At 43.4% G+C, this 72,089-nt stretch overlaps 3 protein-coding genes across 3 annotated transcripts; all 3 read left to right on the forward strand.

The window, feature by feature from the left end:
• Positions 1-8,161: 8,161 nt before the first annotated feature.
• On the forward strand, positions 8,162-12,647 carry LOC140076463 (uncharacterized). Its single transcript, XM_072122990.1, has 4 exons — positions 8,162-8,273; positions 9,954-10,118; positions 11,540-11,693; positions 12,043-12,647. Exons 1-4 carry the CDS (start codon positions 8,162-8,164, stop codon positions 12,590-12,592), a joined length of 981 nt encoding a protein of 326 aa, XP_071979091.1. The 3' UTR covers positions 12,593-12,647.
• A 12,387-nt stretch (positions 12,648-25,034) lies between these two features.
• WDR38 (WD repeat domain 38) lies at positions 25,035-46,077 on the forward strand. Its single transcript, XM_072123822.1, has 9 exons — positions 25,035-25,302; positions 36,974-37,094; positions 37,606-37,722; positions 39,535-39,632; positions 40,384-40,464; positions 40,700-40,822; positions 43,052-43,201; positions 43,934-43,981; positions 44,191-46,077. The coding sequence occupies exons 1-9, from the start codon at positions 25,234-25,236 to the stop codon at positions 44,281-44,283; spliced, it is 900 nt and encodes a 299-aa protein (XP_071979923.1). The 5' UTR covers positions 25,035-25,233; the 3' UTR covers positions 44,284-46,077.
• Positions 46,078-53,632: 7,555 nt separating this feature from the next.
• Positions 53,633-58,011, forward strand: RPL35 (ribosomal protein L35). Its single transcript, XM_072123534.1, has 4 exons — positions 53,633-53,758; positions 55,030-55,166; positions 55,491-55,572; positions 57,825-58,011. The coding sequence occupies exons 1-4, from the start codon at positions 53,756-53,758 to the stop codon at positions 57,972-57,974; spliced, it is 372 nt and encodes a 123-aa protein (XP_071979635.1). The 5' UTR covers positions 53,633-53,755; the 3' UTR covers positions 57,975-58,011.
• The last annotated feature ends 14,078 nt before the right edge of the window (positions 58,012-72,089 follow it).

The raw sequence follows: 72,089 nt of genomic DNA on the forward strand, positions 1-72,089 counted from the left end.
ACTAAGATTGTGTCAGAGTCAGAGGAAAGTGAGTAGTGCGACCCTTAGTAAATGAGCCCCAGTGTGGACTGACGTCTTCTATCTGTGATGCATTGAATTTTTAGGTTTTTGCCATCCTGGCATCTTGGGCTTGGATTTGTGCATATATCGCCAGCTGTGTCTGGACATGCAATTATAAGGATCCCTTTGGGTCATTGTGATGTTTTATCTTTTGCAGCACTACTACCTCATGATGGGGATATATGGACCCAGCTTTGAGTGAATCATATCAGCTTGATAAATGTATAGAAAAAATATATCAGTATACAGGACTGATATATAGCTATAGCGATCTAACCGATATAAATAACATCAGAGTATTCTTATGTGAAGGCTTATTATTCTTGCTCTCTCACTGCGAGTAATACCTCTTCCCAGCAGGATCTCACCATATGGTGTCTGTATGGGAATATTTAGATATTCCATTATCATTTTTTATTTTGGTATTTCACATGAAAGAATATTAGATCTGAAATATAAGTTGGCTTATGGATAAGAGATAATAAAAACATTCCCAGATAAAAACTGGGAGATTGCCAAGTCCTTAACTCCTTGGCGCAGAGGTGCGGGGGTTGTATGAAGAGGGCTCACGGCTGAGCCCTCTTCATACACAGGTGGGGTTTGTTGCATATTGCTAATAATTGCGGTTGGTCCATGCACCGATCGCGATTATTAACTCCTCCGTTGCAGCGCGTGGATCCGATCATCACTCCTCCGAACGTCATCGGGGGAGCGGCGTTCGATTGCCATGACAGCCTTGGGTCTGCGTCAGACCCAAGGCTGCATGGTTTCTGCAATTTTGTAATTTTGCATTCATGCTTAATTTTGAAATTCTTGAACTGCAGTTCTATTAACATACAGTACACCCATTATGTTGGTTGGCATTTGTGGCTGTATGCTCTGCTGCTCTAGGGTGATGTGCTAAGCATATCCATGGGCATTTCATAGTGTAGACACACTGGGGCAGATTTACTTACCCGGTCCATTCCCGATCCAGTGGCGAGTTCTCCGACGCTGATTCGTGTCTTCCGGTGATTCACTAAGGTAGTTCTAAGATGTCCACCAGGTGTCGCTGCTGCGCTGAAGTCTGTCGGAGTGCACTGAAGTTCACCAAGCTAGGCCGGGTGCAGGTAAGTGCATGTCATGCGACACATTTTTTTTTTTTAAATACAGCGTTTTCTCCGAATCCGACGGGTTTTCAGACGGCCATGCCCCCCCCATTTCCGTTGCGTGTATGCCGATGCGTCACAATTCGATTGTGCGCGCCAAAAACCCGGCGGAATTTGCCGCAAAATTGTAAAATTCGGGTAACCTGACGTAAAAACGTGATTCGGCCTCTTAATAAATGACCCCCACTATGCGTAAACCCTAACATAGGAAGGACAGTATGTGCCACTTTTTGCTGACATCTTAAATGTCTTGATTTTCTGATTTGCACCATAAACATGTATAGTCAGGCTAATTGTACTTTTTAATTTTCATTGGCAAAGGCAGTTGTCATGTCAGCAGTGACTTACATATCCATTTGAAGCTCTTGGGTCACATACTGTAATGTTTACTATTTAATAATGGGTTTGGAAAATGATGGGGGGGTGACCGAAATCCCCCTTTGAGGCTCCTGGTATAGATGGATTTGAGTCAGTATATCAATAGTCTGTCCATGGGCATACTGGGCCGTCCAGAGTGAAAGACCCTTCTTAAGCTGTTCTCTCCTCTCGCTTATATAGAAGGGTCCTGAATAAGGGGCAAGCTCTTAACCCCCCAAAATTTGTATTGTCTTGATTCTAATGCAAAGTATTAACAGGCCCCATCACCCGAATATATTCAATTTATTATACTGATGTCTTGTTATGTGGAAGAGGTACGCAGAAAATCTCATTACTTTATATAGCAATGTCAATGAGGGAAACATCGTAGGGGTATTTACCCAGAAAACAACCTAAGGAAACCAAAAAATTAAAGGGAACCTGTCACCAATTTTTTTACAAATACGGCTATTGATAGGTTCCCATATAGCCATGTTAACTAAATGCCACCCTACTTTTAGCTAAAAAAAAGTTTCCCTCACATGCCCTGAAAATGAACTTTGTTTTCTTACCTAGCATACAGCAGTGAGTCAATTGGGATGTGACCACCCTGGCTAAGTCCAGCCGCTCCTCCCCATGTCCTATGTCTCTTCTCACCATTCAGCAAGCTATGTCATGTGACCAGGATGATGTCATCTAAGGTCCTTTACCCCCTAAGATTTGCAAAATCTACCCCATATATGGGTGATGTGAAGGATATATGTGTGAAGGAAGGGAAGGGCTATGGAGGCATGCTGTGATTTCATGTGATCAGATACATACATAGGGTAAATGTTAGGGGGATATGCTGAATGGTGAGAAGGGACATGGGGAGGAGCCGCTGGACTCAGCTATGGAGGTCATACCCTCATTGACTCCCAGCTGTACGCCAGATAACAAAACTGTAGGATGCCAATAAAGATAAGACTTTATTAGCAATAGCTTCCATGCTCTGACATTTGATGTAAAACTGCATTAGGGGGTTTTATAAACATAATTTTGCTTCGGACCCTAGGAATGCCATAAACTATACTGTATCTTATCTCATACTATTCATTGGCCATGTAGAATAGTATGTGTACTAAATATAACGTCTGTTAATATTTACCTGCTTTGTCAGTCGGAGTTATGTGTTTGTTTTTCTTTCGATACACTGCAGGACGCTTTCATCTCTGTTTAGTCTTTGTGATAATTCCCACCAGGTTTTTGACATTTAGTACCTATGGGGTGCAGGCCCAACAGGATTGTCACTGTGACAACAAGAGTAACAATTGCAGCAGAATCCAACTCTCCAGATACAGATAGCAAAGCTATGCAGAAGCTAAAGGTTAAAACATACCTGAAGCTGGGAACAACATTCATCTGATATATCCATATCCTGGTAAGGAGGTCTCAATAACAGATGTCATGCAAGATCAGGTAAGATGCATTTATAGAGGAAATCCTACAAATCTTAAGGTTTTGGAGGTAAATCCTATTGATCGGAAGTGAAAGTTCATTGTCTTTTTTCATTATAGTGTTTGGTTAAACCTTTCACAAATACTAAATAATTCAGTATTCTATATACAGGCGGTCCCCTACTAAAGGACACCTGACTTACAGATGACCCCTAGTTAAAGACGGACCCCTCTATCCCCTGTGACTTCTGGGGAAGCTTTCTGAAAGCTAAACTTTACTCCCAGGCTGCAATGATCAGCTGTAAGGTGTCCGTAAGGAGGTTTTATTGATAATCCTTGGTCCCATTACAGTAAAAAAAAACTCCAATTGTCACTGGGGCAAAAAAAATTTTGTCTAGATCTACAATTATAAAATATACAGTTTCGACTTGCATACAAATTCAACTTAAGAACAAACCTAAGGAACCTAACTTGTACATAAACCGGGGACTGACTGTACATAATTCTAGTAGTTCATATTCATTTAAAATGATAATGCAAATTTAGGCTTATGTTGATCCACCCTCTGGTAATCATTGCCTTCAAGGTAAGTACTTGGCATTGGTTACAATTTAGAATTCAGATCAAACATTTCAAATACAGGCAGTCCCCAGGTTACGTACAAGGTAGGTTCTTTAGGCTTGTTCTTAAGTTGAATTTCTATGTAAGTCAGAACTCTATATTTTTTAATTGTAGCTCCAAAAAAAAACATTTTTGGCCCACTTGGGTTTGGTTTTTCAAAATTTTTTTGTGTAATGGGAAGAAGGATTATCAATAAAACTTAATTACAGACACCATAGAGCTGATCATTCCAGCCTGAAACAAAATTAAAGCCTCCAGAGCTTAAGGTCCATCTGTAACTAGGGGTCGTCTGTAAGTAGGGAACTGCCTGTAGTGTCTATTTTACTCAATTGTTGCCCAGTAATAACAAATATTGTTCTAATGTCTAAACTGCATAATATAACATTTTTTCATATTAAATCAACATTTTCAAACATTGGGTATGTGATTTGGATGAATCAATACAATCTATATATTTACAATCTACAAACCTCTAAAATCAAATTACAAGTCAATTATATTACATGTAATAAGAAATGGTGGGCAGAAATAAAAACAGACAAACATTTAAAATTTTTATTGAGTGATCTACAGGCGGTTCCCTAGTTAAGAGCAATCAACTTACAAACGACCCCTAGTTACAGACTGCCCATTGTGACCTCTGGTGAAGCTCTCTGGATGTAACTTTAGTCCGAGGATGTAATGTCCAGCTGTATGGAGTCTGTAATGAAGCTTTCTCGATAATCCTTCTTCCCATGGCAGCACAAAATTGTCTGGAGTCACAATTATAAAATATATAAGTTCCGACTTACATACAAATTCAGCTTGTAAGAACAAAACTAAAGAACCTATCTTGTGGGCAACCCTGTATTCCCTATTCACATTCCATATTCCAGCATCATCGTTAGGTGAACACATATTCCTAAAAAATCTAAATTTCAGAGTGAAAGTTGATGGCCAGGGATGTCAAAGAGGAATACTGTTGGTATCAGTTTTACTACATGTTCATGTGTAAGGGCCCCTCAAAAAATTACAACCATCGTTGTCATACTCCTGACATCTCCCAGTGCTGGGACAAAAATTTCCAACAAGTACAACCTCATTTTCCAGCAAGTTTGGTCAAGCATCAGTCTGCTGTAATGACAGTTCTCAGTTTTTTGTCTTTTTGCCGAAAGATTCTTTTAGTTTATATAAGATTTTTGTTTCATTTATTTTTATTGATGTTTTTCACAAAAACAACATCTATAACAACATATGCAGGGCATAGCTTTAGGCGCGACACGTATAGCCACATCCGTAGGCTGGATATAGCTTAATATACGCACCTTTAGAATGCAGAGTTGTGTGGTTACAGATCGTATCATTAAGATATGACAAGTTGATACACATAAGATACTAAGGGTATATCAAGCAAACAATACAACAACACTCACAAACTAATGGGTCTCACAATCACCCCTCGAAGCATGGCGACTACAAGGAACAGGACAATATGAAAAATACCATAGCCTACCAGTGTATCATTGGGGAATATCTTTATTTCTGCTAGTTAAATTGTCTCATTTTTGTCGTTTCTGCGACTTTTTGATGCAACTTTTGCTGTTGCTATTCCAGTACAACTCAATCTGCACCTTGTGCAGTGTCTTATGTTTCTTTATTTTCCAGATGTTGCTTATTTGGCACAAATCTGTACCTGGTCCAGGGCAGGTGCAAAGAAAGGATTTATTTTCATGGACCCTGTTTTAACATTTAAATTGTAATTATTTCACATACTTTAAATGTTTAAAATTTTGCATATCAATCTGTTTTTTTTAATTCATAAATTCTTGCATTTACAATTTTTTTTAAAATTATTGGTGAGGTCACACGTGGTTTTGGTTGCATTTTAAAACACATTACAACAGCTGAGCAGAGGTGATTTGCCAAATGACATTACTGTTAAAATTAGCGTTTTTAAAACGCAATGTAAACATGATGTTAATGCATGTGTTAACAATGTGTTACCATGTGTGCTAACAAACAGGATACCGGGCGCACGATCTTCGTGTATCTTCATTCAGGGATCGCGCAGGACGGGTAAGTAAATGTGCCCCATTGTGTGACCTCAACCTTAACACCACGAGTGCCACAGCCTCATATGTCGTCAACACCCTGGGACAGGAAAAACTAAACATGTATCATAAAAAAAAGACATGATTATACCTAAGGCGCAAATAAGGCCTTCCAAATGTCTCAATTATACACAATTATACACTGAAGGAAACAAAACTATTATACATGTCCACTATTGTGAGCATAGGGAGACACTAGACGAAGGTGCCTAGATTTGAGAGACTGGTTGGGACTTGCGCCATCCATACGCAACAATCTTTTCCAAGCCATGCACTTTATTGCCTCCCCCATAAAAACTGTGAGCGTAGGAGGGCTAGGATCCATCCAGTGTCTGGTTATTAAAAGTCTAGCTATCATGAAGAGCTTACAAATGACTGCAAATAAGATTTTTAAATATTTACTTAGGTTCCCGCAGCAGCATTTTCGTTGGGTTTCCCGACTTTAGGGGGATCACGCCGGGGATTGTGTCGCACGCGAACGGATTTTGGCGCATTGGCGCCGGCTTTCATGCGACAGAAATCGGGGGGCGAGTGTCGGAGGATCTGACAGATTTGTACTAAGCGTGGGATTTAAAATTTAAATTTGTGTGGCATCCAATGCACTTATATACACCGGGAGGAAGATGGTGAACTCCAGCGGACCTGATCGGGGAAGCAACACAAGCAGGAAATCGGGCACACGATCTTCTTGAATTGTGGCAGATGTGCATTCCGGCAGACATTCCGGATCGGGGATCGCGCAGGACCGGGTAAGTAAATGTGCCCAATGTGTTTGGGGGCCTTAAAGGTACATTCTCACGTTTAATATTTATGATATATATGACTTAAATACATAATAGATGACCTGTCAGCCATCCCCTGTTCTTGAGATAGGTGCAGCCGTTCCCCCCTAAGAAGTTACCACATGCAATTAAACCTGGGTAGTAGATCTTCCGTACTTTACTGCCTAATTACACAAATAGATAATTGTTACCATTAATAACACAATTGCATGAAATGTTTATGTCTTTATAAAACAGAGGTGGAATGACTATCCTAGATGCAACTTGAAGAAGGAAAAAGTATTCTGGATTGGCAGCTCAGACAATCATGGATCCACTCGCAACTCAACTCACTTGAGTCCCATTAAAGAAAAGATAAGGTATGTTCAGAAACAAATTACCAAATGGATGTAAACCCCTTATTTTATAGACAAGCCTTCCTACATATTTGAAGTTTAAAGGACACCTGTCATCAGGTCTGTGTCACTTGTCCTGTCACTACTACCTGTTGGAGCAGCTGACAAGGATCCCATCCCAGCCTTTATCTAGTCATTTCATACATTAATCATTGTAAAATCATAATTTCTTTATTATGTAAATGATCACATGGTCAGAGGCAGTGGTCACATGGTCAGAGGCAGTGATGTCACCCCTGTTACCCCTCCCCTCTCCTCCCCCTGCTCATGTCTGTGTGTAATGTATAGTAAAGCATGGCTAGTGTGTGCTGCATCTGCTGACATGCTGCATCCTCCTAATACACAGAGACATGTTCTGCTGTAACATGGCTGCATCCTGGAGCTGCTGTATCTCTCCTATACACACACACACACACACACAGGCTGCAGGGGGTGTGGCCAGCAGCAAGCACATGGAGCAGCCATTATATGGAGCAGCTGTCAGTCAAGCACTGGGGGTGTGGCTGTGCCTCCCACTCATGAATAAGCTGGACAGAATGAATATGCTAATGACTCATTGGACATTTCACAGGTCATTTGCATACAGCTTTAGGACCTCATTGCTTAGGTTTACAGGCATGTAGAGGGACAATGAAGGGATAGAGGCAATGCTTTCTAATGGCAGTTTATGAAAATCTATTTAGATTAGGGGGATATTTTGCAAGACGGGTTCTCTTTAAAGATCCAAATGGAGGTCCTGTAGTCCTATAAGCAGGATGGTTAGAAGAGTTTTACCAAATATGGGAAAAGGCTACATTCTTGCTGAAAGAGTTACACTTGACTTATACTGCATTGTATGAGTTCTGTATGGTATTGTGGTTCAATACCACTAAAGGGAGATCAATCTGTAGTATTTAACTGGTTATATCCAGTGGTCAATGCTGGCGGATGCATATATGTGCTTTGTGAGTGATGGGGCTCATCAAATGGCCTTCGGTCTGCCGTGTAGGTAAGCCTATTAGGGCCAATCACTTATGGTCTATAAAAGGCTGTCTGTTAAAGTATAATACACTGCAATATAGACTTATTTCAGTGTATTATAAGACTGCTGCACCATGACTAAGCTGGAGGGCCGCTCTGCAAAATATAGGACATTTTGTTTGGCTTTCAATGAAAAGGGGGGCCATGAGGAGCTCTAAATCCCCCTCCCTTCTCTGTCCAGCTGTGAGCTACCCACTGGATCTGGTCTGGGCAAACAGATGGGCAGGTAAATGTGACCTTAAAGCAGTTAACATGTTGTATACTTTGTTTTCTCGAAGAGATGTTCCTCTACAGAAATGTTCATCCGGCAACATTAAAAGACCAACAGATGCCTTCAAAAGAGAGAAACATGCGGATCTTGCCGGTAGGTTGTGCATCATAAATGTCCAGTAAATAGTAATTCAATCAAATTAAAATAATCATTAACTGTTCAAAATGGTTATAAAGTGGATATAAGAAACTGTCAAACCACACTTTGACTTTCCCCCTCTGTTTTCTGGCTACCCCCCTTCCTCCCGGTCTGGATGCCTACTTTGTTTTCACCCCTCCTGTCTTTCCACCCTATAAGCCCCACTCCCTCCTTCCCTCTACCACTCCTTTTTAATTTCTGGCCTTTCACATCCTTTTCTTGGTCTTATTTCTATTTCTATTTCCAGTGCTCATTTGGAGCTACTGTACTTAGGTCTATGGACAAAATAATGGCCTACTATGGTTACTATGCATATGTATTAAAAAAAGTTGTAACGCCTCACTTTTGTACGAGTTGCTCAGACATATAGGATTAGGTCAATCTGACCCACCCCCGCTTATTTGGCATCAATTCTACTGCAGCTTAAGCAAACGATGGCCAGAAGTTTTCATAAGACCTCTGAATAGACCTCTGTGAGCCTATTTCAAAGAGGCTTGGGTGGACTGATGCCTTCAGAGTCATGAGCTCACCAAGTACAAGTACAATACACCTGTATAAATAAGCTTTAAGCTATATTATAATTTATCTTACTGTAATGTTATTTTTTTGTTTAAAGGATTATTACCTAATCCGCATGTCGCTTGTGTTATTCTTCCTAACAGTTTAGTACATTAGCATCTGCCCTGGTAAATGAACCCTGTGGCTTACCACTAAGATTGTCATGAATGGCACGATTTAAGACAGATGATGACCTAGCAAACATCCCTGAGCATCCAATCACCGGCTACTGTCATGACCTATTACATTTCTGTAGGGTTACTCTGTGCACAGTCCTCCAGGAGATTAATTCTCTGCTTACTTTGTGAAACCTTGAGCCGCTTCCCATTTTCTCACAGCGACTGATGGAAACATCTTTCTCCTTTCCCTAAATTTGGGATAGAAGCCCAGAAAGAGACCAAAGATTTCATCCCACAAAAACGTTTACTTCCCTCTAATAGTAATTGCGGTTATCCCTTAAAACCTTTAAGTGGCAATTTTCCCACAGTCAGGAAGGTTCCCCTCCCTGAAGAGACGCAGGACACTTAAGAAGCCTTCGTCTGCTAATGTGTAGGCTGAGAAAACCGCTTGCCTTCAGGCTATCAAGCCTTTACTGTGTGAAGTTTTAACCATTGATGAACGGTATCACTGCCTAAAAAGGGGCTCATTGCATAACCAGTGCTTGTAACCCAAAATGAGTGCGTAACACATGGCACATCAACATTGCCAAAGCCTATATAGCAGCACATTGTGTCCCTCCATATAGTGCTTGTACATTTTCTTGGGTGTTTTATAGTTATATAGTCAAAAAGTGATATACCATATATACTCAAGTATAAGCCTAGTTTTTCAGCACAAAAAATGTTCTGAAAAACCCAAACTCGGCTTATACTCTAGTAAAAAAAAAATATAGGTTTTACCAGGTTTTTGTGGTAAAATTAGGGGCCTCGGCTTATACTTGGGTCGGCTTATACTCGAATATATACGGTACATATGCGTTCTTTCAAAGAAAACATTTAGAAGATCCTACACCTGATACCACATTCTTATAAAATGCTGTAGTTCCTGGCATTTGACTCTTCTTACTTTACATTTTAGCAGTCGAAGGCGCTACCTGTAATCTGCAAGAGAAATCCAGAAGTCAAGAACGGGTCTCCTCTGATCAGTTCAGCATCCGCCAAAAGATCGATGTGACTGTAGGGAAGAATCAGATTGGAGAATTCTGTCCTTCATACAGTGGTGATGTCCAGCATTTGGCAACAGGTGGGCTGAGAAGAGACTTTCATCATTTCCAAAATAGTTTTCAGGAGATATGGGGGCACATTTACTTACCCGGTCCAGTCGCAATCCATCGGCGGGTTCTCCGACGCCGATTCGGGTCCGGCCGGGATTCACTAAGGTAGTGCGCCCGATGTCCACCAGGTGTCGCTGCTGCGCTGAACTCCACTGGAGTTCACCAGAGTTCACTATCCTTATACTGGGTGCAGGTAAGCGCGTGTCAAGCAACACATTTTTTTTTAAATTCAGCAGTTTTTCTGAATCCGTCGGGTTTTCCGATTTCCGTTGCATGCGCCAAAAACCCGTAGCAATTCAGGGGAAAACGGTGCAAATCAATAATATTCACTTTACAAAGAGAAGACAGATGTAATTTGCAAAATAAGTATAAATTTTATTCAAGTTCACAATACATGATAAAAACACTTAAAATACCCTAGAAGCGGGTAAAAGACTCAGGACCCCCAGGTGTATATACAGGTATCACCAAAATTTATAATTTTACAACAAAAAATATATATATAATTTATCATAATAATAAAAGTTCAAGTCACACAAAGCATTGCATGGTAGCTAAAGTGCAGGATGTGCCATCAAAACAACTAGCAACTGGTGCAAGTGGACAAATAAATAGATAAAGTGCATAAGTCAAAAATATGTTGTAAAGTAATATTACCAATGATCTGGGTCCTGGGGGAGAAGAGGTAGGAGTGCCCCATGCGTATTGCCCGCTTTCTGGGCTTCCTCAGGCGATACGCGTGGGGCACTCCTAGCAGGCGATACGCGTGGGGCACTCCTACCTCTTCATGCTTTAGTCTAAACATGAAATTATTGTCGTATGCAAACTTCTTCAGCTTTAAAATGTTCATCTTATGATCTAATGATTCAGGTTATCTTCACTTTTAACTAAATTTATCGCAATTACCGTACTACAAATTATGTCAAATAGTTGCTAATGCTGCCCCCTCAAGATTTTATTTACAATCAGATAACCCATTTTAATGTTTTGTTTGCAACACTTATAGTATCATTGGGTTGGTCAAAGATGTAGGTCTATCGAGTCCAACCTTTAGGCTTACAATATTTCTCCAAATAAAACGCATGAGGCTGATGCCAATTGGTCCATGGATGAAAAGAAATTCCTTCCTTTCTACAATATTGATAACTTATTATACTACACTTAGGATGTGACCTGTGATATGGCTTGTCAATGAAGATGCCCTTTAATGCCCACACCAATCAGCCATTGGTGGTAGGGCAAGGTGTAATATCAAAAAGAAAGAATATAAGACTATTCTTTGTCATCCCTTTCAGACGTCCCCATTCTCCACTGTGTGAATGAATTTGCTTCTACAGGCTACAGGACTAAGCATTTATACGTCACCAATAACTACCCCCTATATTCACAGGTAAGCCCATCACTCCAATACACAAGGTGCCAGCCCAAGCTCCAGCCATCGTCAATTTACAGTCGTTAACCCCTGTGCAAAGATTTGGGTCCACCACATTGCACCTCTATCTCCCAACTGCATCCTGTGAAGAGGAGGAACCGAATATAACCAGGTATATTGCTAAGATAAGATGTCTGATAAACCGTCGGTTCCTCTAAATGGCCTCCACAGAAAAAAAAAAACAATCTTAGTGACAGGTTTCAAGGCTTGAATGTGTATGCACCTGAAGAGGTTTGTGGTTTCCCCATAAAGGTATTGTATTGAGTTGGCATGTTATCCCCTATACTCATGGACCCCCACCAATCATGAGAATGGCCCCTGGAAAACCCAGACCCATTCCAACTCATGGGTGAAGCAGAAAGTTGAGCATGCATGCTATCCATCATGTTAAGTGCAGATACAAATGCTATCGCTAAATAACATTGAAGATGTGTCATTTTGTAATTTATTTTATTTTGAAGGGACAAGAATGAAGCCACCAAAAACAAAGACTCAAGAAGTCCAAGAAATATTTTGAAAGTTGACCCACTAAAGCCACTGGTTCCGAGTTCTTCTAGACGAATGTCAGCTAAAAGGACGCATGTTCCATGTAAAGAGGCTCTCTCCACTGCTAATCTTTCTGTCCAGTTTTGTGGGGATGAAAAAGGACTATACTCAACCCCTTTACGGAGGTCTCTAATAGACAACACAAGAAATCATTTTATAAAAGGAGACAATAATAGCCTAAGGAATCCCATCCAGAGGCCCGTGAGTAACGTGGGCTACAGATTGGGGTCTTATAACTCTGACAAAGCAGCCGAAAGCTCTGAATATGGACTCAGTGTCAGCACCCTAAAGTTAAGTGATGATAAACCCAAAGGATCATACATGTTAACGCAACGCAGAGGACCGGACAAGATGGATTCCTTTTTCAGAAGTAAAAAGGACCACGAAATGAATGAAGAGCAGAGTTCAACATGTAGAAGTCAATCTGAAATGTTAGATTTTGAAACACGAAATACATATATTTAAATAGACTTTCCGGGCCTATACTATTAATGCCCTATCCATAGGACTGGGCTTGCACTGGCGGACTCCCTTAAAGAACTTGGAACCATTAATGTAACTTTAAAGTGGTGTCCAGTCACAATGGGGCTTATTTACTAAGGGTCCCACGGCCGCATTTCTGTCAGTTTTCCAACGTTTTCGGGGATCGCGTCGCTGGGACAGGGATTTAGAAGGGGATTGTGTCGCACGCGATAGGATTTTGGTGCATCAGTGCCGGCTTTGATGAGACAGAAATCGGGGGCAGGTCGTCGGACGATCCGAGTGATTCGGACTGAGCGCGGGATTTAACATTTTAATTGTGTCACAAGATCAAACACTTACATGCACCAGAAAGAAGAAGGTGAACTCCGGTGGACCTGATCCGGGAAGCAACACATGCAGGAAATCGGTGCGCACAATCTTCTTGAATCACAGCAGATGTGCATTCCGGTCAGACAATGCACTTCCCGCAGGACAGGTAAGTAAATGAGTTAGCCCCTATCCTGTGAACTTGCTAATCAGTGGAGGTCTCAGTGGAGGGACCCACATGTATCCATTGTACCTCTGTTGTAGAGCAGTCAGTCATATATGGTATCTCAATAAATAGTGAATGGCGCATGTCCGATCTAACACTCCATTATTTTGGGGTGTAACTTGGGTACAACAGACACCCTTCTCTTGATCTTTGGGTGTCCAACCACTGAGACTCCCACTGATATTCAACTTGTTGTGACTGGACAACCCCTTTTAACTTCTAATAAATCTAATGTGACCACATCTCCTTATGTGATGCCTGAGCAAAGCATAATGGGATAAATAGTAGCAAGAGCTCAAGATTATTTATGGAAAAATCAGTAAATCTGCAAAACGTGCAATAAAACATTTAGACACTTCTGTCAACCCCGGGATTGTAAAGAAATATCAGTCCCCCCGTCCTAGATAAATGCTTCTAGTTCTACCGTCTAGAGATTATTCAACTTCACATTTTTGGAATACCCTAAAGCAGCTGGGTTAAATAATGGTTAGAAAAATGACTTTAGCAAGTTCAGCACAAATAAGGCGATCCTGAAGATACTTGGAGCTATCACTGTGAAACCTCATTTGTCACAAGTGCATTTATTTTACATCGAATGGATTTCTGTTCATACTTGTACATGACAATTACAAATATACACCATAAAAAGTGGAGACGTAAGGTAAAGTGTTTGAAAACCTAGTGAAATTCATAAACTGAAAAGTCACAACCAAGAAAGGAAAAAAGTTTCACCATCATGACACTATAATAATAACCATCATATAATAAAGTAGTAAAAATGGTGGAATGAAACGTTTGATGGCCTTCGGCCCGGCTCAGAGGTTGACTAATGTTCTATCACTAGTTTTTATTTATTTGATTATTTTTGGGTTTTTTTGGTCTTTCTATCACTGGTGTCAATCTGAATACCCTAGCAAAGCCAGAATAGATTAATAGGGTCCCACTCCTGACACGTGGCACAACCCCTTCTTTTAGATCAAGTTCTGCCTTAGGGGTAATGGGGCGTGTGTAATTCCACATGGTGCCACACGTGACCCAACTAGAGAAGGCACCACTTGTTCTAGGCCAGGCACACTTGAAGTATGCAGGTAGGTGCATCTGATACCGTTCTATTACCTTATTAATAAAACAGTGTGAGGTTACATGCACACTGCCGTTGCCCGCCGCACCGTAGCACGGCGGGCACACAGCAGCGTGCGGGGAGAGGAGGAGTAAGTGAGCGCTGCTCACCCCCGCCCCTCTCCATAGGAACATATACCACTCCCGTACGGTGCCGTGAGCCCATATAAGTGTATGGGGGACGTATATTGGCCATATATACGTCGGCCGTATATACGTCCCCCATACATGTGTGTTAATTTAGCCTAAGAGTATGGAGAAGCAGTATAGCAATGTGGCTGAAGCCGTATCCAAACCACAGAGCCACAATATGTAGAAGATGGACGCCAGGGGTTAGTATGTGAATTATTTTATACTAGCCAAGGAGGAGTTAAAGGGGTGGCTTGGGATTTTTTAATAAATTTAAAGGGTGGGGTCTATAAAGTTTTATATTCACCTTCTCCGGTGCTCCTGTTCATCCGCGGCACCGCCCATCACTGCCGGCCTCTGTTTGTTTACAGAGGCCATCGCTCCCGTCACGGCCACTTCTCTGCTGCTACTGAATCAAATTTAATGTAGCAGATGCTGGATGGCAACCCCAACCTTTGTAAACAAAACGCGTTGTGGAAGAACATGAGCATCGTTGAGTTGAAAATAAGCTTTTTATTCCCCAACTACCCCCCCCCCCCAACCGAATATAATTTATAATAAAGACCAGACAGCCTATTTAACAATTTAATTTTACACAGCGCACAGAGAAAATAAATTGTCTGGGGACAGGTGACCTTTTTTTAGTCTTAAACCAGGTGATATGATTCAGTGGCAGGTTTGCTTTCTAATTACTGATAGATTTCAGCTGGTGTCATGACTTTCCATGGCTTTTTGCACCTTTCTTTCTTCATGTGTTCATTACTTTTTCACTGTCTTATTTTTCATTACTACAAATAACTTATCCATAAATTAAGGTGGATTATTATAGATGCCTGGTGAGAATTTCATGTCAATAGCACCTGTAAAATTGGTGATGTGTTCAGTACTTGTTGTATTTCATTCATGATTTAGTGACATGTTCTCTTTAAAGGGAACCTACCACCACGATTCTACCTATAAAGGTAAACTTTATTCCCTTAATATGTAAATTTAGTTATGCGGCTACTGGGGCGTGGAGAAGCCGGGCACGAGGCTACACAGCGCGGCAGAACGCAGGTCCGCGGCTGAGCAGCCACAGCTCCGAGGCCGGAGCTACTGCGCATGCGCAGAACTCCAGCTTGTCGGACGCTGCGCGCCGCACACAACAGGGTAGGAGGAGTAACGTGGGTACTGGGGCGTGGAGTAGCCGCGCCGTGTAGCCTCGTGCCCGGCTACTCCACGCCCCAGTAGCCGCATAACTAAATTTACATATTAAGGGAATAAAGTTTATTAAAAGTTAGCGGGGACGTGAGGATTAGCTCTAAAAAGAGCTATCCTCATGTCCCTTACATCCACCTACCACCCGATCTACCTTTATAGGTAGAATCGTGGTGGTAGGTGCCCTTTAAGTTGAAGCCATCAATCTTTGAAGGGTGAGAAATCTCTGAAGCTACAGTGGGTAGTTTATGTTTCCTTAGCTCTAAATTAGACACCTATTAAGCACAGAATCAGGGGGTAAAGAACACAAGTCAGAAAACCTCCACCTCTGATCTGTGTCTTGTAATTCTGACAGACTGTTTATGTTGCTGTATCACCTACAAAGGGCTCCGAGGAAGGAAGCAGAACCCTTCAAAGTATGTGGAGGGATGATAACTTCTATGTATGTGCAGTAATTATCAGCTATTAACCACTAATAGCAGGTTGCTTATCTACATGCCCCAACAGCAAAGTCATTGCCCTCTCATCCTGCCACTAAGAATAAGTGACTGGATCTTAGGGAAAACTCAAGTTATAATAGAAAATTCAGATCCGGAAGTTGTTATATGTGTTTTCTAACCTCAGGCATGGAGACCGGAGATGCAGAAGGAAAAATATCTCAGAGAGGGACTTGGACATAAATACACAGTATGGTTTCTTAGTGGTTAGCATTACAGCCTTGCAGCGCTGGGGACCTAGGTTCAAGTCCCAGGGTCAACATCTGCAAAGAGTTTGTATGATCTCTCTGTGTTTGCGTGGGTTTCCTCCGGGTCCTCCAGTTTCCTCCCACACTCCAAAAACATACTGGAAGGTTGAAAAGATTGTGAGCCCCATTGGGGACAGGGACTGATTTGGCAAGCTCTGTGCAGCGCTGCGTAATCTGTGTGCGCTATATAAATAAAGGAATTATTATTATTATTACATTGTAACAGCTATCATTTCCATTAGACATTTTCCCACACCGTTACACTTGTGTTCACTGTAGTCAGGTGAGCCCAGTCAAGTCCAAACTTGAAGGTAGAAAACATTACGAAAATCTCAAAAATAACCCATCATATGGTGAATGTATATCTCTAAATTCTATACATTATATATGAAAATGGGTTTTCTTGATTGGATAACTCCTTTATTTAATAATAGAAGTAGAAAGTCCTATTAAAACAAGTTCTCTTGACATCCGCTGGGGTCCTGGGTTCAAGTCCCATGTAGGTTAACCTCTGCAAAGAGTTTGTATGGGATCTATAGAAAAAGGCTGGAGCTGAAACTTTATCTGCAGCTCACATTTTCTTTAACTACCTGTATCTCTGGTTCCTTAGATTACAAAACCACACACTCGATCCGAAAGATGAGATTCTTACCTTTATGTGACACTAAATGCATAGTAGAGAAGAAGATAGAGGTGTCTATCTAGATAGTGAAGTAACCCTTCACTCTCTAAAACTGACTCATCTCAGATAAAATATAACTCTTCTCTAGTCATTTGCATATAACTTTGGTTCAGATTTTTTACAGGTAAATGGGAAAGATTTCACATAAAAAGTGAAGGCTAAAAAGAATATATCAAACCTTACCCAATGGTTGTGGTAGTTTAATGGGATAAAAGCTGGTGACTGTGTCCCTTTAAGAGAAATTAGTAATTACTTTCAAATACAAGAAAAACCTGGCATTCCCTCAACGAATTAAATACACATTACTATCACCCTATGGCATTGATCTCACATAAATATTCTGATGACCACGCCATGCTTGGTCCCTTATGCGCTAGGATGTTTGTTGATTTTTAATATCTCCATTTTGGATATTCAAAGTTACTTCCCCTTTAAGTAATCATGATTGTAGTACAATTCTTTCTAATTCAGCACAGAAGGAGTCTGGCTGGGGAAACCACTTCTATGCCACTAGACAAAGTTGGTTCCAGCATAAATCAAAGTTCATAGCCCCAGACTACAATTCCAGCCTCACGCAGTGCGACAAATCCTATCAGTATTAAGTCTTTACAGCGCCTGCAGCAGTATTTTCCATGTGAACTTGGGCCTAGGGCAGAATGAATGTCAGCTGCCATTGACAGGAGATTGGCAGTGCCAGGACATATGCCCCTGCTTTAGTATCCTGAGCATCTACTGTGGTGGGAAGGGAGACCCAGAGCAACAGAAAGGCTGAATAGTAAGTAACTAGGAACACTAATTTCTTTCATGTCCTCAGCAGGATTGAGCTAAGAACGGGACAAATCTCCCTTTAACAAGCCCAGTAAGAAAATGGCCTTTTGAGTTGTCGCGTCCCGGGCAGCTGCCCTCAGCAGACATGCGGTGAATGCCGTCATACTGCTCTAAGCATGGAGTGACATTTAGCAGAGGGGGCTCCCACATTTATTTGAGGCTTTCCACAATCTCTTTGAAGCCGGGCTCAGGACTGCTTGCCAGGCCTACACTCATTGTTATCGGGATTTAGGGATTGGTAATAGGCCTGCTCTGTCTGCCATCTACACCCCAGCTTATAGTGAAGAGAAAATCTCATTAAGAAAATTACTTCTGGGACAAAAATCACCTGCAATACAATTATAGCTCCCGATGTGCCCAATATAGTCATGACCCAGAATCCCTGTGAACCTACACACTAGGTATATACAATTATATGCTTCATATGTCTGCCACCGACTTGCAGTCTTAACTCTCTTAAAGGGAACCTGTCATCAGGTTTTCACCATGAAACCTAATTACAGATTCCCACAAAAGTTTTGAAACTATGCCCACTTTTTTTTAAAGGTTGTGTGACTCAGCTCAACTCCCTCTTTCCCTCCTCCCTCAGGAATTCTCTTCAGCAAGTCACACAAAGCCAAAGTCTCTCTCAACTCCCTCATTCACTCTTATCTCAGGAATTCTCTTCAGCAAGTCACACACAGTCAATGAATCATGGATCAAAGTTTTGGCTTGCCATTTTCTTTAATTTTTGAGACTTTTCATGGTGCATGTGCTCATTTGCAACTTTATTTTGCGCCTAAAACAGTCTCCCTTCAAAGTTTGCCATTGTCTAGTTTTCTGCAGTGTCCCCTGAGTTATCACCTGAACCCAGATGTCAAAGTCGCAAAAAAAGTTCTAATTTTGCCGCAAATTAAAGGTGCCCCTGGCCGGGAGTAGAGATTAGTTTAGAAATTATTGTGACTTTTTGGAGACTTTTTGTGACTTTTGTTTTAAAGAGTTGCAAATTAAATAAAGACCAAACGCCACGTCAATAAGGGAAAACCGCTAAGATATATCTGACCAGCAGAAAAGCCAAGAAATGTCCCAAAAACTGATGGATAAAGACAGACTTCTGATACATGCGCCCCAATTTCTGCCTTAATTCCCTCATTCCGCTATCTTTCAGGAATTCTCTTCAGGGAGTCACACACAGTCAATGGGGCTCATTTACCAAGGGTCCGCGGACCGCACTTTCGTCGGTATTCCAACATTTTCGTTGATTGCACGGCTGGGACAGCTATTTAGAAGGGGATTGTGACGCACGCGATCGGATTTTGGGGCAGCGGTGCTGGCTTTCATGCGATACAAATCGGGGACAGGGCCATCGGACGATCCGACTGATTCGGACTTAACTTTAAAATTGTGTTGCAAGACATGCACTTACATACACCAGGAAGAAGATGGTGAACCTGATCGGGGAAGCGACACATTTAGGAAATCGGGCGCACAATCTTATTGAAACGGGGCACAGTGCAATGTTGTTGGACAATGCACTCTCGGTAACTCCTCCGGACCGGGTAAATAAATGTGCCAAAATGTCTCTTTGAACCCCCTCAGCACCCCTCCCATGAAAATTTTCTTAAATGAGTTCCACAAAGCCAACATCTTTCTCTTTCCTAGGGGAGGGGGTAATGTGGGAGCTAAGTCACTGTGTGGCTCGGCTGAAGAGAAAACATGCCATAGTCTTATGGTAACTTTTTTAAAAATGGACTTTTAACTAGATGTGAGCTATGTATTTTTATAGAAAAAAAATAAGGATTCTGTGAGAATCTGTAATTAGGTTGTAATGTTATAAATAATTTTCCTTTACTGGAACAGCCCTAATAGGACTATTTTTCTATTATGGTTTATATAGGAGAGTCATATACCGCCTCCGCCATGACATCCTTGGAGTAATACTATTAAATCCAGGAAATATTGTAGGACTACAGATGTTCAATACACCTTCATCCCAGCATGATAGGAACTTGAGATCTTAAGGGTTCCATATGGCGCTGAACATCCTCTGCCCTTCATTATAACATCCTCTGGCCTTCATTACCACACTCCAGTCTATCCTGTATGACATACAATTTAATATTACACAGCCCAGCATCAATATATTAGAGATGTATGGCTCACCCCATGAAAAGGCTTCACAGCATCAGGTCATCCGCATACAAGGCAAAAGTTGTCCTTTAAGAGTCTAAATCTTCAGAACTACTTGTGTGGAGCAGAAAAGAAACAACAAAGCAAAATACAGGCGGTCCCCTACTTAAGGACACCCGACTTACAGACAACCCATAGTTACAGACAGACCCCTCTGACCTCTAGTGAAGCTTTCCGAATGCTTTACTATAGTCCCAGATTTCAATAATCAGCTGTAAGATGTCTGTAATGAAGTTTCATTGATAATCCTTGGTCCCATTACAGCAAAATATGTTTAAACTCCAATAGTCACTGGGGCCAAATTTTTTTTTGTCTGGATCTACAATTATAAAATATACAGTTTCAACTTACATGCAAATTCAACTTAAGAACAAACCTCCGGACCCTATCTTGTATGTAACCCGGGGACTGTCTGTTCAAGGACAGGAAAATGCAGCCTCCAATAAAACCTCTTATATTCATAACTGATATATGAGCAGTGAGTCACTCTAATATTCTGCTCATTTAAAAGGATAGTTGAAGAAATCATCTAATTGTTGGAAAATATACCTGGAAACCATCAACAAGCAGTTTATGAAGACTTTACTGGCGCTGGGGTATTAAACAGTGTTTTGAACCCTGTTTTAATTTTAGGATAAGTCAATTAGGATCTGGATTTACTCCATTTATACTGTATGGGCAGAATAAGGACATCCAGGGGCGTTACTACAGCCCGCTATGGGGCCCACAGTGTCAGGGGGCCCCGTCATCCGACCTGACACTAAAGAATGAAGAATGTGCACCATTATATACATATAACGCTGCACATTGTGGTATATATATTGTTTATGTGTGTGTATCTGTTGTGTGTATATGCTGTATGTGTATATGGTGTATGGTGTGTATAAATACAGTACGTTATGTGTGTATGTAAGCTGTATGTCTGTATATGGCACTGTATGTGTGTATATGTGAGGTGTATATGCTCTATATGTGTGTAACAGTGTATAAATGTGTATGTATCAGTGATGACATGTATGTTTATGTTTAGGAATGTAATATATGTATATTTTTATGCAGGGAGGAGTACTGTATATCACTGCAGTAATACAGATAAACTGAGGTACAACAATAACCACAGGCAACTATCCTGCTCCTCTCAACCTTATAAACTCGCACATATTCCAAACACAGGACCATACTGCCATCTGCTGGAATAGGGGCAACAATGATCCCACTTTTTTCTTTTTTTTAAAGTTCGAAACAGGAAATATTTTTGTCAATAATTTTCTTTTTCTTTTAATCAACTCGATGTACAGGTCTATGGGGCATTCACTGGTTAGGTGCATAGTATCTAAAGTTACAGATTAACCCTTTTAGGGATCTGTTAGCTTTATTCATAAAACAGATTATTATTCTGGCTTGCTTGCAGGTTTTATATATATATATATATATAAATAGTATATTCCCTTTTAAAGCGTTCTGCCAATGTAGCTGTGGGAGATGATGTTTTTTGTGGGATTAGTTTTATTTATTTCTTTTTTTACTGGTGACATTTTAAAGTACAAGCAGATTATTTGATCATTTCTGGTTTCGTTTATTATTTTTTGCAGCAATCACCATGAGGGTTAAATAATATAATAATTTATAGTTTAGGTGGATACAGACACAATGGGGAGATTTATCAGAAGTGCCTGAGAGCAAAACTGCTCTATTTGTGCATGACAACCAATCAAAGCTCAGCTTTAACCCCTTAATGACGGCCGTATTGGCTTTTTACGGCGGTCATTAAGGGTACTTCTACTTTCTACGGCGGCGCGCCAGAAGAAGATTTCGGGACACCGGGTCTCGCTGGTGCCGGTGTCGGGCTGTGATATCACAGCCCAGACCCGGCACTAACACCCGGGATCGGAAAAACTCCGATCCCGAGTGTTTAACCCCTTACACGCCGCGGTCAAGCATGACCGCGGCGTGTAATTGTGTCCCCTGTGGATCGGACACCCCCCCCCCCGGTGTGCTTACCGGGGGATCCGATCCCTCCTGCCTCAGCCCCGGGTTCCAACGAGTGACCCGGGGCTGTCAGCTCCTCTCTGTGCCGGGTTCCGCCTCCTGGTTCCGCCTCCATGCTCAGCATGCTCAGTTACTTACACTATACACTGCAATACAAGTGTATTGCAGTGTAAAGGCTTGAATAAGTGATCGCTTATTCAAGCCAAGAAGTAGAAAGTGTAAAAAAAAATTAAATCTTTTTATAATATAATTAAATAAATAAATAAAATAAAAGTCCCATAATCTCCGCAGTAACACATAAAATGCAAATAAAGTAAATAAAACACACGTACATATTTGGTATCACCGCGTCTGTATTAATCTGTACAATAAATCTAAATCAATATTGAACCCGCTCGGTGAACTACGTAAAAAAAAACTTGAAAAACTTTGCATAATATACAATTTTCCATCAAACACCATCACAATAAATGTTCTAAAAAGTGATCAAAAAAAGTTACGTTCCCTAATATGATACGACTGAAAAGAACAACTGTTTTCGCAAAAAATAAGCCCTCAACCAGATCTGACAACAGAAAAATACAGAAGTTATGGCAATAAAAAGTTGTCAATAGTAAATACAATGCGATTTTCTCCAATATTGGTTTTGCTCAGGAAAATTGAGCAAAAATAAGAAAAACTATATAAATGAGGTATCACTGCAATCGTAGTGAACCAGAGAATAAAGATAAAATATTATTTTTACGTTACGGTGAGCGGGGGGAAAAAAAATGCTAACAATCCAAAATAAAAATTGATGATTTTGTTTGTGTCCCCCTTGAAATAGTTAATAAAATCTCATGAATAAGCTTTAGACTCCCAAAATGAATTATCTATACATTGTATATAATCCCGTAAATAATAAGCCTTCATATGTTTGCATTACCAAAAAAAAAAAAAAATGTATAGGTCGTACAATGTGACAATACAAATCTGCTGTGAATGGCGCCTCCATTCATTCTATACCCGGCCGTGCGCCCGTACAGCAGTTTACCACCACATATGGGGTATCAGTACACTCGGGAGGAATTGGGCATCAAGCGTTGCAGTGCGTTTCATCATTTAATTTATTCTGAAACTGTCAGTTTGGGCCTAAATGAATTTATTTTCCAAAAAAATTATATAGTTTCTAAATCGCAGGTCCATATTTTTTAACCCATGTGAAACACTTAAAGGGTTAATAGACTTAATAGAAGTTGTTTTACATATGTTGAGGGGTGAACTTTCTATAGTGGGGTAATTTATGGGGTGTTACTATTATTTAGGCCTCTCAAAGTCACCTGAAAGCTGAGTTGTCCCTCAAAATGTGAGTTTTGGCAATTTTCATGAAAATAAGAAAAATCGCACCTAAAGTTCTGCGCCTCATAAAATCCTAGAAAAATGACCGGAAGCATAAAATATCATCCCAACATGAAGCAGACATTCTGTAAATGTTAATTATCAAACTTTTTGGGTAGTTCACTTTGGGTAGTTCACTTTTTTTCAGAACGAAACGCAAAACTTATCACTTAAATTTTATAACTAACATGAAGTACAATGTGTCACGAGAAAACAGTCTCGAAATCACCCGGATATGTTAAAGCGTTCCGAAGTTATAACCAATTATCGTGAGACATGTCAGATTTGAAAAATCGAGTCTAGTCATTGAGCTGAAAACTAGTGTCGGTGATAAGGGGTTAATTTCCCCCCAGTTGTTTATAAAACAAAAGCTAAGCTCTGATTGGTTTCCATTGGAAAATTAAATAGTTCTGTTCTCAGACACTTCTGATGATTATATATTATGTGTATAGCTTTCTTTACAAGTTCTTTTACAACAATGCGTGGGTTTCCTCCGGGTCCTCCGATTTCCTCCCACACTCCAAACATACTGGTAGGTTGATTAGATTGTGATCCCCATTGGGGACAGGGACCGAATTTTCAAGTTCTGTGCAGCGCTGTGTAATCTGTGTGCGCTGAATAAATAAAGGAATTATTATTATTTTTATTATTAACAATGCATATAAAACCTTATCATTTGTGTGTGTATTTATTTATTTTTTTAATTTTTTATTTAGCGTTCCACTAGCTCTTTATACTGAATGTGATGTGTTAGGGAATATAAGGGCAGTCATTGTTTCTATGTATATAGTTATGACGCATCTGAACCCCGAACCTGGAGTTAAAGAGGACCTGTCACCCAAATTTTCAGCACTAGGAGCTGCTAACTAAAGTAAGCAGCTCCTAGTGCTTGAACAAACACCGCGTTACCGGAAACCTCCTGTAACGCTATCTAACACTGCGGCGGAGTACAGTGTAATCACAAAGCTGTCTGACGTATACATGAGGGGGCGGGGTTGGGGCGTGGCTAGGGGCGGTGACTGCGGCCTGGCGCGCGGCAGTCACTGACGGCCTATGGAGCGCCTATGGAGCGCATGGGAAGAGGCAGCGCATCGGACTGCCCCCTCATGAATACATCGGATCGCTTTGCGAGCGATCCGATGATTACATTGTACTCCGCCACAGTGTTAGATAGCGTTACAGGAGGTTCCCGGTAACGCTATCACTCTAACACTGCAGCGTTTGTTCAAGCACCAGGAGCTGCTTACTTTAGTAAGCAGCTCCTAGTGCCAAAAATTTGGGTGACAGGTCCTCTTTAAGAAGTAATCCCGCTCATCTCTAACCACAAACATAGGTGGCAGCACTTTCTTAAATGAAAACATATGCCCACTGTGCTAAGCCAAGCATTCATGTTAAATGAGGGGTCAGGAGTTTATCTTATTAAGTGAATGCGACAGTGATAGGGGGGCGCATGTGTTGCTCCATCTAGGGCTATTAATAATAATAACAATTCTTTATTTATATAGCGCACACAGATTACGCAGCGCTGCACAAAGCTTGACAAACACTTCTGAAAAGTTTTGTACAATAGTTTTTTTCTACAGAACAGCTTTGTAAAATGTTTAAATAATTTCATTGCTGCGGGGGGGGGGGGTAGATTAGGATCTCACACACTGCACCTTAGAAGGTGAGGAGTGTACATACAGTAATGAACTCGCGGGCCACAAATCTCAGCGGCCGTAGTGGAATGTAAATAGGCCCGGCCTCCCATTCATCTACTTGTTACTATAGAGACAGGAAAGCTTTCTTCATACAACAAGGCCTAGCTAAATACCATAACCCCACACAATCTGGCAACGTAAGAACATGCCGCGAAGATGTGGAAGAATCCCTCCGAATACTTTACTACAACTACAGTGAAATACTTTGAGAGGCATAAAGGCGAGGTTAGTAGCAGCCATGTGGCCAATCTGTACAAGGAGAATATAGCCGTACAACAATGTGTCGTTTACAATTATTAATTTTGCACATAGAAACTTATTTTGGATAAAACACAGGGTCCAAATTACTCAAATGTCGCACAATAATAACATTCACAATCTGACCCTTCTGTTGTTTCTAACCATTTGTTGTGAAATTGCAATCATATTTGTGAGGTTTTTTTTAAATGTTGTATTTTATGTACAGATGAAGGTAGTAAAAACCTTAATATTTTTAGTAAAATAAGTAAAGAAAAATAAGTCAAACCAAATCACAAATTTGGCAGCTTTTTGAATGCAGAATTTTGAAACCCAGATCGTAAAAGAAGGAATTGGTGTGGTGCTGTCCCTCTGTTATTCCTCCTAAAAATGTATGAATATAGGTTTGACACTGTACTGTCACTGTCAAGATCTGTAAAGTGAGTTGTGGATTTTACGGTCACAAAGTCAGATGGACAATCTTGATTGGCCAGTTGTTTAAATACACTTACAGAGCCCCTGGAAATTAGTTTGTCTGTCATGTCTGTTATGGAGCATAACTTAGTGTTAAAATCCCCATGTTGATTTAACAACTTCATGAAATCTGACATAACTGTATGTTATATGTCTGTTAGGGATGTATGGAGCAGGCACACATGCTGACCCCGCTTCATACACAGCAGGTGTTAGCTTCATTATGCAGCTAACACCCATGGCTTACACCCGCAATCAATGCTGGCACCAATCACAGGTGTTTAACCCCTTAACTGCTTTCGACAAATGTGCCACTGAAGTGCCGACGCCGCTGGGTGCTGTCATCTTAGACCCATTGAGTACCCCCAGGGACGTCATCAGTTGGCGTCGTCCGGTTGCTATGATAGCCAGGACCCTAATGCAGGGTTCTGTGGCTGTCAAAGCACAATCTGTAAAGGATCCGGCGAATTTACAATATACTGCAATATAAAAAGTTATTATCATCAGAATATGGCACAATGAAGATTTTTTAGCACAAAAGTTTTTACTTTTTTAAAACCTATAGAAACCAAATAAAACCTATACATATTTGGTATTCTCCATAATGCCACTGACCCAAGGAATAAAGGGGAGGTGTCATTGGAAGCGCACAGTGAAAGGCATAATACAACAAGAATATGGAGCAAAAGCAATTTTTTTTTTTCGTCAAGTTCGCTGCATTGGGAATTTTTTCAGAATACATGGAATGGAAAATGAAATATTGCCACAAGAAGTACAATTGGTTATGCCAAGCCTTTATAAAGCTCCATATATTAAAAGGTAAAAAAAGTTATGGCTTTTTAAAGAATGGGAGCAAATAACGGAAATGCAAAATCGAAAAAAGGTATTGGCGGGAAGGGGTTAAATGACCTATGAGGAGTTATGAGGGTAGAGGAAAGTAACTTCGGGATGTTAAGCTACACTTTTACATGATCCACCCAGCCCTGTGGTTATACCAACTTTGATTGTCATCCCATATCCACAGGACGGGAGAGGACAATCTGATTGGTGAGGGTCAGACTGCTAAGACCACCACCGATTATTGGAACGAACACTCAGCAATCTGGAGAGAGGGGTTCTCATTCTAACTAATGGGTGGAGTGGAAAGTCCTGCTGCTCCAGTCAATATTATGAGTGCAGTGCTCGACTATTCTCGGCAATCCTACCTGACCAAAATAAAAAGGAAGGGGCGTCCGTTATTCCATAAAAGCATGTAACTTGTTCCCCAGGGTATCCCACAAAAGTTATACCCAAAGTTCTCGACTAACTTTAATCCAGCCATGTTCATCACTTTGACGAATATTCTCAAAACAACCTTTATTTAAAATGGCATAAAATGTGGAATTTATCATTCACATGGGGTCAGTGGCTTAACTAGGAGAGGCAGGGCCCCATAGCATGCTTCTGAATGGGGCCCCCCTTCCCACTTCAAAAATATACTTATTTCTATACATCGTATACATACACATACAGCATATATACATCACATATATATACAATATACAATGTATAATATGTATATAATGGTGCACATCCTCCAACACTGACACTGTGGGCCCCATAGCAGCTGCTATGGCTGCTACCACTGTAGTTACACCCCAGCATGGGGTCAACCACTCAAGGCCATTTAGAATCTGCTCATTTTTGGCACTGAACATCGGCGCAGCTGTATCTGTGTCATAACTGGAAGTATATTCACCTGCTCATTAGGCTGCGCTTGATGCTTGCTATAAACTGATTATACCCTGAGTTTCCTTGGAGTACAGCCAGGCCGTGACATAATCTCTAAAGCGCGTATACCCCGCTCTGACTGGATTCATGGCAAGTTCACCCTTGGAGTCTTTTTGTCATCATTAGACATAATGAAGCTCCTGAAGTCATCAGCCATTCTACAAATTGCAGTGACTTGATTATTATGGTGTGAATTATCCTCATTGGTGCAGACGTCAGCAAATATCAGAGCAAATTAACTAAAAAAACTATTTCCAACTAAACGTTATTTGCAATCAGCATCCCACGCACTAAGAAAATAAGGAAAAACCTTCAGTGAAATTTAAAGGTTTTGACTTGGGAGCAGTGAGGATAAGGCATTGACGTTCCCATTCGTCGCTGTGTGGGGGAACAGATGGTTCCTATGGGGCATAATCTCATTTTTCAAAATTGTAACAAAGTTTGTGCATATGGAATTATTTTCTAATTTACTTCTGAAAATATTAGTCTAGAGACTACCTTGCAATTGCCAGAGCTGTCATGATGGAATAGGAATGGTTCAGTAATAACTTCTTGTGAGTACAACAGGCAATGCTGTCCTGTAAAGAATAACTCATATATATGTATAGTTACCAGGCAGTTGCCAAAAGACAATCATACAGCAATCCCATGGCAGGCCTGTCACCGATCAGGAGGCTACCGCATACTCTAAAAAATGTAAACCAGCAGACAAAGTCCTTTTTATGACTAAAAAATTACAAAATATTCAGTAGTTAGGGCTTAAAACAACTTTATTTAGTGAAAAAGCTAATTCCAACTGCAGGGGGCGCTAGGAAAGGCAGGGCCCCATAGAAGACGTCTGATTGGGGCTCCTCTTCACCCTTAAACAAATATACATATTCCACACACACAAATATATTCATATATAAACACACACACATGTATATACCTATATACATAAACATAAGAGTTCTTCACTCACACATTTATACACACACATACACATCACATATACACACATATAGAGTGCCATATTGTCAGTACATGTCCAGCAACCGCGCAACCACAACCAGGCTTGGCGATAGCTGTCTGACTAGGTAAGTGGTGGCGAACTCAACCTGCGACATCCCTCTGGGCTAAGGCCCTGCCTAAAGCAGATAAACAGCCCTGATAAGGGCGAACTCACTATCAGGAACCTAACTGATGGTCCCTAGCACCCCTACAAGATGACAGGGAAAACTTACTTCGCCTGGCAGCCGCTGGATGGTGGAGCGGACAGGTAAGAGGAATACAGGGGTTACACTAGGACAGTGATGGGCAACCTTTTGAGCTTGGTGTGTCAAAATTCGCCAAAAAACCGAGCATAACTCGGGTGGTGTGTCACCTTGACAAAAAAAACATAATTTTGTGATATTTATAGTTTAAATAACAAATATGTACACTATTTAACTTGTAGGGTACTTTAACCGTAGGTTGTCTGATTGATCCTATCATGTACTGCCATACTACATTATGGCAGTATATGGGGATTTTCCCAATCATCTATTACTATGTGCAAATCGCACATTGTAATAGATCGGTTACAATCAGACAGGTGTGGAAATGCTTAGTAACCTGTGAACTTTCTGTCATGAAAGTTCACAGGTTATAGTGAGGGCGCAGGGGCCGCTGTCTGCATCTCCCTCATGAGGAGCAAAATAATCGCAATGTCTGGCTATTTGCAAGGCGTTGCGATTATTTCAGGGCTTGTGCATCACAAAACTGACACACAAGACCTGATGACTGTCTTCTATCATACAGTGCACTGACCTTACTTACTGTATGATGAGAGTGGTTGTCCTCCCTTGGCCCTGCTGTGGAGATGGTCAGTGTAGAGGTGGCAGCTGCTGGGACATCACACAAGGCAGCAGCGATGTGGCCTCTGACTGTGCTGCCATCCTCCCCCACCACAACTATCAGGAGCTGCAGAGGAGCCTCCTGGGTGTATGGCCGGGTCACCTCTCCTGCTGTGCCCCGTGCTGATACCTGTGCTGACTGGAGACACTAGGCACAGCTCACACATGGGGAGGGGCCGGCCCGGGGGAGGAGGAGGGGGGGTGGGGGGAGTGCTGGAAGCTCAGTGCAATCTCTCAGCCTCCCGGCTACTGCACCTGGTCATATAGGATGAAACTTAACTCTCAGGCAGCCGCGTGTCAGTGAAAATGGCTACGCGTGTCAGCACTGACACGCGTGTCATAGGTTAGCCATCACTGCACTAGGAGATAAACGATACTGAGAGACAAACAACAGATACAGGAAGACAGGTGGGATATACACAGGTCAGGTCAAGATCAAACGGGTTATATACAGGTCAGGCGGGATGTACACATGTAAGATCAAACGGGTTATATACAGGTCAGGTACAGACAGACAAGTGTAGACAGGTCAAGATCAAGATGGCTGCAAAGGTACAGAATCGGGTACAAAACACAGAACACCAAACAAGATAGCCAGAGCACTAGATACACAGGTAGCACTTGAAAAATAACCAGCAAGATATAATGGGAATGGGCAGGTATATAAGGCAGTTCCCAGACAGCGCGCCAGCAGCACACTGGGGGAACTGTCCATCAGGCTAGTAACCCTTGCTGGGCAGGACTAAAATGCAAGGAGCAGGGTGTGGCTCAGATAATCCAAACACTAAGCCACAGTTCACACACAAATAAACGCCATCTATTCCGCAAACTGCGAGTAGTGCGAAGTTTAGGCACGGATGTAGATCATATATACACACACATACAGTCTATACACAGCATACACCACATACAACATATACACATGACAGATACACACACATACCCAGCATATATACATCAGATATCTGTTATACATATTATGCTGTTTATTGTGAAGCATAATATGTATATGATGTTACACATCCTCCATTCTCTAGTGTCAGGTCAAATGATGGGGCCCCCCTGACACTGCGGGACCCATAGCATCTGCTATGACTGTTACTACTGTAGTTCGCCCCTGCAGATGGCAGTTTCTGAATTAACCCTCAATACACTGACACAATGAGTAGTCCCAGCTGTCATTTTTTAAATTTTATTTGTCTCAACTTTGATCTTTTATAAGAATCAGTTCCCGCCGATCACAAGAACAGACCCCAGCAGTTCACGAAAATGGGGGTTCCGTTCTCAGTAATATAATGAAGCGGGAGGTGGAGCATGTGCGCCTAACGCTCCATTCAACACTACAGGGGTGCCAGAAATACCGGATTTCTCCAAAGATCTTATTATACCTAGGCCTGTGACCAGGACAAAGGGACAGTCTCTACACCTAGAGAAGCTGCGCTTCTACCATCACCATAGACAAGGGGCATCCTCTACACCTAGAGGAGAGGCAGTTCTACCATCACCATAGACAGGAAGCATCCTCTACACCTAGAGGAGAGGAGGTTCTACCATCACCACAGACAGAGGGCATCCTCTACACCTAGAGGAGAGGAGGTTCTACCATCACCATAGACAGGGGGCATCCTCTACACCTAGAGGAGAGGAGGTTCTACCATCACCATAGACAGGAGGCATCCTCTACACCTAGAGGAGAGGAGGTTCTACCATCACCATAGACAGGGGACATCCTCTACACCTAGAGGAGAGGTGGTTCTACCATCACCATAGACAGGGGGCATCCTCTACACCTAGAGGAGAGGAGGTTCTACCATCACCACAGACAGGGGGCATCCTCTACACCTAGAGGAGAGGAGGTTCTACCATCACCACAGACAGTGGGTATCCTCTACACCTAGAGGAGAGGGGGGTCTACCATCACCATAGACAGGGCCCCATAGAAGACGTCTGATTGGGGCTCCTCTTCACCCTTAAACAAATATACATATTCCACACACACAAATATATTCATATATAAACACACACACATGTATATACCTATATACATAAACATAAGAGTTCTTCACTCACACATTTATACACACACATACACATCACATATACACACATATAGAGTGCCATATTGTCAGTACATGTCCAGCAACCGCGCAACCACAACCAGGCTTGGCGATAGCTGTCAGACTAGGTAAGTGGTGGCGAACTCAACCTGCGACATCCCTCTGGGCTAAGGCCCTGCCTAAAGCAGATAAACAGCCCTGATAAGGGCGAACTCACTATCAGGAACCTAACTGATGGTCCCTAGCACCCCTACAAGATGACAGGGAAAACTTACTTCGCCTGGCAGCCGCTGGATGGTGGAGCGGACAGGTAAGAGGAATACAGGGGTTACACTAGGACAGTGATGGGCAACCTTTTGAGCTTGGTGTGTCAAAATTCGCCAAAAAACCGAGCATAACTCGGGTGGTGTGTCACCTTGACAAAAAAAACATAATTTTGTGATATTTATAGTTTAAATAACAAATATGTACACTATTTAACTTGTAGGGTACTTTAACCGTAGGTTGTCTGATTGATCCTATCATGTACTGCCATACTACATTATGGCAGTATATGGGGATTTTCCCAATCATCTATTACTATGTGCAAATCGCACATTGTAATAGATCGGTTACAATCAGACAGGTGTGGAAATGCTTAGTAACCTGTGAACTTTCTGTCATGAAAGTTCACAGGTTATAGTGAGGGCGCAGGGGCCGCTGTCTGCATCTCCCTCATGAGGAGCAAAATAATCGCAATGTCTGGCTATTTGCAAGGCGTTGCGATTATTTCAGGGCTTGTGCATCACAAAACTGACACACAAGACCTGATGACTGTCTTCTATCATACAGTGCACTGACCTTACTTACTGTATGATGAGAGTGGTTGTCCTCCCTTGGCCCTGCTGTGGAGATGGTCAGTGTAGAGGTGGCAGCTGCTGGGACATCACACAAGGCAGCAGCGATGTGGCCTCTGACTGTGCTGCCATCCTCCCCCACCACAACTATCAGGAGCTGCAGAGGAGCCTCCTGGGTGTATGGCCGGGTCACCTCTCCTGCTGTGCCCCGTGCTGATACCTGTGCTGACTGGAGACACTAGGCACAGCTCACACATAGGGAGGGGCCGGCCCGGGGGAGGAGGAGGGGGGGTGGGGGGAGTGCTGGAAGCTCAGTGCAATCTCTCAGCCTCCCGGCTACTGCACCTGGTCATATAGGATGAAACTTAACTCTCAGGCAGCCGCGTGTCAGTGAAAATGGCTACGCGTGTCAGCACTGACACGCGTGTCATAGGTTAGCCATCACTGCACTAGGAGATAAACGATACTGAGAGACAAACAACAGATACAGGAAGACAGGTGGGATATACACAGGTCAGGTCAAGATCAAACGGGTTATATACAGGTCAGGCGGGATGTACACATGTAAGATCAAACGGGTTATATACAGGTCAGGTACAGACAGACAAGTGTAGACAGGTCAAGATCAAGATGGCTGCAAAGGTACAGAATCGGGTACAAAACACAGAACACCAAACAAGATAGCCAGAGCACTAGATACACAGGTAGCACTTGAAAAATAACCAGCAAGATATAATGGGAATGGGCAGGTATATAAGGCAGTTCCCAGACAGCGCGCCAGCAGCACACTGGGGGAACTGTCCATCAGGCTAGTAACCCTTGCTGGGCAGGACTAAAATGCAAGGAGCAGGGTGTGGCTCAGATAATCCAAACACTAAGCCACAGTTCACACACAAATAAACGCCATCTATTCCGCAAACTGCGAGTAGTGCGAAGTTTAGGCACGGATGTAGATCATATATACACACACATACAGTCTATACACAGCATACACCACATACAACATATACACATGACAGATACACACACATACCCAGCATATATACATCAGATATCTGTTATACATATTATGCTGTTTATTGTGAAGCATAATATGTATATGATGTTACACATCCTCCATTCTCTAGTGTCAGGTCAAATGATGGGGCCCCCCTGACACTGCGGGACCCATAGCATCTGCTATGACTGTTACTACTGTAGTTCGCCCCTGCAGATGGCAGTTTCTGAATTAACCCTCAATACACTGACACAATGAGTAGTCCCAGCTGTCATTTTTTAAATTTTATTTGTCTCAACTTTGATCTTTTATAAGAATCAGTTCCCGCCGATCACAAGAACAGACCCCAGCAGTTCACGAAAATGGGGGTTCCGTTCTCAGTAATATAATGAAGCGGGAGGTGGAGCATGTGCGCCTAACGCTCCATTCAACACTACAGGGGTGCCAGAAATACCGGATTTCTCCAAAGATCTTATTATACCTAGGCCTGTGACCAGGACAAAGGGACAGTCTCTACACCTAGAGAAGCTGCGCTTCTACCATCACCATAGACAAGGGGCATCCTCTACACCTAGAGGAGAGGCAGTTCTACCATCACCATAGACAGGAAGCATCCTCTACACCTAGAGGAGAGGAGGTTCTACCATCACCACAGACAGAGGGCATCCTCTACACCTAGAGGAGAGGAGGTTCTACCATCACCATAGACAGGGGGCATCCTCTACACCTAGAGGAGAGGAGGTTCTACCATCACCATAGACAGGAGACATCCTCTACACCTAGAGGAGAGGAGGTTCTACCATCACCATAGACAGGGGACATCCTCTACACCTAGAGGAGAGGTGGTTCTACCATCACCATAGACAGGGGGCATCCTCTACACCTAGAGGAGAGGAGGTTCTACCATCACCACAGACAGGGGGCATCCTCTACACCTAGAGGAGAGGAGGTTCTACCATCACCACAGACAGTGGGTATCCTCTACACCTAGAGGAGAGGGGGGTCTACCATCACCATAGACAGGGGGCATCCTCTACACCTAGAGGAGAGGTGGTTCTACCATCACCATAGGCAGGGGACATCCTCTACACCAGTGATGGCGAACCTTTTAGAGACTGAGTGCCCAAACTACAACAAAGACCCACTTATTTATCGCAAAGTGCCAACACAGAAATTTAATTTGTGATTTATACTCTTCTCTGTCACAGTTTTCATTGATACCAGCACCCTGAGGACACCAATAAAGCAGAAAATAGTCCCAGGTAGTCCTGTCACTTTAAAATAGCTCTTTGCACAGCAAGTCCTGGGCTGTCTGGGACTGCAGGAAGATACCTGGAGTCATCTCTGGTGATGGCCTGAGTGCCCACAGAAAGGGCTCTGAGTGCCACCTCTGGCACCAGTGCCATAGGTTAGCCATCACTGCTCTACACCTAGAGGAGAGGAGGTTCTACCATCACCATAGACAGGGGACAATCCTCTACACCTAGAGGAGAGGAGGTTCTACCATTACCATAGACAGGGGACATCCTCTACACCTAGAAGAGAGGCGGTTCTACCATAACCATAGACAGGGGGAATCCTCTACACCTAGAGGAGAGGAAGTTCTACCATCACCATAGACATGGAACATCCTCTACACCTAGAGGAGAGGAGGATCTACCATCACCACAGACAGGGGGCATCCTCTACACCTAGAGGAGAGGAGGTTCTACCATCACCATAGACAGGGGGCATCCCCTACACCTAGAGGAGTGGCAGTTCTACCATCCACCATAGACAGGGGGCATCCTCTACACCTAGAGGAGAGGCGCTTCCACCATCACCATAGACAGGGGGCATCTTCTACACCTAGAGGAGAGGCGGTTCTACCATTACCATAGACAGGGGACATCCTCTACACCTAGAGGAGAGGGGGTCTTACCATCACCATAGACAGGGGGCATCCTCTACACCTAGAGGAGAGGTGCTTCCACCATCACCATAGACAGGGGGTATCCTCTACGCCTAGAGGTGGTTCTAGCATCACCATAGACAGGGGCATCCTCTACACCTAGAGGAGAGGTGCTTCCACCATCACCATAGACGGGGAATCCTCTACACCTAGAGGAGAGGGGGTTCTACCATCGCAATAGACAGGGGGCATTCTCTACACCTAGAAGAGAGGAGGTTCTACCATCCACCATAGACAGGGGGCATCCTCTACACCTAGAGGAGAGGAGGTTCTACCATCACCATAGACAGGGGACATCCTCTACACCTGGAGGAGAGGTGGTTCTACCATCACCATAGACAGGGGGCATCCTCTACACCTAGAGGAGAGGTGGTTCTACCATCACCATAGACAGGGGCATCCTCTATACCTAGAGGAGAGGTGGTTCTACCATCACCATAGACAGGGGACATCCTCTACACCTAGAGGAGAGGAGGTTCTACCATCACCATAGACAGGGGGCATCCTCTACACCTAGAGGAGAGGAGGTTCTACTATCACCATAGACAGGGGGCATCCTCTACACCTAGAGGAGAGGTGGTTCTACCATCACCATAGACAGGGGACATCTGCTACACCTAGAGGAAAGGAGGTTCTACCATCACCATAGACAGGGGACATCCTCTACACCTAGAGGAGAGGAGGTTCTACCATCACCATAGACATGGGGCATCCTCTACACCTAGAGGAGAGGTGGTTCTACCATCACCATAGACAGGCGGCATCCTCTACACCTAGAGGAGAGGAGGTTCTACCATCACCATAGACAGGGGGCATCCTCTACACCCAGAGGAGCGGATGGTCTACCATCACCATAGACAGGGGGCATCCTCTACACCTAGAGGAGAGGTGGTTATACCATCACCATAGACAGGGGCATCCTCTACACCTAGAGGAGAGGAGGTTCTACCATCACCATAGATAGGGGGCATCCTCTACACCTAGAGGAGAGGCGGTTCTATCATCACCATAGACAAAGGTTCTTTACTGTAAGAGCAGTAAGATTATGGAACTCTCTGCTGCAGGAGTTTGTTATGGCGGACTCTATGTACATGTTCAGGAGAGGCCTAGATGACTGGAAAGCAAAAATATCATAGGTTATGGGGATAAAACATTTGTTTAATTCTTAAAGCTTGGACTTGATGGACTTGCTTCTTTTTCCAGCCTTATATACGTCCCCGATAGACAGCTGTCTCCATAGACAGCAATGGGCGTACGGCACTGTACCGTTCTGTACGCCGTGAAAAGATAGGACATGTTGTCTTTTCCCGGAATACGGCGCCGCGCCCCATATTGAGAGGTGTGGGGGTGAGCGTCTATCCCTGGCGCCGACGTGTGTGCTGCGGTACGCCGGCCACACGTTAATGTGAATGCAGCCTAAGAGTGTTGGGAGGTATCATAAATAATGCAATGCACACCTCTCATTGAAATTTAAAGTTTATTCCCAGACATAAATATACCTGGCAAACAGATGGGACCCATATCTTGCATGACTCCCATTGACACGTTGTGGTCAGAGAGGTGGTTGCACTTACACAGCTCTTTCCATTTACTACGGGATGAAAATGATAAATGGTAGTAATTTCATCTTTATACAGGAGGTGCTGACTGTTTTACAACAGTGATGGACAGAATATCTTCATTCCATCTACTCTTTGCAGGTGAATTGCTGCGCTATTTCTCCAGACTTCCAGCTTGTCCTTACATGTTCTGATGACAGTCGGATTCACGTGTGGGAAGCAAAAAGTGGGGCATTGAGGCATAAAGTGACGGGCCACACAGGTAAGTATACTATGAGAGAGGGTTTCTGGCTAGAGAAAGTGATGGTATCTTGGTACTACCAAATTATACAGAAACCAGCTACACACTGTAAACCTGAGTGGCTAAGTATATACCAAAAATGTTAAAATCCACAACATATGCATTTCTAAAATGAAAAATGTTCAACTTAAACAAAATATTTAGAATAAAGAGATTTATATCTTTAATTTGACATAAAAAGCATAATCCTAGGTATTATAGATACCAAGATATAAGAATCTGAACACAGCCTCTAAAAGTGACTCATTTCAGGCAAAAGGTGACTCTTCTCATCTCATTTCTACATGACTTTGGAGGTCATTTTTTATAGACAGCAGACAACATTTAGAGAGAATGCTAAAACAGATATTTCAATCTCTACCTTGGAAGCTGGTAGCATAGTGGTATAGAAACTGGAGGAGTCATTCTTTTAGGGTTACCTTTTACTTATGTGCAGAGGCTAATGTCCCCTTCCTCCTGTGATTCTCTGTAGGACCAGTAAAGTCATGCTGCTTTTCTCCGGATGGCTCCCTATTTGCCAGTTCATCACATGACTGCACAGTACGGATATGGAGGGTGGACACTGCCGATTGTCTCCATGTGCTAACTGGTATGTGATAAGAATCTCAAGTGCAAGGGAAGTCTTATTTCCAAACTCCTAACTATTCCTATATCCCCTCAAATTGTCAAACTGATATTTTTGTCAAGCAACAAGAAAAAGATGTTTTCAGAATATCTGAAATTGACATTACAATGGGGCAAATTTACTTACCTGGCCCTGTCACGATCCCTGATTCGGACGGTCCGACAAGGATGAAGTCCGGCGCGATTCATGAAGATCGTGTGCCTGAGTTCCTGCATCCGTCGCTTCCCCGTCAAGGTCCGCCGGAGTTCACCTTCTTCTTCCAGGTGCTTGTAAGTGCGGGTCTTGCGACAAAATTCTAAATGTTAAATCTTGCGTGCTGTCCGAATCCGTCGGGTTGTCCGACGGCCACGCCCCACGATTTCTGTTGCATGCAAGCCGGCGCTGATGCGCCAAAATCCGTTCGCGTGTGCCAAAATCCTGGGGCAATTCGGCACAAAATGGAAATCATCGGGAAACCCGACAAAAATGCTCTGCGGACCCTTAGTAAATGAGCCCCAATGGGTCATTTACTAAGGGCCCGAATCACGTTTTCCCGGCGTGTTACCCGAATATTTCCGATTTGCGCCGAATTTCCCTGTATTGCCCCAGGATTTTGGCGCAAGCGCCGGCATGCACGCGATGGAAATCAGGGGTGTGGCCGAGCGAAAACCCGAGGGATTTGGAAAAACCGCCACATTTAAAAAAAAAAAAGGGTCGCGGGACTCGCGCTTACCTTCACCAGGAATAGGCCGGTGAATTTCACGGCATTCCGGCTGGCCTCGGGGGACTTCAGCGCAGCAGCGCCACCTGGTGGACGTCGGAGGAACTAACTTAGTGAATCGCCGGAAGACCCACATCCACCGCAGAGAACGCGCCGCTGGATCGCGAATGGGCCGGGTAAGTAAATCTGCCCCTATGGAGCACATTATTAAGGGCCTTGCACCACACTTCTGTCTATGTATGTTCTTCTAGGCTAAAACGGCCTGCACAGGTATTAAGTATCCACGCCGCTATTGTGTCGCACGCGACCCTTTTGTGGCACAGCTGCGCTAGCCTCCATGCCACACAAATCAGGTGTTAAAGGTGCACCACAAAAAAGTTGGTGAACTCTGTCGGGCCAGTGCAGGGAGCGCCAGATTCATGAATGTGTCGCACCCAGCATTATACACGGAAAGAGCAATTTTAGTGAAGTTTCCGTCTTTCTAAGTAAATGTGCCCGTTATGTTTTGTATTTTTTTAATTTAGTAATAGTTATGTTTTATTGACACTATTTAACATTATAGGGACTCAAAGAAATAAAAAGCATGATTCCGCTGCTGTATCCCCAATGTCCCATAGCCTATACAGGACACCCCACTTACAGATGACCCCTAGTTACAGACAGACCCCTCTGCCCCCTGTGACCTCTGGTGAAGCTCTGTGGATGTTACTATAGTCCCAGACTGCAATGATCAGCTGTAAGGTGTCTGTAATGAAGCTTTATTGATAATACATGTTCCCATTACAGCTAAATATTTAGAAAATCGATTTGTCACTGGGACAAAAACATTTTTTGTTTGTAGTTACAATTGTAAAATATACAGTTTCCAACTTGCATACAAATTCAACTTAAGAACAAACCTCAAGAACCTATATGCCTGTATTGGGTCACTTCTCTATTGAGTGGGACACATGACAATAAAAGTGCGTCCCTAAGATGAAGGTCCACAGTTTTACATGGTCGGTGTACCACCAATGCCGTATATCAGATGCTATGTTTATCAATTACTTATAATTCCTACAATTTTTATTTTTCAGGTCATTCAAAAAGTGTTGAAACTGTGAGTTTCAGCCCAGACAACACATCTGTACTGTCAGGAGGTTGGGATCGTCTTATCATCTTGTGGGAAGTGCAGGTATGATTTCTATATAATACATCTGCATTGTGTCATCTGTAACACAAGTGATAATATAGTGCTGGAACCATTATATGATGATACTAATGGCGGTCTTCCATCCTTATTGACTTAGAACAGGAATGAAATGAGCATTGTAAAAGGATTCCTCTGTCATCCCTTGTGAGAATAGACCCTACTAGTCTCTAAATTGGGTTGCCTTCTGCTGTACCTCTAGGATACAGTATTGGGATCCTCTGGTACCATGGACGTAACTACAAAGAGGCTGGGCCTATAGCAGATTTCTGCATTGTCTGTTCTGTCCCTCAAAAACCTATTTACCGTATGTATTTGTGCACACACATTTTTACAAGCGCACAGTTGTGTAGACTTATATATACATACATTTATGTTTCCTATTGTTTCATATGACTGTTATTACTCTGTATTGTCTTATTTTATTTGTATATGTTCCACAGAATCTGTAAAGTGCTACAGAATCTGATGGGGCTCTATATATATATTTACAGATATATATATTATTATTATTATTATTATTATTATTAAGAACAGCCATATCAAATTGTATGACATACAGGATGTAACTCATCCACCATAGTACCGGGAAGATATTTATTATAGCATTCTGACATTGACACAGTCCCAACAACAAAATAAACATATATCACCATGTGTCTGATCTATTATAGGGGCTATACAGGGGGCTCTCTATATTTACTGTATATCATTTAATATATCATTTAATCAACAGACTGGTCAGAGATTGAAGACGTTTATGGGACACCAAGATGCTATCCAATGCAGTGCTTTCTCCACGGATGGTTCTTATTTTGTAAGTAAGGTATAAGAAAAAGTACTATACAAGCCGTACCTGACTTACAGATGACCCTTACTTACAGACAGACCTCTCTGCCCCCTGTGACCTCTGGTGAAGCTCTCTGGATGCTTTACTGTAGTCCCAGGCTGATGTATCGCGCTGCGAAAGTGATACATTTTACATATCCCCCTATGTCTCTAATATTCTGCCATTTAGTGTACTACTACTACTCATTTCATGTTAATTGCAGGCGACAGGGTCCTGGGATTACTCTGTCACAGTGTGGAGGCCGGGTAATGATGCCCCAGAGAAAGTTCTGAATGGACACCAGGGAAATGTCAGCTGTGTGAGCTTTTCAGTTTCTGGGATGCTGGTAAGAGAATATGGCTTTCTGCATGCTGATTGTTTCTAAAATCTGAGCCTTATTTATCCTTATTATTTATTTATCCTTATTATATTTGGTAATAACAGGTTTGTGATAGGCAAGTCCTGGAAGCAAAGTCAGTGGGTTATGTATTAACCATCAACCAACTCAGTCTTGGAGTTACTATGTAGGAATCCCTAGTTGTAATATCCCATGCACTTTGACTGCTAAGGGTCATTTATATTACTGACCTGAGCAAAACTCAAATCTTTTTAGTGGTCAGGTTGTGTTACTACAATCTCTCATCTCCCATTCATATGAATTTATATATAAATAGGGTCTGAATTGACCTGAGTGAAGTTGGCCCCCCCACCTTGTTCAAATCAAACAAAATTGGTGTCAAACGTTTGTGCTACGTTTGTGCTGGTTTGTGCAGCAGAAATTTTTGTTTGTGCCGCTATCGTTTTTGAGATTTTAATGAAAGTTTCCAGAGGTCATCAGAGGTCAACCAGCCCCCCCACATTGCCCAAATCAAACAAAACTGGTGCCGAACAATTCTGCTACGTTTGTGCTGGTTTGTGCTGCGTAAATTTTTGTTTGTGCTGCTCTTGTTTTGAATATATGAACAAAAAATGAAAGTTCAAAAGTTCAAGCAGCCCCCCCACATTAACGGAATCAAACAAAACTGGTGTCAAAAGTTAGTGCTACATTTGTGCTGGTTTGTGCTGCTATAATTTTTAAGGTATGTTCAGGTGTTTGAGGTGTTTAGGATGAACTGGTAAAAAACAAACTTGGTGACACTTCCCTGGTTTGATCACCAGGGGGAGCTAGCAAACACATTGTACTTTGGAAGAAATGAACTCTGATGACCTCTGTAAAAAAGTATGAATATATTAAAAATGATAGCGGCACAAACGAAAATTTTTGCTGCACAAACCAGCACAAACGTAGCACTAACGTTTGACACCAGTTTTGTTTGATTCGGTTAATGTGGGGGGGCTGGCTGAACTTTTGAACTTTCATTTTTTGTTCATATATTCAAAACAAAAGCAGCACAAACAAAAATTTGAGCAGCACAAACCAGCACAAACGTAGCAGAATTGTTCGGTCCCAGTTTTGTTTGATTTGGGCAACGTGGGGGGGCTGGTTGACCTCTGATGACCTCTGGAAACTTTCATTAAAATCTTAAAAACGATAGCGGCACAAACGAAAATTTCTGCTGCACAAACCAGCACAAAAGTTTGACACTTGTTTGATTTGAACAAGGTGGGGGGGCCAACTTCACTCAGGTTCTGAATTGTAATTGTAAGTGGCGTAACTAGAAGCTAATTGGCCCTAGAGCAAAGACTGTGCCAGGCCCCGAATATAATGTATGGTTTATAGTAATAGTCTTCTCATATGGGAAAGTGACACCATAAGGGCTCCCTAAACCTCTTGGGCCCGTGTGCGAGCGCAACCTCTGCACCCCATCAAGTTACGCCCCTGGACAAGCCCTTATTCAGAGAACAGAGTTGTACTTCTGTTTTCTCAAGACAGTTTACTGTAGTATCGAACCCCCACAATCTGTTGTGTGAAATGTTGAGGACAGGGGCATAACTACAACGGTAGCAGCCATTGCGCCTGCTATGGGGACCCTGGCATCCAACCTGACACACCAAAGAATAGCGAATGTGAACCATTGAAAACATATAATGGTGCATATTGTACAGCATAAAATGTAAATAACAGTGAAATCTTCTAGATTACAGAGGTCCGGCAGAGTCAGGGCCAGCACCAGCACTGGGCATACCTGGGCAAGAGCTGCTGGGGGGGTACACATAAGGCTGTACATAATGAATCCATTGGCGTGAGGGGAGCTATATCTCAGGAATCCATAAGGTGTTAGGGGGACTTACATAAAATAACCTGTTTGGTATGATAAACTAGGGAATATTTTAGGAAAATAGGAGACTGTTTCACTTTCCAAATCTTTAATGCTGCCTCGTGAGTTCACTGCAAAGGGGCCCACTGAGGCTCTGTTGCCCAGGGGCCTTCTAAACCTGAAGGCAACCCTGTTTGCAGTTACCGGGACAGAGATATGCCCTCAACTTCCTTGGGATAAGAAGACAGCCTGGCGAAGGGGGGCCCCATTCAGAAGTCTGCTAGGGGGTCCAGCCTCTCCTAGTTATGGCCCTGGTTGTTGATCAGTATTCAATATCAAAATGCCCTTTATTTAGGATATGTTAATTATTTGATTAGGCATCTGGATCATGGGACAAAACAATAAGAGTGTGGAACCCACGCACTGGAGCCTTGATCTTCCTCCTGAAAGGACACATGGATTGGCTAAGAACCTTGACGTTCTCCCGTGACGGTATCCTTCTGGTTTCTACGGGACATGACAAGCTGGTAAGATCTGTCATATATGGATGATGTGCATGGATTAAACTAAACAAAAGCACCAAATCTCTCAATGGGGATATTAAATAGACTTGGAAAACGTAACTAAGAACCAACTACGTTGGATTTGTTAACGTAGCCTTGCGGCAATAGATCAATGTTCGGTCCAGATCTTTATATCTACAAATGTTGGTATAGTTTGAATTCTGTCCCTTCATTTATTTAGTTTTTTCCTGGTACCAGCACTCTGCCCCATTTGGCTCAAATGTTTTTATAAATGATCTACTTGGTTTCAATCAGTTTCAGGAATGGTGAGCATTCAAGTCCTGTTCACAGTATTGCATGGCGTCTGCTGTTTCTGTGGTGCTGTTCTGGTGGGGACCTTGGGCCCTGAGCCCTGGGGGCTTAGCTACCCAGTATGGGTAATGGAGGGTTGTCGGGTCTTGGTCCCTGCTGATGCTACGTTGCAAGGAAGGTGGACACCATGTGATGCTGCACTACTAGTGTGCTACTGTGCAGCTTACCAAAACGGATGGCAAACGTGCAGCACGGACTGTCAGCAGGGAAGTTTGCGCTGCCAGTGGATGATTCGGGCATCCAGTTCCTCTTTTTAGGGCTCCGCATCCGCCGCCTGAAGCAGAATTTTCATCCTGTTGGTATTGTCTTAGAAAAATCCCTTTAAGAGATGAACAAGCAGAATAGGCCTTTTCATTATTTAAGTAAAACTTTTACATTTTCCAGGTCAGACTCTGGGACTGTGAAAATGGAAAATGTATAAAGGTTGTCAAGGTAAGGTATAGGGATTTATCAAGCAATAATTGACATCACATAAATATATGGCCACTATAGACTAGTATTATAAATACACTATACTTGGGGTGCCGTGTACAGATATTGGGCCCAGTAGATATACCGGTTTATTATGTTATTATTATGTGTGTGTTAATTCTAATGTGTACAATGCAATATTAGGAATAACTCCCCTTTCTGTATTACAGGGCATGCTGGAGATGCCGCATGTCTGTATATTTTCACCAGAAGGCACCCTGATACTGGCTGGTGCTATGGGGCTTCACCAGTCACAATGGTAAAATGATCTCACATTAATGCTAGAGAATAGAGATCTGCAAGGAGCAAACAAAAACTTCCAGTATTCTTGACTTTGTATCGCAGAATAAACACATTGCCAAAAATATAAATGAAATGGTAAATACCACAAATTAAAGTGTCATAGTTGCAATGATAGTGGCTTCTCCACAGTACTTGTAGAGAAGAGACATATTCGTTTTTGCACCCACTTTTTGTGCATTTTAGGTGGTTTCTATGTTCGTTTAAAAAAAGTGCAGTATATTTTAGGTACTGCTTTTTCAAGAAACTAATAAACCTCAGTAAGTAAGAAGTAATGGTATATCTTATACTAAAATATCTCATAATTGTGAAGCACGATATTGTGATTGTGGGGGTTGACCCCCAGCGAATTCTGAGAATTCAGTATGTGAACATGGACTTGTCAGTCTATATTATTTGTGGTGCCAATTCTGGTTACTCACTGTGTGGTAACCTGCTACAAGTAAGTGGGTCACCAAGACATAACTTTTCTTGGAAACCCAAAAATGGCAAATCTGCAACCGTGCACAGTATGTGGTTGGGGTTATCACTGTCCAAAGACATGTCAAGTTAATGCAAACACTTAATTGCCCTCATTTATTTAGTACAAACTGAACTACGTGCAGCGAATTGAGAATACCATGGGCCCTGTATATGGGCCCCTAGAAGTCTGGAATCACTTCGTACATATGGTACTAGAATCAAGTTTTTGGGGGAATGGAGGATGTGCCCCTTCTGTCTGCTTTCAATCCACAACTTCAGCATCGTTGGACCTTCAAAGATCCTGAAATGGCTCTTGTGTACATGTGTATTGAGAGCAGGAACAGATTTACTAGGATTTCATGGGTGCAGGTCCTTCTCAGTATATAATTTGGTGGGTGGTTTGGGTGACTATGGCCCCCTAGAAGGCTTGGGCCCCAGGCCACCACCTAAACTGCATGTATTATAATCCCCTACTGTAGTGTGTAGAGTGTGCCGGATTCATCAAAACTGGCGCACGGTCTTCATTAATCTGGCACCCCCTGCGCTGCTCTTTTGGAAGCACTTTGTTCACGCTACTGAATTGTGGCGCAGACAGAATTTAGGTGCACGTCAGTAATAAATGTGGCTCCAACTCTGACTAAGCAGTAACACTTCCCTTTAGGTGCACATTTTTCTGTCTTGTCAGACACACAGCATCCCCGACATGTGTGAGCAGTTTGCACGTTCTTTTCAGAGCCAAGTCAGTGGCAATGTGCCCCAATGTTGCTGAAAACTCTTTAGCTAAGTTCTTAAAGGAAATATACCATCAGAAATCTACTTTCTGTAGTAGTTCCCAATGTAGATTCCCCCTCCCTGCAGGACCTGCATAGCATTTTTGCCCAATTCTGGTATGCAGCATTTGCAGAAATAAACTTTATTTCTTTTTTATGCAAATTAATTGCAAGGGCTACTGGGGGCGTGCATTAGCCTCAGAGAGCTCCAAGGGTGAAGGCCCTGCAGATGCGCTTACCTGTAGATGCGCTTACCTGCTTACCCGCCACATCACCGACAAGCGAATAGGAGCTACTACACAACGCTGCATCGCCGGCAGATGAATATGACCTACTGCGCATCGCAGAGCTTCCCCGCTGCCGGTGCATCACCGACAGATGAATAGGAGCTACTGTGCTTGCGCAGAGCTCGTCTGCTGCCGGAGGTGCACCGGAAGCACGATAAGCAGAGCAGGTAGGCAAGTGGCTACTGGGGGCGTGGAGTAGCCTTCACCCCCAGAGCTCTCGGAAATGAATTTGCATAAGGAGGGAATAAAATTTATTTCTGCAAAAGCTGCATCCCAGAATTAGCAAAAAATTGGTATGCAGGTGCTGCAAAGAGGTAGAATCTACATCAGGAAGTAGATTCCCATTGGTATATTTCCTTTAAATTGCAAGGATATCAGATATTTGCACTTTTTTATTGACATTGTCTCATATACGTAATAAAATTTATTTACATGTATGTGTTTTCTGTGTTCTTTTACTTTCTATTCTACCATTTTGGTAATATTATCACTCACTCTAGGAAACAGCATTGTCTGCAGGTGCGTAACTACAGTAGTAGCAGCCATAGCAGCTGCTATGGGGCCCATAGTGTTAGGGGGCCCCATCATCTGACCTAACACATTATATGTGTGAACATATACTGTATTTTGTACAGTATATGGCAATGTATGTATGTGTGTATATGCTCTAAATATGTATGCGCATGAGTGGCTAATGTGTGATTGTAACTTGCATGTGTGAATATACAAATATATATATTTCTTAAGTGGGAATTCTCATGCCTGCTATGGGGCCCTGCCTCTCCGAGTTACGCCCCTGTTTGCCTGGCCCGCATTGTTATAAAGATGTCTCCATCCAGTCATCCAATCATCTTGTGTGTCACATATGGTCTCATTATGTGACCTGCAAAGCGTTCCATCCTGATGGAACTTTGGTCACAGATTACAATCATATCACTATAGAAGCTTAGACTTGAATGTTAGATACATACATTTGTATTTCACTTAAATTTCTACTCCTTGATTTGGGCAGTGGTTACACAGCAACTATGGCCGTGACTTCTACTGTGCAACCAAAGATTGACTTATCGCTCAGCACCTCCTTCACTGATGTAAGTAGAGTAGAATTATAACCCTGGGAATGTTCTAACTTCAACTTCGAATTGCAAATAAATCTAGCCGTGCGCAATTTATCTTTGTCGCAGTCACATCATCCTCAGTATTGTAATGTGTGTCCATTTACTCACATTGGGCAGGGGTGACACTTTGATTTTTTTCATTGTTACCCCTTATCTCATAGGCTCATCCAACCAGTGGTTAGGCTGGTCCATCCTGCGGTGTGCCCAGGCTCTAACCGTATACAGGATTGTAAAGGTACATGTCGTACCCCGTCCCCTTAGGCCGCGGGTACTGACGGGGGAGCAGGGGCCGCCACTATGCTTCTCTGAAAAAGGGGAAAGGAAAGGACTTGTAGGGAAATGCTCAGGATAATGGTTGCTGAGTCCTGGGAGATAGGTGTTGCGGATCAGCGTGATGTTATGAACCGTTCCGGACTAGGGCTGGCTCCCAGGGGAATGGATGGAGGAGGAGGTGTAAGTCACTTGCCTTGCAACTAATACTCTGGCATTTGAACTTGAACTGTAGGGAAGCCGGCCTCCTCAATATGATTCTTGCTTTTTCCTCAGCTGCATTGAACTCCTCTTCTTACAGGTACAACCCCTGCTTGCTGTGCTGCTTAGCTCCTCTAAGCTCCTTCTGAGACCCAGGCCTCCTGCTTGTCTTCTCTAGGACATGCTTCCCTCTGACTGCTCCCGCAGACTGACTTCACTCCTTCCTCACTCACACTGACTCTGACTGTAGACTTCTGACTGACTCTTTCAGTCTACACGCTTTGGCCGCCACTGCAGACTGACTCTGACTACTGACGACTACTGACTATTAACTCCTCCCTTCTTCTTCCCACAATTCTTCGCTACTCTCTCACCTTGGTAGGCCAGCCCCTTCTTTATTATACATAAAACAATTAAAGGTATATACACAGTACATTGCCATAGCTGTAGGACCAGACATTTTACACAAAGTGGAGGGTGCTACATACAGAAGACAACGGAATTTTGGAGGCTAGTAGGGGCTATTTCTAACTGAATATGAAGGGTGGGTTTTCAGTCTGACACTTTGGGTGCTAAAACAAGCACCTCAGGTGCTGAAGGAGGGCTAGGGCAGTTGACTGATTATCTGAAAGCTCTCTGTACAGGCCAGTGGGCTTAGTCGTGACATGGGTCACAGGCTCTATGAAGGTTGTGGCTCCCCACCAGTTTTTAGTTTTTAAATATATAGACATAGCCCCCTCCCTATGAGGGACCCACTTTATGGGTGCCAATGGGTGCTTTCTGTGAGATCATTAGAGGGAGCCAATTGGTTGCCATACAGTTGTATGACTGTTAGGGACCTGAATAAATGTTAAAAATTATGTTCAATAAAATGTGATAAAATTAATGCATAAACTGTATATACCGTAAATATACAAATAAAATCATAAACATGTTAGGTATCTCAAAATATCCAATCTATTAAAATATAAAAATGATTATTCCACATGGCAAATGCTGTAAAGTGGTAAATGCCTTTTTTATTCCCATAAAAATTTTAATAAAAAGCGATTAAAAGGTCACACACTTGTCAAAATAATATCAATGAAAATGTTAGCTGATCCCACACACAAAAAATACACCTTCCCTGTTCCTTAAACCAAAGAATGAAAGAGGTAGGTGTGCATATTTTTACCCATGCACCCCATGCCGTTTTTTCTTCAAATTTTTTACAAAAATATGCATGGGGTTCCCCCTTTAAAGGGGGCTCCCAGGCTGTTTCCCCCATTTTTACAAAAAAATGGGGGGAAAAACGACGTGGGGTGCCCCCTATTGTTCAAATCAGCCAGCTACAAAAAAGCAGCAGCAGCCTGCCATTGCTGAACTGGGATAGGCCACTGTTAGGGGGCTATTCCAGCGCAACAATAACAGCCTGCAGCCGCCCCACTACCTGACCATCTATAGACGGATAGATGGCAAACACTAAGGCCAGCCCTTAGTAATGAGCACCGTCATCTAGACAGCACCACTACTATGGCAAACTATGAAGAGTATCACAAAAAAATAAATAATCACACCGTTTTCAGAAAATTTAGTGGACAAAAAAACGCAGACACACCCTCGTTGACCATTTTATTTGTTAGAAATGTCGGTCATCGACGTAATCCTTCTAATCCGAAGCAGTCCACAGCAGGCACGGTCCTGGAAGACAAAAATAAAAAAAACCTACACAAAAAAAGGGCACGCAGCCACAGGGGAGGACATGCTCGTTGTCTAGGGGTCGGGGGTAGACATGCTCGTTGTCTAGGGGTCGGGGGTAGACATGCTCGTTGTCTAGGGGGGGGGGGGACATGCTCGTTGTCTAGGGGTCGGGGGGAGACGTGCTCGTTGTCTAGGGTCGGGGGGAGACATGCTCGTTGTCTAGGGGGGGGGAAATGCTCGTTGTCTGGGGGGGTAAATGCTCATTGTCTAGGGGGGGGGACATGCTCGTTGTCTAGGGGGTGGGACATGCTCGTTGTCTAGGGGTCGGGGGTAGACATGCTCGTTGTCTAGGGGTCGGGGTAGACATGCTCGTTGTCTAGGGGGGGGAACATGCTCGTTGTCTAGGGGTCGGGGGGAGACATGCTCGTTGTCTAGGGGTTGGGGGGAGACATGCTCGTTGTCTAGGGGGGGGGGAAATGCTCGTTGTCTGGGGGGGTAAATGCTCATTGTCTAGGGGGGGGACATGCTTGTTGTCTAGGGGGTGGGACATGCTCGTTGTCTAGGGGTCAGGGGGAGACATGCTCGTTGTCTAGGGGGGGGTAATGCTCGTTGTCTAGGGGAGACATGCTCGTTGTCTAGGGGTCAGGGGGAGACATGCTCGTTGTCTAGGGGGGGGGAATGCTCGTTGTCTAGGGGGGGGGAATGCTCGTTGTCTAGGGGAGACATGCTCGTTGTCTAGGGGTCAGGGGGAGACATGCTCGTTGTCTAGGCGGGGAGAATGCTCGTTGTCTAGGGGGGGGAAATGCTCGTTGTCTAGGGGGGGGACATGCTTGTTGTCTAGGGGGGGGGCATGCTCGTTGTCGCAGTAAAGGGGAGGGGTCCTATGGAGCGCAGTAAAGGGGAGGGGTCCTATGGAGCGCAGTGAAAGCCATAAAAACCACATTTGATATTTTCCTTCTTGCTTCCCAGTACAGGGCCTGGAATATTTAATACCGTCACTAGGAAGTATAATTTGTTACGCAGAAACAGGCCGCACACAGCTCTGTACGTGGAAAAATAAAAAAGCTATTGATTTTTGAAAGTGGGGAGTGAAATATGGAAACGCAAGAATTAAAAAGGGCCAAGTCCTTATAGGGGTTTTCCTGCAAATACAAATTAGTTCCTATCCACAGGATTGGGCCTAAGTTGCTGATCAGTGGGGGTCTCAGTGATGAGATCCCCACAGATCATGAAAACGAGGGATCCTACATACCTCCATCGGACCCCTCGTCGTTCCGTCAGAGTAATGGAGCAGACGGCCGTGTATGACCATTCTGCTCCATTACTGTCATAGAGCGATGACATGTACCTCATGTGGACCCGAAACAGACCCCTCGTTTTCATGATCTGTGGGGGTCACATCACTGAAACCCCCACACATCAGCAGGTTAAGCCCTGTCCTATGGATAGGGCCTAACTTGTATTTGTGGGAAAACCCCTTTAACCCCTTAACGCTCTGCGCCGTAGCTCTACGGCGCAGAGGTATAAGGAGTGTATGAAGAGGGCTCACGAGTCCTCTTCATACAAGGTGGGGGGTTTTGCATGTTGCAGAAAACCCCCAACCGCTAATAACCGCGGTTGGTCATTGTCGCCGGCAAAGTCGCCGATGGCGTTTAAAAGACGGCGGCGGCGTTTTTACGATCGCCGTGCCCCCGAACGTCATCGGGAGCGGCGATCGGTTGCCGTGGTAGCCTCGGGTCTTCTTTTGACACGAGGCTACATGGCTTCTGCAGATTCGTTACAATGAGCCAGAAGTATTGCAGTATATGGTAGGAGCGATCTGACCATCTAGGGTTAATGTACCCTAGATGGTCTAAGAAATAGTGGAAAAAAAAGGAAAAAAAAGTTTAAAAAATAAAAAAAATTTATGAAATATTAAAAATTCAAATCACCCCCCTTTCCCTAGAACTGATATAAAACATAATAAACAGTAAAAATCACAAACATATTAGGTATCGCCGCGTCCCAAAATGCCCGATCTATCAAAATATAAAAACGGTTACGGGCGGCGGTGACCTCCGAGACAGGAAATGGCGCCCAAATGTCCGAAATGCGACTTTTACACCTTTTTACATCACATAAAAAATGAAATTAAAAATGATCAAAATGTCGCACAGACCACAAAATGGTAGCAATGAAAACGTTGTCTCATTTCGCAAAAAATGACCCCTCACACATCTCCGTGCGCCAAAGTATGAAAAAGTTATTAGTGTCAGAAGATGGCAAAATTTTTTATTTTTTTGTACACATTTATTTTGTATACATTAATTTTTGAAAATGTATTAAAACACAATAAAACCTATATAAATTTGGTATCACCGCGATCGCACCGAACCAAAGAATAAAGTAGGCGTGTTATTTTGAGTGCACAGTCAAAGTCGAAAAAATTGAGCCCACAAGAACGTGACGCACGTGCCTTTTTTTTCAATTTTTCCACATTTGGAATTTTTTGCAGCTTCGCAGTACACGGCATGTTAAAATAAATAACATTACGGGAAAGTAAAATTTGTTACGCACAAAATAAGCCCTCACACAGGTCTGTACACGGAAAAATGAAAAAGTTATGGATTTTTGAAGTTGGAGAGCGAGAAATGAGAGGAAAAACCCTGTGTCCTTAAGGGGTTAAGGGATTAAGTACAGGCGGTCCCCTACTTAAGGACACCCGATTTACAGACAACCCATAGTTACAGACGGACCCCTCTGCCCACTGTGACCTCTGGTGAAGCTCTCTGGATGCTTTACTATAGTCCCAGACTGCAATGATCAGCTGTAAGATGTCTGTAATGAAGCTTTATTGATAATTCTTGGTCCAATTACACCAAAAATTTTGAAACTGGGGCAAAAGAAAAAAAATTGTCTAGAACTTCCATTATAAAATATACAGTTTCGACTTACATACAAATTCAACTTAAGAACAAACCTCCAGACCCTATCTTGTATGTAACCCGGGGACTGCCTGTATATGGTACAATAAAAACAGAATAGAAGGGCACTGGGGGGATTAGGGATGGGGGCAGGGGGTCTATGGGGGAAAGTGAAATGTTTAACCCTTTAGCTGCTGCCTGCAGTCACTGTAGAGTACCTGTTATCACACTGCAGCAGCTGCACACACTCGGCTCTGCTTCATCAGACGAACTTCAGTGAGGAGCAGGAGGAGGTGGGGGCAGGGAGCTATTGATGTAGCAGAGCTGGAGAGCTCCTGCCTGCACGGAGGCTGATCCCCTGGGGCTGCTGTGCAGGGGCAGTGCAGAGAATATGACACTCTTCACTGCTGCTCCATCCATCCATCCATCCATCCATGTGCCTGCATCCTGTGCTGAGTGGCAGCCTGAGGACAGGGAGGGCTCTGCCTCCCAGGGGAGGGGATGGGGGAGGTGCCGGCTCTGCAGCAGACAGCCCGGAAGCTGGAGAGGAGGAGGACGCTGCACTCGGGGGCGGGACAAGACGGAAAAATCCGTGACAGCGCAGAAATAACCGGGACTTTCACTTAACGGCCCGTGCAGGCAGGACAAGGGTTAAAAAACGGGACTGTCCCGCCCAAAACGGGACGGTTGGGAGGTATGGCTTCACCCTTAAATCTGCACAGTGGCTGAGTGGGTAGCACTTCTGCCTTGCAGCACTGCAGTCCTGGGTTCAAATCCCACCAAGGTCAACATCTGCAAAGAGATTGTATGTTCTCTCTGGGTACTCCGGTTTCTTCCCACACTCAAAAACATACTGGTAGGTTGTTTAGATTGTGAGCCCCATGGGGACAGGGACCAATTTGACATGCTTTGTGCAGCGCTGCGTAATCTGTAGGTGCTATATAAAATAAAGAATTATTATCTCTTAGGCTACATTCACACTGACGTATGGAGGACGTATATACGGCCGACGTATATACGGCCGATATACGTCCTCCATAGACGTTAATGGGCGCACGGCGCGGTACGGTGCGGCACCGTACCGCTCCGTACCCGGAAAAAGATTGGACCTGTCCTATCTTTCTCCGTAGTACGGCGCCGTGCACCATTAATTCCTATGGACAGGGGCGGGGGTGAGCTGCGCTCACCTCCTCCTCCTCTCCCCGTACACTGCCGTTGCCCGGTACGGGCGGGCAACGGCAGTGTGAATATAGCCTTACAGTACAGTGTCCCATGGCTAACATGACAGGTTCCTTTTAACAACACTGCTCCCCCACGCATGATGGGAGTTGTAGTTCTACACCACCGTGTTAGTGTTTTTTACAGTAATATTTCAATCTTTTGGATATTTTTTTATTTTAAAGCAATCTGAATGACCTTATATCATATCATACACAATACATAACATTTATATATTGACGTCCTGACTCACATTATGTCTGTCTCTATAATTTATTACATAAAATATGTTAGGGGGTAACAACATGAATGATTCTTTTTGGTTCATTGAAAAAACAAAAAAAGAAAAAAAGAAAAAAAAAAAGTCAAATCCACGAGGCGCGCGCACGCTGAATGCATGGAGCGTACCATTACATTTACACATCCCCACCTCCCCCTACATATGCAGGCAGTGGAGCCGTCCGTCACCCGGAAGAACTCTCCTGCCTCCTGACCCCTCCCTTTCCTCTGGCAGCCAGCGGCGACAATGGTGAGTTGTGACTGCGGGTCCGGGGTAATCCGGTGACATCCGCCGCTCCGGTGTCTCTGGTGACGGTGGTTGTTGTCTGAGTTATACCGGAGACTGTGGGGGATGTGTGCGGGGGTGTATTGTGATGGTCCGGCTAGGCTTGCGGAGAATACATTAGTTTTTGTATTATCTCCCCCCTTCCGGTAATGGTATGGCCGGCTGTACTGTGTAACGCGGCTGAGCAGTGCTGCGTGTCCTGCCATAGGCGCTGCTAGTATGTGTCCTACACGGACTTGTGTATGTTTCTATGGGGCTGCATAGTGACACTTCATCACTAGTGACTGATAACAACGAGCAGTAGATGTAGTGATACGATACTGACTTCTGCTTCTAAGTGCAGGCCTAGTTACTGGCTTGAAGGGTCACCTATAAATTGACCTGCAGATCTGGACTTTGTGTGGATGACACTTGTTTGGCATCAGTATTATTTTCCCCTATGGGAAGGATCTGGCCGGAAAAGGTCACAAACAAAACCTGCATATGCATGGTGGAATCTGATGAAGTTTGTAAGATGTCAAGCTTGGTGAGGGAGATGTATTACATCAGAAAAGTGGACAGATCACTCCCTGTCTGATGCTGAGGATTAATCTGGTGTAGTATAAGACTGGAGAGAGGGACTGTGCACCTCCTAGTAGTTGGTCTAGTTTGCTGCACTAGTGCTGTAATAGCGCGGCGTGCAATAGGTGCGGGTACATAGTAAGTCTTTGCTATGTCAAAAGCTACCGGTGGCTTCAAAAAGATGGTGTAGTGCAAGGGCTTGGTGAAGATTGCCGCGTTCGAAAATGCATGATCTATAAAATGCAGTTTTTTTAATTATAAAGGCACTTTACAGCATCACATTATTGATGAGCTGTTATTAGGACTGCTGGGCGGTATCAGATCGGTGGGAGATTCTTGGGTCATGAAATATCCCATAGGGCAGCTACTGAGCATCCACGGCAGGTTGGCAATGATACCAAGACTTGCCCTAACCAGTCTATTATTGCTTGCTCCTAAATTGTCAGTAAAGTCTGACAACTTGGACCGTTAGGTTATGTTGCATTTTGAAATGCAATGAGAAGAGATTTGACTAATTACATTGCTATCAACATTTGCGTTTACAAAATGCAATGCGTTGTTTTGTAAACGCAACTGCAATACAATTGGGCAGCTTCCCTCAGCGGTTGTATTGCTTTCTATATAATCTGGGTTGGGCTGATGGCAGTAACGGTTTGTTCTATGATTTTAAACAGGCGAAAATCAAGGCCCGAGACCTGCGCGGTAAGAAAAAGGAAGAGCTGCTGAAGCAGCTGGATGACCTCAAGGTAGAGCTATCTCAGCTGCGAGTAGCAAAGGTGACCGGAGGGGCTGCTTCCAAACTATCAAAGATGTGAGTATGCGGTGGTTTACGTTTGAGTCTATGTAAAACTTGCGGCTTACTCAAATGGCAGTGGTTGATGCAGGTCAGCACTGCTGTTTTGTGGGTAAGAAGGGATTCCTTGCATCATACAGGATTATAGTGCTCAGGTGGCTCCTGGCATCGGTGATTTACAGACAGACCGCAGTGGTCTGATTTAGCCATGTTTTGGTGATGGACACGCTGCAAAGCATCCCACATGTGGGCCCTGGTTATAAGTGCTGCTCTAAGATTATTGTATGGGTTCAGCAATTGATTTGCAATTTTCTAATTTTTTATTTTTTTTTTTACCCTCAGCCGTGTTGTCCGCAAATCCATCGCCAGAGTCCTGACTGTGATCAATCAGACACAGAAAGAAAACTTGAGAAAGTTTTACAAAGTGAGTATTTCACAGAACCTTCCTCGCTGTTTCCTTGTGCAATGGTGAGGGTTGGCGACTTGTCCTCTTGTCACTATCATCTTAACCTCCAGAGTGTCTGTGCCATCTGTATGATCAGGTAAAATGTCTAATCTTTTATTTCAGGCGATAATCAATGGCTGTGAACTGTGAAGGTGCCAACTATTAGGCTAAAAACATTCAGTTTTGAGTCTAAGACAGGAGTACAGATGTGCTTTTCTTCATGGTCTTGTGAACAGGAGGAAGCTGCAGTAATGTCGGCTACAAATCTGCTTTGGGCCACCTGCACACAACTGTACTACCTGTATGTTGGTGCAATCCCATGGACAGCACACCTTATACAGAAGGGGGGTCCTTTTACTACACTAAAATATAATGCAAGGACTTCATGTCTGCAGGCTGGACTACAGCAGGGATATTAACTGTTACAGTGCAGATGGGAAGTCCTTGCATCGTATCTCGTGCGCAGGAGGCCTTAAAGGGGTTTGGCCATATTTTGCTAAATCTCTTCCATTAGGCATGCCTCTGCAATGTATATGTACCTGTGTCTCTGCCTCTTGTGAGAGCTTCAGCCTTTACCTGTTATTTACATGGGGCACTTTGCATCTCCACACAACTCCAGGTTTCCCACTTGTTCAGTCCGTCTAATGGCAGCCTCCAGAGTGTCTTTTTCTGTCTGTCTCATTGACTGACACAGGGAGAGGGCAGAGAGGTCATAATCTCTTAGTGTTCAGACATGTAAACAAACATCCTATAGATTGCTGAGACTGCACACAGCGATAAAGGAAGCATCAGGGATGATGAATAAATTGGTGAACATTACGAGAATATTAAGACGGTAAAGGCACATAGGCAACAATTAATGTTAGTGGCATCCCCTTTAAAACCGAAAACCTGATGAATCTAGAATGTTAATGTCCCCTTTATGAAGGAGGCTATAATATAGTAGCATTGTTGTATGTGGCGTTGCTGACATCCCATAGTCTGCAGTAAAGTGACATGTGCATAATGCCACAACTGCAGAATAAAGTGACATCACAATCTGAGATCTTTGCTGAATGGCTGCAGGATTACATCTAAAAACTACTTGACATCAGAACTTGCAGGGTTAGACAAGATGGTAATAAATCAAGTGCATTTAAGACAATATGCTGCTAGGTGATGCACCTGGTGTAATTTAATACGTTGTAATCTTAACTTTATAGGTCCTATTTGACTCTAAAATGCAAGGAGGTGTCAAAAAGCAAGTAGTATTTTTCGGTGTAAAATACCACTATGTAGGTATAGCATTGGAGCCCTTACAACTGAGCACATGTGGCTTTTACCTAGCCACCAAAAGGCAGCTGGCTTACGATCACCATAGACTTAGTTTACACACAGCGCAGTGAGCGCACCATGTCTCACCGCACCATGACTGTGCAAGACAGGAGTGCTGAACCCTTCTGCATCCAGCCATGTGCAAACCCTGGGTACGGCTATCTGCAAGGGACCTCAGACCATGATTTTCAAAGATCAATATATGAACCTCGGATGCTTGAAGAAACCGGGATCACACAGGGGAGTACAGTACAAGCTGAGTTGATGTTTAACTAGTACATCCGCATCTAATACAACCTACAAAATCAGATTGTACGTGAAATATCCACTACTAAACTTCTGTCTGTGCTTGTGTGCAGCCTTTGTGTTCCCTATGTAATGGAGGTACTGCAAGATCACCCAGCGCTGCGCTCTACAACTGGATGCAGTGTGAATAATTTCTTGCTATAGTAACTTCCACCAGGCAGCTGATGCTTTTGTATTTGCTGCCTGGTGGATACATGTATTACTTTTTTCTTGGATTTGTCTGGTCCACCTGTTATATAGAAATCTGTACATAAGGGGTCAATATTGAACAAGCTACACTATGTAATGTACTTGTACATTGACTATAGCAATTTATCAACAGTGTTGTGTGAAATCAATAACTCAAAAGGGGTATTATAATTTTACTTGCTACTAGTGGCAGCGGTAGGGTTAAGTGGGTTTTCTGAGCCCTCTCTTGCATTGATTCCTAAACACTAGTCAGTGCTGGACATGGAAGGCTGCTCATTGTATAAAGGAGATATGGGAGCACTATGAGCCAATGCAAGGTCTTCAGTATTAAAATTGTCTGGGGACCCAAAAAATCCTATTTGCCTATATATACATTCTACTATCAACATTGCCAACTCATTACAAATGTACTTTCTAAACAGGGCAAGAAGTACAAGCCTTTGGATCTGAGGCCAAAGAAGACCAGGGCCTTGAGGCGCAGGCTGAACAAGCACGAGGAGTCCCTGAGGACTAAGAAACAGCAGAGAAAAGACCGTCTGTACGCTGTGCGCAAGTTTGCTGTTAAGGCATAAGTCTCATGTACTGAATAAACTCTTTTTGGGTAAATGATCTGGTGTCTTATTGGTGGACTTTTTCTTTAAATGGGCGTCCTCTGACAGTCTGTGACAGTTGGAGCCCAGTGTGCCCCCATTATGTAGTACTTAAAGGGTGTTCCCCACTTGGCTATTTATGACTTATCTGCAGGATATACTATAAATAACTGATAGGGTCTGCACCTCTGACTGTAGGACTCTTCTTACACCTTTTTCACAGCCAAAAGAGTTTGAGCTTCCACTCCGAGACTTATTCGTGCTTCTGTGCAGTAGAAGCACTGAAATAATAGCAATTTTCTGCAGCGTGTAAGAAATTTGCAATTGCAACTGTTGCAATTGCCTGCTGTTCCTGCCCCACGCCTGTGTGCTTCAGATGGGCTGCAGATGTATGTTTGCCAGGGCTTCAGCATACACCAGTCCTGAGTTTATCAAACCCAACCTAACATCTTTAAATGCCATCTCTCTCCTTGACGATATCGGTGCAGGGTGCAGATCGGCACAATGACAGCTGGGAGTGTGTTAAAGGCTACAATAGCGGTCATTCTCTATAGACTGTAATATAGATGCTGTATATTGTGAACAGTTGTATTGCAGTACAGACAGTCCCCAGGTTATGTACAAGTTACATTGGCTGGTGAGTTGCGTCCTCCAGTTCTTTGCTGCTGGTGGTAAGAGCTGTACCTGCCCTTTAGTTCTCCCTTTGCTGGAATTAATAAGGAGGTGGTTGCGTGATACCAGTGGCTTGTACGGCGATTACATGCGCATAAAGAACAAGCTGCTGGTATTTTGTGTCCGCGTGCTTGGTTAGCTCCACCGTCCGCTTGTATCAATAAGGAGACGGTTTGCGTGAAACCAGCAGCACAAGCAAACAGCTTTTCTATCTGGCACTGTATCCTTAGGGCATAGAAGCGCAGTAGCTGCAATCCAAATAACGGGCCACCTCTAGAGATGAAAGGAGTCCTCAGCAGCGCATGCGGACCCAGTATGTATCTAGGGATCGTTCCCAACTTAAATCGGTGTAAGTGATCAGACCCCTAGGGGGCTGAAATTGTAGTAAAATTAAGTCAAAGCTTGCTCCCTAAAACACAAACAAGGAAAATTAACCTATTAAATATTGCAACATCCTTATCTGTAAAATATAAAAAAAGAATTCTCAGGTGTGAACCTTGTAATGGAAAATAGTGCTTAAATGTCCAAATTGGGCCTTTTTTTTTTTTTTTATTCCAGTTACCGTATATACTCGTGTATAAGCCGAGTTTTTGCACAAAAAATGTGCTGAAAAACGTCCCCTCGGCTTATACACGAGTCTATTACCAACTTAAAAAAAATAAACTTAAATACTCGCCCTCTGAGGTCAGCGCGGCTCCCCGAGGTCAGCGTGTCCAGTCTTCTTTCTTCTCCGTGGCTCCTCTTCTCTCTTCTGTCATGGACGCGGCCATGTTTTACTTCGTCATAGTATGCGCCTGCTAGAAGAAAACATGGGCGCGTCCATGCCGGAAGAGTGAAGAGGAGCCGCGGAGATGAAAGAAGACTGGACATCGGGGAGCCGCGCTGACATCGGAGGGTGAGTATTTAAGTTTATTTTCCATTGCGTCCCCCATGACGGCCCCACTTGGAGGATGACCCCTTGACCTCTGTAGGGACAGGAAGTTAAATACCCCACCCCCTGCATCCACACTCCAGTGTCTTCCTGTCCCTACACAGGGCAGGGAGTAGAGAAATCTCTCCTCCGTTCCTTCCAAGTGGGACAGTGAGAGGGGAGAATGTGTGGCGCGAGGATATCCTCTTACCCCTCCGGTCCAGGACAGCGATCGGTGCAGACGACCCTTCCTTGTCCGGCATCTCGGGCCGGTAGTGCCGGCTCTGTCCGCGACCCCGCAAGGTTTACGATACCTGGACTTCAACAAAATGGTGGCAGTGCACTCGATGCGGCCGCTGGTGACCACTTCCGGCGGCACGCCGGAAGTAACGTTTTCTGTCGCAGAGTCCGGAAACAGGCGCGTGGATCGGTAAGATTAAAAGCTGGCGGGGACGCACAATGATCTGAGGTCTAATGCTCCTGTGTACCGGCGCACCGTATCCTCTGCGGCCTATTAAGGTATCTATTCACTGTAAACTCGTCCTGAAACATTTAATATACATGGACTCAGTATTATATATGGGCTGTACATTTTTCAGGCAATACCATATTGGGCCACAATTTTGCCTTACCACACGGTCTTGTGTGTCCAAGGCAAGTATGAGCAGCAGTCCATTATATATATATATGACGTTTATTTGAAATATGCTTATATATATGTGTATACATAGGTGCTGTGTATAACCATTGGTAACGTGGAATCTTGTACTATGGATGCTGTGTCTATAGATCCCCCGCCTATAGCTCCTGTGAGTGGTTTCGGGGTATCTAAGTGTTACTGTGGGTCATATCCTAACATACACAAATTAATTTATGCCTAAAGATTTAGTATTACTATTCTTGGATAGTGACACTGTTCTCCTTCTCTGTTGGTAGGAACCGAAAGAGAAGGAGAAGCATAGAGAATCTAAGGATCTACCTCCCAAAGATGCGGGGAAAAGAAAAGTTACCTCCCGTCGATGCAACATGTGCTTTTACAAATTGTCTAACGATTATAAGAAAGCAGTTTGCAAGGACTGTATTGATAACCTCTTGAAAGAGGAAAAGTCATCCTTTATGGACGAAATGAGGACTTTTATAAAAGGGGAGGTTCAGTGTTCGTTAGCGTCATCTCTAGCTAACCTATTACCTCAGGAACATGTACAAAAAAGACTAAGAGTAGAATACCATCGTAGTCCGATATAGTCAGTAGAGGGTTCGGTCAAGACTCTTTAGATACAGATTCAATTCCATCTACATCAGCAGTTAAAATGGAATCTAAATACCTGTTTATGTCCGAGGATTTAGACCCTCTATTGAAAGCCATGAGAGACACACTAAAAATTGAAGAGGTTGAAGAACCAACATCTATTCAGGATGAGCTTTTTGGGATCCTTAAGGCAAAAAAGAGACGCGTCTTTCCGATCAATAAGACCCTGAAGGATCTAATCCTTGAGGAATGGAGAGAACCAGAAAATAGAATTTCTATATCAAGAGAATTTAAGAATCGTCTATCCTTCGGGGAAGAAGAATCAAAGATCTGGAAGGATCCTTTCCTAAGGTAGATGTCCAGGTCACAAAAATTGCGCAAAAGACCGATCTTCCCTTTGAAGATTCTATTCAGCTCAAAGATCCCATGGACCGCAAAGCAGACAGCCTGCTGAAAAAGACATGGGAATCGTCTATGTGGAATCTTAAATCGAATATCGCCGCTACATCAGTGTCTCGTATCCTTTTTTTTTTCTGGCTATCTGAGCTAGAAAATCACATCAAGGATGGAACACCGAGAGAAATTCTCTTAGAAACAATTCCTGTACTTAAATCAGCAGCAGCCTTTGTTGCGGACGCCTCAGCAGAGGGTGTAAGGTTTAGCGCCAAAGAGGGAGCACTTTCCAATTCGGCAAGGAGAACACTGTGGCTAAGACAGTGGACAGGAGACTTCAGGTCAAAATCTAAACTGTGTGGCCTTCCATTCCAAGGGGAATACCTATTTGGACATGAGTTGGATACCATTCTCGAAAATGCAGCCGATAGGAAGAAGGGTTTTCCAGAGGCAAAAAAGACTCAGAAGAAGCAGCCCTTTCGGGACCAGAAAGAAAAGAGATTCCCCTATAGAGGGAAAGGAAAGCAGGGGAAATGGAGCTACCCAAAAGGGGGTAGAGGAAGGGGTTTCCTCCTTAGCTCCAGCAACACCACCCCATCATTTAGGAAATGACGCCAGAGTGGGGGGAAGACTCCTGAAATTTCACCAACATTGGACGAAAATTACGCAGAATCCATGGATTTTAACGATGTTGGAAGATGGTTACAGGCTGGAAATTACATCTCTTCCTCCCCAAAGATTCTTTCTCACCAGGCAACCATCTCCAGAACTTGCTCTTCAGTTGTGGTTGGAAATTCAGAAGTTATTAAATCGGGATGTCATCATTCCGGTTCCAGAATCACAAATATGGGAAGGTCACTATTCCCCATTATTCCTAATAAGAAAACCCAACGGGACATTCAGGATGATATGCAACCTGAAAGACCTGAATCAATACATCCTATACAGAAAATTCAGAATGGAGACTGTAAACTCGGCGATCACCCAGATTCCCCCAGAGGCCTTCATGTGCACAATGGACTTACAGGATGCCTATTATCACGTGCCAATACATCTAGCATCCCAGAAATTTCTCAGGGTTGCGGTCCTCAACCCAGAAGGCATCATATGTCATTTCCAGTACAAGGCACTTCCCTTCGGAATATCCTCGGCTCCAAGGACGTTTTCGAAGATTATCATCGAAATAGTTGCCTTCCTAAGAACAAAAAGGATAATCATAATCCCATATCTGGACGATCTACTAATTGTGGCAAGATCCGAACAAGAGCTAACACATCACAGAGATTTCACAATTGCCACCCTCAAACAGTTGGGTTGGATCATAAATTGGGGCAAATCAAATCTGAATCCCAGCAGGGTTATTACGTTCCTGGGGATTTTTTTGAATTCATCACTCCAGATGTCCTTCCTTCCTCAGGGAAAAGTATCAAAAGTTTGTCAAGAAGTAGAATCATTTCAGAAGAGGATCAATTGTTCCATAAGAGATGTGATGAAGTTATTAGGCCAGTTGACGGCATGTGTCCAAGCAGTACAGTGGAGTCAGTTTCATACCCGCAGATTACAAAACTGGCTCCTATCAGTGTGGGACAAAGATCCGACTCATCTAGATTGGAAGACAGAGATCCCTGCAGAGGTCAAGGAAGCCTTAGCCTGGTGGACGCATCAAGAGAACCTAAAAAAAGGGATAGCTTGGCACCCATGGCCCCTGTGGTCACTCCAGACGGATGCAAGTCGGTCTGGATGGGGGGCAAATTTCGAAGGATCCTTTGCTCAAGGGAAATGGCCTCTATCCATACAAAATCGTTCTTCCAATTACTGGGAGTTGAGAGCGGTGTGGGAAGCCATGAAAGTCAGCGGAGGTTTAATGAAATCCCACCATATAAGAATATACTCAGACAATGTTACCACGGTGGCGTATCTTTAATTTTTTTCTTTTCAGCAGCAAAAATCTCAAAGGGGCTTTCCAACAAAAGAAAATTCCCAAATTTCAACCCCCTAGTGTTTGCACAATAAGATTATTAGCCCCCTTACTTTCACAATTTTACTTAGTGGGTTTTTTTTTTTGTGCTATCACTCAGGTGATGGTCAGTGTAATATTCCAGAGTGTGAGTGGGGACTCTCTAAGCAGACACTTAGGGTAAAGGCTTATGTCTGAACATTGTACTAGTATATGACACATAGAAAGACAGATGAGACAGATTAGAGATGAGATCCATGAGATGCCTATTACACACTGTCAGCTCTGCTAAATCTCTGTTTTCCCTCCCCAGACACAGGACGTATCTGCCTGCAGCTTCTCTCTCATGTTATGTTTGGCAGGAAGACAGTGGGGGACAGTTTTCCGCCTGCTCCGACTTCTACAAAAAGGGGCGTGGCTTTGGCGGAGTGGAAACTCGGACACAATGGGGGACATTTACTATGGTGTTTCCGCCAGTTTTGTGGTGCTTTTACCGCATCTTCTGCTCTCCTACCTATTTATTAGCTGTCGGGGACAGAAAAAATTACTTTTTCCGCCTGCTCCGACTCTTCTCTGAAAAGGGGCGTGGCTTTGGCGGAGTGGAAACTCAGACACAATTAATATGTGTCACAGCCATTTTTGGACGCTGTAAACTGGCGTAAATGAGACCAAAAGAAATTAGGTCTAGCAGGGACACAACAGTGCTATTGCACTGTTGCCTGTTCTCCGTCCGTTGGACACATTTCTGGTGCTCGGGACAGATTTTGGTCTCGGGGACAGAAAATGGTCTCGGCGCCAGAAATGTATGTGCACAGCTCCACAATATTAAATGTGTGTCGTACCGAGAGCAGGTCGGTAACAAAGCCAATGCAGACACCGACACTTTATCTACGTGTCCCCCAGTGTCTGTGTATAAGTGTGAGCTCCGTCCTGGAGTGCAGGGAGTATAGAGAGAAACTTTGCAGCACGGCCTTCACACAGAAATCCAAGATGGCTTCCCTGACCCTAAGTCAGAGGTTACAGGGTCGTGTACAGCAGGACTCATAGACAGGTTGGACTTATTCCTGTGAAATGCTGTATTTTTGTTAATATAATGAAATCTGTAATACTTCGAGAGGTAATGCAAACACCTACCTGCTGTATCTTGGCGTGTGTATCTTGTCACTGTATCAGAGCTGGGTAGAGAGCTGTGTGCATGCTCAGTCAGGGCTCCATTCATACAGGATTCTTTGTTATTGTCATACTGTCTTCTCGCCTATGGTTGTCTTACATGTGCACACTTCTTTTTGCAATGTGTATAAGGCAGAGTTTACATCACGTATTCTGTATACACTGGGCGTATGTGTTGTGAAAGCTCCTGATGTATACGCTGAGCTTATACATTGAAGATGCAGACGGAGCATAGTTGTTGCCTCCATCTGACCACTATGCGTCTAATCTGGATGGAAAGACTAAGTAAGCTCTGTCTTTCCATCCTGCTCCCTCCTGCGGAGCGGCGTATGCGTTTAGAGGCAATAGAAGCCTATAGGAAGGGGACACAGCATATTGCCTACCTCCTCCTGGCTCGCTAAGTGGATCTGTGGCCCAGCAGAAGCGGGGGGACCCGGTTATGTCACTGTCCAATACATCAGTATCGCCTGCTGCTGCCAATGTACACTCCTCCTCCCCAGGTGGTCCCCAAGCGACGTATTAGGTGCCATACGTTGTGAGGACACGTCGGAATCCCCCCAGACATGGCCTTTACAACATATGGCACAAAACGTAATTTGAATTTTAGCCTAAAGTGGATGTGACAACAAGCAACTATGTAACTTATTCGATTGCCTCATAGGACCCATGGCAAGAATTTCAACCAAAATCAAGTACCATAGTCCCTTGCGATTTAGATTTTTTTTAGATGCTTATTTAGATTTTTAGACGTACGGCAACCAATACATAATGCGTTAGCTTGTGTTTCTGTATATGGCCACTAGATGGCAGCTCTATCACATGTCGAATACTTTTCTATTGTACCAACTTCAAGGTAATGTGCCACCAGATTGTTGACCCAGTTAGTACCTGTCTGTTTAATGACACTTTGTCCTGCAATTTTTATTTAGGACCATAAGCCTTATAATAGACTCACACGCAATGGGGGGCATGTATGTAAATTTTGGCCGGGCTTTTTCTTTATTTGCAACATTTTTTGCACAGAAGACAATGGGGCACAGTGCAGTTTGCCCGTGTAATGTGCAGGGGGCGCTAGAGTCATGAATTGTGTTACACGTTCTTCATGAATTTGCCGCCCCCTGCACTGTGTGAGTGCACCAACTTTTTTTTCTTTATCATGGGACATGCGCACACGGTCCAACTGTGCACCGGAACGCCAAATGACAAAATGACAAAATTTCTGTCACACAAAGACCACGTGTGACACAGCTGTGGGGCAGACACTTCTTAACCCCTTAACGTTCTGCGCCGTAGCTCTACGGCGTAGAGGTATAGGGAATGTATGAAGAGGGCTTGAGTCCTCTTCATACAGAGGTGGGGGTTGTTGCATATTGCAGCAAACCCCCACTGCTAATAACCGCGGTCGGTGCTTGCAACGATCGCTGCTATTAACCCGTCTGTTGCCGCCGGCAAAGTCGCCGCCAGCATTTAAAAGATGGCGGCGATCAGTTGCCATGGTAGCCTCGGGTCTTCGTTTGACCCGAGGCTATCTGGCTTCTGCAGATTCGTTACAATGAGCCAGCGGCTCATTGTAATGAATGAGCTGCAAAAATGCCCTATATTGCAATACAGAAGTATTGCAGTATATGGTAGGAACGATCTGACCATCTAGGGTTAATGTACCCTAGCTGGTCTAAGAATTAGTGAAAAAAAAAAAGTTTAAAAAATAATAAAATATTAAAAATTCAAATCACCCCCCCCCGATATAAAACATAATAAACAGTAAAAATCACAGACATATTAGGTATCGTCGTGTCCCAAAATGCCCGATCTATCAAAATATAAAAATGGTTACGGCCGGCGGTGACCTCCGAGACGGGAAATGGCGCCCAAATGTCCGAAATGCGACTTTTACACCTTTTACATCACATAAAAAATGATCAAATTTCGCACAGACCTCAAAATGGTAGCAATGCAAACGTCGGCTCATTTCGCAAAAATTGACCCCTCACACATCTCTGTGCACCAAAGTATGAAAAAGCGTTATTAGCGTCAGAAGATGGCAAAAATTTTTTTCTTTTTTGTACACATTCGTTTAATTTTTGAAAATGTATTAAAACACTATAAAACCTATATAAATTTGGTATCACCGCGATCGCACCGAACCAAAGAATAAAGTAGTCGTGTTATTTGGAGCGAAGAGTGAAAGTCGTAAAAAATGAGCCCACAAGAACGTGACGCACGTGCAGTTTTTTTAAAATTTTTCCACATTTGGAATTTTTTTTCAGCTTCGCAGTACACGGCATGTTAAAATAAATAACATTACGGGAAAGTAAAATTTATTACGCACAAAATAAGCCCTCACACAGGTCTGTACACGTAAAAATTAAAAAGTTATGGATTTTTGAAGGTGGAGTGCGAGAAATGAGCGAAAAAACCCTGCGACCTTAAGGGGTTAATTACCTGTGCGAGCAACTTGCACATGAAAGAATGTGCAAAGTCTGACAGAAAACTGGCGCAAAGCCCTTAGTAAATGTGCCCCATTCTCCCTTAAAGTCTTACACAAGTTTTTTGCATTTTTTCCGGAGTTTACCCAATACCAGATGTGAAAGTTTAGAATACTTTAAAAAGGCTTCAAAAAGTTGCAAATTTATACCTGCCCACTACGAGGCGTAGGAAATAGCAAAGAGCTCTTGGCAACCTTTTGAAGACTTTTTGCAACTTTAGGTTTAAAGGAAATCAACCATCAAAATTAACCAGGGACACTTACTCATAGATCCAGACTGTGGTAATCTTTAAAAATTATGCATGGATTCAGAAAGGCTCTGGGAGCCCCTGTTAGACTGTCTTCCCCTTGCTCCCTGGGCACTTCCCCCTCCCTCTACCTGATCTCACACATTGGGATTGAAGCCTGTGTAGCTACAGCATGGAGGGACCCTGGTAACCAATACGCACCCCCTTTCCCCCAACAAAATTGCACTTCTGGCGTAGCATATTTTTTCATTGGCTTCATTTTAAAAGTTGAGTTGAGGACTGAGGCCCTGCATAACAAATATCAGATCACCACAGACACAGTGCCCAGATCTATGAGTGCCCCTGGCTTGTCCCTGCTTATTCTGATGGTAGATTTCTTTTCATTCCTCCAATGACAGATGTATTAAAAATGAAAAAAAAAACTCATACATCTGACCAATAGAAAAGCCAAACAAGATAAATAAAAAGCTACGTTATGATGCATGTGTCTCAATGATTTTGTTGAGGTTTTCTTTGTAGCATTCGCCTAATTTACATTACAGACAGAATTACTAGAGAAGCTAACACCTATATAGAAAACACCAATAGATGACACCACAGGTTATATACTGCCCCTCCCTGCATAGAGCAGGCACAGACATCAATAATAATAATTCTTTATTTATATAGCATACAGATTACGCAGCACTGCACAAAGCATGGGCTCACAATCTAATCAACCTACCAGTATGTTTTGGAGTGTGGGAGGAAACTGGAGGACCTGGAGGAAACCCACACAAACACCAAGAGAACATACAAACTCTTTGCAGATGTTGACCTGGATGGGTCATGGTCTGCTGTAAAGCAGCTCACTAAATGCTGTAAATAGAGCAGACGCAACAAGGCAACCACCATAATCACAGTCATAAAATAGAAACCTATAAGAAAATGGTCATTTGCTTTGCTATTCAGTTGTAAAATGAACATAAAAAAGTGAAATATTTCTCTGAAAATGTATAGAGGAGCTTTTTAGAAAGCAATACACAAGCTAAAAATAAAAACTCTTTACTTATTTCCACATTATTCCTACATGATTTGTGTCTGGTCCATTGATGTGGGTCACTTGTAACACGAAAATGCATTAAAACTTCTCAAAAAGCATTAAAACTCTCCATATACAAGAACAGCATGCGCAAGTGTAGACAGAGGAGGTGTACAGGTAATCTACAATACACACACATCTGCAGATTTACTCTATTAGGCTAAATTCTCACTGCCGTGAGCCCGCCGCACCGTAGCACGGCGGGCACACGGCAGCGCAGCTCACCCCCGCCCCTCTCCATAGGAATTAATGGCGCACGGCGCCGTAATATGGGGAAAGATAGGACATGTCCTATCTTTCCCCGGGCTACAGAGCGGTACGGTGCCGCACGTGTGCTGCACCGTACCGCTCCCATACAGGGCTGTGAGCCCATAGAAATGTATGGGGGACGTATATCGGCCGTATATACGTCCCCCATACTGTAGTGTGAATGTAGCCTTACCCTGATACAGCAACACTTTGTGGTCTCTTGTAACTATATAGTAACTTGCACTAATCATCTGCCATCTCTGAGCTGTCGGGAGTAGTCTTTGGTCACACAGTCACTCACTTACAACGTAGCATAGAGAATTGCAAAGTGCAGTTTGTGGGCCTCTGCTACAGCTTCCACCTTCATACCCAGTGGTGCACCAGCCATGAGACGAGTTGAGCCTCATGCCTCAGGCAGCAGCATCAGGGAAGCAGTTACCTACTACAAAGCAGTACTTGACACTTAAAAATAGTCTCTCTTACACCACATGTGAGACCCTGCACGGAGAACCTAAAAAATAACTTTATATATGGCTACTGGATGAGGGGAGGGAGCACCGTTCAATTGTTCGCCTCGGGCGGCAGAAAGTTCAGACTCACCCCTACATAGAGCAATAAAGTAGGTGACACTATCTTCTGTGCTTATTCATGGTTCACTCTTCTGCTCTTAATATACGTATGTCATATGCAAGTAGTGGTTTTGTTGAGCTATTCATGCATACAGAGTAAGACCACAATATCTGAGAACATCACCCAGTGCACATAGCAAGAAACTGAGTATTATTCACAAATAAGGAGCTGACAAATCAATATGTAGAGACTGTTAATAAAAGCAGGAATGCAGTCATTGATCGGTGAGGTCTGATGACCCCACCGATTTCTTACATGCCTCCTTACTAAATTTGCTGAAAGACATGAAACACCTTTGTGCACAAATTCCTATCTTCTGACACTTAATATTGACTTTCATTACATTGTTGTTTCATTACATTGGCACATGACGTATCCTGAGTGCAGCAAACCCAGCTTGTCTGGAGCCAAAGTGGGTACCACTTGATAGTAGTCAGTGGGGGGGAGGGGGATTAAGTCTAATATTGCATGACATTTTTAATCATGCCTTTTGTGTATACAACTCCTATGCAGACATATTAGTTTTATTTGCACATTTATTAAAAAAAGAAAAACTGAAATATCACTTGGTCATAAATATTCAGACCCTTTGCTGTGACACATATTTAACTTACATGCTGTCCATTTCTTTGTGATTCTCCTTGAGATGATTTGGAAAGGCGCACACCTGTCTATATTAGAGCTCACAGTGCATGTCAGCACACACGAGAATCATGAGGTCTAAGGAACTCCCCAAGGAGCTCAGAGACAGAATTGTGGCAAGGCACAGATCTGGTCAAGGTTACAAAAGAATTTCTGTGGAACTCAAGGTTCCTGAAGAGAACACTGGTCTCCATGATACTTAAATGGAAGAAGTTTGGGATAACCAGAACTCTTCCTTGACCTGGCCGTCCAGCCAAACTAAGCAATCATCTGAGAAGAACCTTGGTGGGAGATGTAAAGAAGAGCCCAAAGACCACTGTGACTGATCTCCAGAGATGCAGTAGGGAGATGGGAGAAAGTTCAACTATCACTGCAGCCTCTCCCGTTGGGGCTTTATGGCAGGGTGGGCCGACAGAAGCCTCTCCTCAGTGCAAGACATATGAAAGCCGCATACAGTGTGCAAAACATATAAAGGACTCCCAGACTATGAGGAATAAGATTCTCTGGTCTTAGGAGAGGAAGATTGAACTTTTTGCTGCCAAATACAATCCCAGCAGTGACACAGCCGTTCCTGTGGAAGAGAAAGTCCATTAGTGTTCCTGTGTTCCTGTCTCCAGCGTTCCCAGACGCCTCCGTTTTCCTATGTGTCTCCAGCGTTCCCAGATGTCTCCGTGTTCCTGTCTCCAGCGGTCCCAGGCGCCTCCGTCTTCCTGTGTGTCTCCAGCAGTCCCAGACGACTCCGTCTTCCTGTCTCCAGCGTTACCAGTGTACCTCCGTGTGCTCCTGCAATCCTGTTTCAAGTCTTCAGTTGGCCTCCGTGCTTCCTGCTGTGCCTTCCAGGGTTCCAAGTCTGTGCCAGCATTACCAGTGTTCCCCTGTGTTACTGCGGTCATCCCAGGCTCGGACTGTTTCCTGCATATCCTTTACCTTGGCTGCCACCATGGGCCAGCCTGAGTGGTCCGCTCAGGGGCATAACTACAGTGGTAGCAGCCATAGCAGCTGCTATGGAGCCCGCAGTGTCAGGGGGCCCCGTCATCTGACCTGACACAATAAAGAATGGAGGATGTGCACCATTATATCTATATTGTACTGCACATATCCAGCATGATATGTATATCACATATACTGTGATGTATATATGCAGTATCTGTGATGTGTATATGGTGTCTGTATACACTGTATGTTGCATATGGCACGGTATGTGTGTGTATATGCTGTGTGTGCACATGAGTGTATTTATATGTGATTGTAACTCGCATGTGTGAGTATACTAATATGTATATTTTTTAAGTGGGAAGGGGGGCCCCATCCAGTAGTCTGCTAGGGGGCCCTGTCTCTCCTAGTTACGCCACTGGGTCCACTGGTCCACAGAATTCTCCCTCCGGACACTTCACATAGAGACTTTCCTCCCGGGTACTCCCAAGTACCTTCTGTCGACTGTGTGACCGTTACTGGTCTGAATACTTATGTGATATTTCAGATTTTCTTGTTTAATAAATTAACAAAAAATTCTACATTTCTGTTTATTTTCTGTCAAGATGGGGGGCAGAGTATACAAAAATGGTTTAAAAAAAACCCTTTTTTGATCTTACCAATGAAACAAAGAGTAAAAAATTTTAAGGGGTCTGAATACTTTCCATACCCACTGTATATCTATAGAGGGCAGATGTAAAACCGTTGTGTTTTTGCAGCCTTTAGTTTTTACTTTCATAACATAAGTAACTACTGCTAGAATTAGTCTTTCTTGTAACTATACAGGCTTTACTTACGGTATATTTTGTTTTGCTCATAGTCCCCAAATGTAAGATTCCTGCTCTTATCTTTGGCTCTTCTTCCTTGATAATATGCTTTTCCCGCTAAATTCTGTATTGCTAGCGAGCCAGAGAGAAGCTTATTGGGGTTCCCAGCTCTATAGAGAGGAGGTGGCAGTGAGTCACAGCAGCTAGATCGCCTCCCAATAGCACAAAGACAACTGCAAAACTACAGACAGAGACTGCATACTCGAAATCTGCTTGACGAAAATAAAGATCACAATCAATGTAAAGAAAGTATCGCTCCTTGTCTCCACAGGAATCTGGTTCCATTATAAATAATGATGCTATAGGTAAGGGTTTATATATGGGGGGCTACATTGGAGGCTAATGGAAAGGGGGCATTTTAAATGGTTGTCAACGGAAAAAGTGTTGTAATACAGTGTGAGGGGTAACAGGGGCGGATTAAGACTGCCATGGGCCTGGGCTGTATGAATATTATATCCCCTACAAGTCTGGAATTTACTTCCTACATAAGGTACTATAATCAAGCTTCATGGAGACTAGAGGATGTGTCCTTTCTGTCTTCAATCTGCGATTTCAGGACCTTTGGAAGACCTGAAATGGTTCTTGTATACATGTGTTGGAATAGATGTATGA

Source organism: Engystomops pustulosus, chromosome 9, assembly GCF_040894005.1.
Source record: "Engystomops pustulosus chromosome 9, aEngPut4.maternal, whole genome shotgun sequence".
Taxonomy (NCBI): domain Eukaryota; kingdom Metazoa; phylum Chordata; class Amphibia; order Anura; family Leptodactylidae; genus Engystomops; species Engystomops pustulosus.

Excerpts from the sequence above, each read along its gene's own strand:
- LOC140076463 (XM_072122990.1), top strand. The coding sequence starts at position 8,162 with ATGTTGTATACTTTGTTTTCTCGAAGAGATGTTCCTCTACAGAAATGT. Across the intron at positions 10,119-11,539 it reads TGTCCAGCATTTGGCAACAG|GTAAGCCCATCACTCCAATA; the intron begins GTGGGCTGAGAA and ends CTATATTCACAG. Across the intron at positions 11,694-12,042 it reads GAGGAACCGAATATAACCAG|GGACAAGAATGAAGCCACCA; the intron begins GTATATTGCTAA and ends TTTATTTTGAAG.
- WDR38 (XM_072123822.1), top strand. The coding sequence starts at position 25,234 with ATGTGGAAGAATCCCTCCGAATACTTTACTACAACTACAGTGAAATAC. Across the intron at positions 37,095-37,605 it reads TAAAGTGACGGGCCACACAG|GACCAGTAAAGTCATGCTGC; the intron begins GTAAGTATACTA and ends GATTCTCTGTAG. Across the intron at positions 43,982-44,190 it reads AATGTATAAAGGTTGTCAAG|GGCATGCTGGAGATGCCGCA; the intron begins GTAAGGTATAGG and ends TCTGTATTACAG.
- RPL35 (XM_072123534.1), top strand. Across the intron at positions 55,167-55,490 it reads GCTTCCAAACTATCAAAGAT|CCGTGTTGTCCGCAAATCCA; the intron begins GTGAGTATGCGG and ends TTTTACCCTCAG. Across the intron at positions 55,573-57,824 it reads ACTTGAGAAAGTTTTACAAA|GGCAAGAAGTACAAGCCTTT; the intron begins GTGAGTATTTCA and ends CTTTCTAAACAG.